Source organism: Salmo trutta, chromosome 28, assembly GCF_901001165.1.
Source record: "Salmo trutta chromosome 28, fSalTru1.1, whole genome shotgun sequence".
Classification (NCBI taxonomy): Eukaryota; Metazoa; Chordata; class Actinopteri; order Salmoniformes; family Salmonidae; genus Salmo; species Salmo trutta.
In genome coordinates, this window is record NC_042984.1 from 3,640,432 (window position 1) to 3,712,520 (window position 72,089).

General features: G+C 42.7%; 2 protein-coding genes across 2 annotated transcripts in view; one reads left to right on the forward strand and one right to left on the reverse strand.

The window, feature by feature from the left end:
• The window catches only part of LOC115166452 (IQ motif and SEC7 domain-containing protein 2), a 201,460-nt gene extending 199,699 nt beyond the window's left edge, over positions 1 to 1,761 (forward strand). The window contains exon 17 of the mRNA XM_029720352.1: positions 1 to 1,761. This exon is cut by the window's left edge and continues 391 nt beyond it. Within this exon, the coding sequence (XP_029576212.1) occupies positions 1 to 959 (959 nt within the window). The 3' untranslated portion in view covers positions 960 to 1,761.
• A 10,145-nt stretch (positions 1,762 to 11,906) lies between these two features.
• On the reverse strand, positions 11,907 to 57,122 carry LOC115165290 (PDZ domain-containing protein 4). Its single transcript, XM_029718334.1, has 11 exons — positions 56,909 to 57,122; positions 40,065 to 40,115; positions 37,490 to 37,827; positions 36,288 to 36,378; positions 31,797 to 31,895; positions 30,363 to 30,425; positions 21,969 to 22,070; positions 19,449 to 19,594; positions 17,329 to 18,348; positions 13,531 to 14,047; positions 11,907 to 12,580 (listed from the first exon to the last, which is right to left on the reverse strand). Exons 1-11 carry the CDS (start codon positions 56,966 to 56,968, stop codon positions 12,092 to 12,094), a joined length of 2,976 nt encoding a protein of 991 aa, XP_029574194.1. The 5' UTR covers positions 56,969 to 57,122; the 3' UTR covers positions 11,907 to 12,091.
• Between the last annotated feature and the right edge of the window lie 14,967 nt (positions 57,123 to 72,089).

A 72,089-nucleotide genomic window follows, 5' to 3' on the forward strand; every position in this document is an offset into this window, starting at 1 on the left:
ACTCCCCCTCCTCCCTCACCCACTCCGACGCAGGAGGGCCCTCCAAAATCCAGGCCCTGCACGCCCAATATTGCTACAACAGTACCGCAGGGCAGCAGCCTCCTCCGCCCTACCACCACCACCACCGCTACCACGCCCAGACAGGGCCCGCTCCCAGCCAGCCCTCCTCCACCGCCCATGGGGCCCCTGGGCCTCATATCCTCCACAGGGGCCCCATGGTAGGGGTCCCCAAGAGGCCGGACCCCGGTCCCGCTCCCTCCCACCCCCAGCTCCAACAGCTGTCCCAGGTTCAGCTGGCCCAGCTGCAGCAGCATGGTGTACAGTGTGTACAGGGTCACGGAGGATGCTATACCAACATGGGGGTTTCTATGGGGGTAGGCTGCCCCACTCCGCCTCTTTCACCTCACCCCCCTCGCTCCCCGGGGCCCGCACCCCTTACCCTCTACCACACATACTCCACACACGGTCGGGGAGGAGGAGGAGGAGGCGCCAAGCTCCCTCTTACTCTCTCACACTCGCAACCCCACCCTCACGCCCACACCCACGCCCCTCATCGTACCGCTCTTACCCACAACCACAGCCCCCATCCCGGCTTGTCACTCAGCCCCCATCCCGCACAACACCCCAAGCACCAGACTCACTTCATCTTCGCTGCCCCGCCGCCCCAGACCCCCATCGCCCGGCACATCCCCCAGTCTGCCGCTCACGGTCAATACCACCCTCAATACCCCCCGCTCTCCTCCATACCACCTCCCCCTTCACACTCCCCTTTACCCCCCCCTTCCTCCCCAAATACCCCACTTACCCCTATCTCCCCTTACGCCCACCCCCTCCAGCAGCAGCCCGCCCAGCACCAGGGAGGGCAGCAGGGTTCTGGCGGGGGCAGCAGCAGCACGGGGACGGGCAGCACCACCAGCTCCAAGTCCAAGCCTATCAACCGCATCAGCACGGTGGTGTGAGTGTCAGGAGACGCAACAACAAACCTCCCAGACACCAGGGGACACCGCTCGTCAAACTGAGGTCGACAGACCAGAACAACTACAGGTTTAAGAGTGGCCATGCCCAGATCATCCAATATGGCCGCCGGCGCTCTGGGAGAGGCAGGAGGCGATACTTGCTCAGGCTGTGTTACTTCCATCTCCGGTTCCCTCACAAATTCACATTCAGGTAGAGAGGAAGACATGAATCGTGAGGGGAAGGATATAACCTTCTTAACTGTTAGGCCAAGAGGAAATTCCCCCTCTTTGGGCCACTGGTCACTGGCCTGAAGTCACAGGCAGGGCTACATTATCACGAGACCATGAGCCTCATGTCTTCTACACTGACACACTGAAGAGAGAGAGAGAGGATGACTAGTCAGCTGTTAGAAGAGAGAGAGGAAGACACTGACACACAGAAACTCCACAGACCGATCTGCATGAAGATATTCACATACAATACCGATGTTGATGAGGATGTGACGCTTCTGTGTCTCTGTGGGGGGGGGGGGGCATGTTCTGCATGACCTCATCAATGACCTCATGTTGCCAGAGGAGGAGAATATGATGACAAATGGTGCCAAACCTGGTGAACCAGGAAGTGGACTGGAAGTGGATTGGTGAATCAGGAAGTGACATGGCCAGTGTCTGCCTTCTAACATCTTAAATCTCCATGTTGTTGTTCTTGTTGTTGTTGTTGTTGTTGTTGTGTAATAAAACAGACATGCGTACTTTCAGTCTGGTCTCATAGACTAGACGTAATAAATTAAGCGTATATCCGGGACACTCAAGTTAGTATGATATGTTATGTTTGGTATGGTTACATAAGACAGAAGGTTACATAAGACAAAAAACGAAATGAGGGTAATTGGTCAGGTGGATCGGTGGGCGTATATATAACGCAAACGTGTAGCAACACCAAGGTTGCGTGTTCGAATCTTATCACGGACAACTTCATTATTTTAGCAAATTAGCTACTTTTCAACTACTTAGCATGTTAGCTAACCCTAACCTTAACCCTAACCCTTAAACCCTTAACCTTTATTAACCTTAACCTTAACCCTAACCCTTAAACCCTTAACCTTTATTAACCTTAACCCTAACCCTTAAACCCTTAACCTTTATTAACCTTAACCTTAACCCTAACCCTTAAACCCTTAACCTTTATTAACCTTAACCTTAACCCTAACCCTTAACCCTTAACCTTTATTAACCCTTAACCTTAACCCTTACCTTAATAAAGGGAAATGTCAAAATTGTTCAACTTCATATTCATCATCTCCAGCACCACCAACATATGACAAATTTACACATTTCTATGTTTTGTAGTAAAGAAAAAGTGTTTCCAATGGCATCATCGGTGTGCATCGTGTGATTTTAACCAATTATGAGTTGGCATTGCCTACTAATTGTCCTCTAATTGGTTGATGATGTCATTAGAAACACATTTCTTCCTCTGTCTTTTTCACTACAAAACATAGAAACGTGTCATTATTACATATGTTGATGTTGTGATGGTGCTGGAGATGTCCCTTTAACCCTAACCCTTAGCCTAGCTAACATTAGCCACCTAGCTAAAGTTAGCCACAACAAATAGGAATTCGCAACATATCATACCTTTAGCAAATTCTTTACATATTGTACATTTGCAAATTCACAACATATTGTACGTTTTTTTTGCATCTTCACAAACTATCATGGAAATTGTAATAAATACCATATGACACGTAATATATTATACTAAATGGAGTGTCTCAGATTCACGTACAGAATAATATGAAATACTCTGAGACCAGGTTGGTACTCACACTGGTTGAGATCAAGATCACAGGTTGAGTCGAATGCAGGTGTATTTTAAACAACTAATGTTTGGTTACCAATGAAACAAAGTGGCAAAATGAAGAGAAACGCAACATGTGCAGAAAGGTGTAAGAATTTAGAAAAACATTTTTGTAAAGATATTTTGAAGAAGATTTTGTAAAGAGTAAGGCTCGAGACGTGTGTGAAAAGACAACCAGTGTGTTACTTGTTGACACAAGTGTGAATATAGCCAGCAGGGTTACTAACACACACACATACATATATATATATATATATACACATAGCAGTGCATGTGAAACACTAGCATCATTCCAGTTACGTACCGATGTAAACATTTGATGGACAGATTTGTTTTTCCTTCTGTTCCCCGCTGCGTTGGTTGAACCTGCAAGGCCAGAGTGACGTCTACAGTTCCAGCATCATACTATTAAGCCGGGGTTAAATCCGATCTTGCTTTGCCGGCAATGTTCTCTCGTTCGCTAAGACTGCATTAACAGTAAACCGCATTGGTCGGCTCAATCGGAAATTACCTTTAAATGGCGTTTAGCCACCTTTTAAAGGACGCTTAGCAACCTTTAAAGGACGCTTAGCAACCTTTAAATGGTCGAAGGGATTGAATCCTGGCCTAGGTACACTGGTTAGTAGCTGGAGTGTCACGTCATAAACCTTCCCCAATAAAGTTGTACTTTATAAACACTTCTCAATTAGTGTTACTTCATAAAACCTCCCCAATCACTCGGGACATGACAAAAGGTGAAATGACCAGTAGAACTATCAAATATCTGTGAAGTATTTTCTTTGAATATTACTTTCGTACAGTGGAATAAGCCAACCATACCAGTCTACAATCTGAATTAATATACCTTGGGGCTTTTTTTCCCCACACAACAGTTTTAATAAATTGTATTGGAAGTTTGTGAATAACTACTATCCACGATCATTAGACTTTAATGTAAATGACTATATTCTTATATACATTTGATTGTACTTAAAACATGTGCAGTGCAATTTGTCCTTGGTATAAGAATATTACGTTTCCACACTGACAATTAGCAATTGACATGGAATAACACATAAGTCGCCGTTTATGTATAGACTGTAGTTTTCACAAAAAAAATGCAATTAAGTCAGAATATGTGTAAAGTATATTACTGTAAAATACTGTCAAAACAATCATTATTCATGCATTAGCTCCCTCAATACTTTCACTAATTCTATAAAAACTACTGTTAGTCAATGAAAATGTAACATTTTACACTTTATTTTATTTCATTTCCACTAACTGCTATGATTACTATATATTTTTTTACAATGCACCCAAGAAAATCTAGAAAATGTTTTCCTTCTCAATATATATTGGTATTTTAACTAACACTTTCTGTTTAATGTATAAAACTGGCTGCTTATAAATATCTATTTTTGGATGGAGAAAAACAAATATAAAAAAAACAGTATGTCCACAGGTCCTCCTCTTAGACAGAGGTCATACTTGAGAAGAACAGGTTCCTCCTCTTAGACAGAGGTCATACTTGAGAAGAACAGGTTCTCCTCTTAGACAGAGGTCATACTTGAGAAGAACAGGTCCTCCTCTTAGACAGAGATCATACTTGAGAAGAACAGGACCTGTAGAACTCTTAGACAGAGGTCATACTTGAGAAGAACAGGTCCTCCTCTTAGACAGAGGTCATACTTGAGAAGAACAGGTCCTCCTCTTAGACAGAGATCATACTTGAGAAGAACAGGTTCCTCCTCTTAGACAGATATCATACTTGAGAAGAACAGGCCCTCCTCTTAGACAGATTTCATACTTGAGAAGAACAGGTCCGCCTCTTAGACAGCGATCATACATGAGAAGAACAGGTTCTCCTCTTAGACAGATATCATACTTGAGAAGAACAGGTCCCCCTCTTAGACAGAGGTCATACTTGAGAAGAACAGGTTCCTCCTCTTAGACAGATATCATACTTGAGAAGGTTTTCGTGGTTGAATTGTTAGGATTATCTACGACGACGATGAAGATTCCTACTGATGCTACTATTGCTATTGTTGGTACCGTTAACTATTGTTTAGTGCTAGTGTGTTTTTGATTTTTTATATATATATATATATATATATATATATATTGTGTTTTAAGATGCGATTGTTTATTTGGTTGGTCAGGTAACCAATGGAACTTCTGGGCCATGTTCAGTTGCCAAAACGTTATTGAATGTCGCAGATAGAAATGCCATTCATAGAGCCGCCATGATGCCTTATTCCACACACACTATCAGAGAGGCATGTCTGTTCTACATGGCGTAATTTATATCTGAACGTTCCAAAACGTTGCATACTGTTGAACGCGCCCCTTATTTGATGTTGGTGTACAGTTACTCACTAGCCAGAGGCGCTAATACCCGCTTGCTAAGTAACCTACAGTAGGTGTTCATATTAATAAATAACTGGACTAACACACACACACACACACACACACACACACACACACACACACACACACACACACACACACACACACACACACACACACACACACACACACACACACACACACACAGGATCTCCTTAGTGTGGAGGTGTTGCTTTGTCATACAGTATTGTAGTTTTGCACACAGGCCATCCGTTAGTGCCTCTCGTCCAATCCCACTGCAGTCCCGCCCACTTCCTGTATCCCTGCTACCCATTGGTTCCACTCTGCACCCCACTGGTCTCACTCTCGCACCCCCACCTTGGACCCTCGCCCTTCCCCTCCCCAGACCGTCTCCCGCACCACTACTACCCTCTCCCGCTTTCTGATTGGCTGGCCCAGGGCTGACTGAGAGAGACTGTGTTCTATATCACAGCCTTTCATCTAAGATTCTGCTCTGATCGCCTCCCCCCCCCCCCCCCGCCCCCTGCACTTCAATACATCCTGGCATTACACACTCTGTACACCAGAAGCTGTCATGCTCTGTGGGGAGGCTTATGTAAGATATAGGAAGGAGAGAGGGATGGAGGGATGGAGACTAGAGATGAAATGACCACGGATCTAGGGGGTTTAAGTGGTCATTGTATTGACGTTTCTCTCTCACTCTCTCTGAACAGAAATTAAACGTCTTTTCGATATGATATTGTGATTCCTGCATGTTTCACTGAATGGAGCTGTTTTACAAACATAATATCTATTAATAATACTGATACATGTACTCCGAAATGGACTGTATTTTCCACGTGTCTGTAACTACACAGGAAATGGACTGTAATTACTTTCGTGTCTGTAACTACACAGGAAATGGACTGTAATTACTACGTGTCTGTAACTACACAGGAAATGGACTGTAATAACTACGTGTCTGTAACTACACAGGAAATGGACTGTAATTACTACGTGTCTGTAACTACACAGGAAATGGACTGTAATAACTATGTGTCTGTAACTACACAGGAAATGGACTGTAATTACTTCCGTGTCTGTAACTACACAGGAAATGGACTGTAATTACTTTCGTGTCTGTAACTACACAGGAAATGGACTGTAATTACTTTCGTGTCTGTAACTACACAGGAAATGGACTGTAATTACTTCCGTGTCTGTAACTACACAGGAAATGGACTGTAATTACTTTCGTGTCTGTAACTACACAGGAAATGGACTGTAATTACTACGTGTCTGTAACTACACAGGAAATGGAGAAATAGACATGTTGTGTATATCTCGAGGGAGGAGAGGAGAGGGGAGGAGGATTGTTAAATTGAATCAGTATGGTGTGTCATATGGAGAAGGCATTCTTTTAAAGATAGACCATATCTATGTATTTTTTGCTGTATATACATACTGTATGAATTTTGGTTTCAAATGAAAATGCAGATATATATATATATATATATATATTAAAAAAAAGTTAATATTTATTGCTCTTATAATATAAAACCTGTTCTTGCTGTTGGAAAATATGTTTGTGTTTTCATTTGTAACATCTGTAAAGGAACCATGGTACGAATATCATACGTGTGGAACAGACAACCCAATGGGCACCACTTTTCATATGGTCCTTCAACATGGATTTGGTTTTCGATTTACCAGCTCAATTGGATATAAACAGACCAAGTAATGGGGGTTATGCATCTGTGACTGATATAATAACAGACCAAGCGATGGGGGTTATGTATCTGTGACTGATATAATAACAGACCAAGCGATGGGGGTTATGTATCTGTGACTGATATAATAACAGACCAAGCGATGGGGGTTATGCATCTGTGACTGATATAATAACAGACCAAGCGATGGGGGTTATGTATCTGTGACTGATATAATAACAGACCAAGCGATGGGGGTTATGTATCTGTGACTGATATATTAACAGACCAAGCGATGGGGGTTATGTGTCTGTGACTGATATAATAACAGACCAAGCGATGGGGGTTATGTATCTGTGACTGATATAATAACAGACCAAGCGATGGGAGTTATGTATCTGTGACTGATATAATAACAGACCAAGCGATGGGGGTTATGTATCTGTGACTGATATATTAACAGACCAAGCGATGGGGGTTATGTATCTGTGACTGATATAATAACAGACCAAGCGATGGGAGTTATGTATCTGTGACTGATATAATAACAGACCAAGCGATGGGAGTTATGTATCTGTGACTGATATAATAACAGACCAAGCGATGGGGGTTATGTATCTGTGACTGATATAATAACAGACCAAGCGATGGGGGTTATGTATCTGTGACTGATATAATAACAGACCAAGCGATGGGGGTTATGTATCTGTGACTGATATATTAACAGACCAAGCGATGGGAGTTATGTATCTGTGACTGATATAATAACAGACCAAGCGATGGGGGTTATGTATCTGTGACTGATATATTAACAGATCAAGCGATGGGGGTTATGTATCTGTGACTGATATAATAACAGACCAAGCGATGGGAGTTATGTATCTGTGACTGATATAATAACAGACCAAGCGATGGGAGTTATGTATCTGTGACTGATATAATAACAGACCAAGCGATGGGGGTTATGTATCTGTGACTGATATAATAACAGACCAAGCGATGGGGGTTATGTATCTGTGACTGATATAATAACAGACCAAGCGATGGGGGTTATGTATCTGTGACTGATATATTAACAGACCAAGCGATGGGGGTTATGTATCTGTGACTGATATAATAACAGACCAAGCGATGGGGGTTATGTATCTGTGACTGATATAATAACAGACCAAGCGATGGGGGTTATGTATCTGTGACTGATATATTAACAGACCAAGCGATGGGGGTTATGTATCTGTGACTGATATAATAACACACCAAGCGATGGGGGTTATGTATCTGTGACTGATATATTAACAGACCAAGCGATGGGGGTTATGTATCTGTGACTGATATAATAACACACCAAGCGATGGGGGTTATGTATCTGTGACCTTTCTCGTGAGGCGATTCTAAAATGCATTTTTATAATCTTCGGTGACTTTACGTGGACTTGTAGAACGATATAATGTATTAAATCCTTACTGGTTCCTTTTCCAAGCTGTCTACCAAATCAGGTGTCAGCCTCTCCATTATGACATTGGGATTGACATTAAAGTCTCAAAACATGTTTAACAACTACTGTATAACGTTGATATAATGGATGGTCAGTCCTTACGTCCGTTGCTCTGTCTATGAATTTGAGAGTGGTTATATTTCTCTAGGCCCATCACACATCGTTTTACCCCCAAAAAAAGAGACGGGGTCACCACTTTGTTATTGTTTTAATGAAGGATTCTATCTTAAAATACACATTAAACCCCCCCCCCCACCAACAAAAAAACAAGCATATCTTCAGAACAACACAGCTGAGTATGTCGTACTGCACATCACATACTGTAAAACTATTCGTATTCGACAAACGTTGTTACGGACATGGAGATTTTTGATCAAAAACCGAACAGCATGTATGTACTTATTACTGTAAAAGAAAAGCTCTGGTTACACTGAGCAACACTGATGTGGACAGAAATGTCCACAGGAAACACTGAGGGGCAAGGATTCGATCTGATCTGCTTTGTCAATAATAAGGCGATCGGATTGAATCCTGCCCTGACGGATTATTAATTGATTGAATTTATTTGACAATTTGTTAAACACGTGTATAAGGGCGCTTCAGCCTGTGACGCCTCCACAGACAATTTCAGAAAATCATCGAAGATAACACAATAAAGCCTAGTAGGAGTATTTCCATTGGAGTCTTTGTGGTCCTAACGAATTACTAATTAAAGGTTTTTCAGTTTTTCTCTCCTTCTTTCTCTCTCTCTCTCTCTCTCTTGCTCGCTCGCTCACACACACACAAACACACACAAACACAAACACACACACAAAATAAATACAGAAAAAGATTCTGGTAAATATTGAGAATACAGTCTTACGTCTTACGTAAGATCTCATTTTTCAAAACGATGGAGGTACTTTGTTACATCAAACAACCCTTCTCCTGTTAGCTGTTTGAGAACAGTCAACTGGGATAGATCATCCACCAGGCACTGCAGTCAGTGTCCCAAATGGCACCATATTCCCTTTGTAGTGCACTACTTTTGACCAGGCCCCAGAGGAAATAGGGTGTAACTGTAGAAGGGCACAGACTTCAATTCAACGTCTATTCCACGTTGGTTCAACAAAATGTCATTGAAATGACGTGGAAACAATGTTGATTCAACTAGCGTGTGCTTTCTCTGTGCCATTATTTCAGTCAGGTTGTGCTTTTCTTTTGTCTCTCTCTTTTCTCTTTTCTCTCACTCTTTCTCTCTCTCACTCTTTCTCTCTCTTTCTCTTGCTCTCTCTCTCACTCTTTCTCTCACTCTCTCCCTCTCTCGCTCTCTCTCTCACTTTCGCTTTCTCGCTCTCCATCTCTCTCCTGCCTCTCTATTGAGCTTATCTCTTTCTCTCTCCATCCCTCTTTAGCTTTCTCTCTCTTTCTCTGTGTCTCACTGACCCTTAATACAGAATACTCATTCTTCTGTGTGTGTCAGGGCTACCTCCCCTCTGCTTTTAAGCTTGTGCTACAATGGAGAAAATATTGTTTCTCTTTCTCTGTGTCTTGCTGTCTGTGCTTTAAACCTCCTCTCTTTCTTTCGCTCTTACACCCAATCCCCAAAGTCCCAAAGCTTGTAACTCACTCCACTGTAGAGTTCTCATCTCCTCCTCATCTCCTCATCTCCTCTCACTCATCTCACTCGTCTCCTCATCTCCTCCTCTCCTCATCTCCTCCTCTCCTCTCGCTCGTCTCCTCATCTCCTCCTCTCCTCATCTCCTCATCTCCTCCTCATCTCCTCCTCATCTCCTCCTCCTCTCCTCCTCTCGCTCGTCTCCTCATCTCCTCATCTCCTCCTCCTCTCCTCCTCATCTCCTCCTCATCTCCTCCTCCTCTCCTCCCTTCTCGCTCATCTCCTCCTCTCCTCATCTCCTCCTCTCCTCATCTCCTCCTCTCCTCCTCTCCTCATCTCCTCCTCTCCTCATCTCCTCCTTTCCTCCTCTCCTCGTCTCCTCCTCTCCTCCTCTCCTCATCTCCTCATCTCCTCCTCTCCTCGTCTCCTCATCGCCTCCTCTCCTCTCCTCATCTCCTCTCCTCATCTCCTCCTCTCCTCATCTCCTCCTCTCCTCTTTTCCTCCTCTCCTCATCTCCTCCTTTCCTCGTCTCCTCCTCTCGCTCATCTCCTCGTCTCCTCGTCTCCTCATCTCCTCCTCTCGCTCATCTCCTCGTCTCCTCGTCTCCTCATCTCCTCCTCTCGCTCATCTCCTCATCTCCTCATCTCCTCATCTCCTCGTCTCCTCCTCTCGCTCATCTCCTCATCTCCTCATCTCCTCATCTCCTCATCTCCTCCTCTCCTCCTCTCCTCATCTCCTCATCTCCTCCTCTCCTCATCTCCTCATCTCCTCATCTCCTCCTCTCCTCATCTCCTCATCTCCTCATCTCCTCATCTCCTCATCTCCTCCTCTCCTCATCTCCTCATCTCCTCCTCTCCTCATCTCCTCATCTCCTCATCTCCTCCTCTCCTCATCTCCTCCTCTCCTCTCGCTCGTCTCCTCATCTCCTCCTCTCCTCATCTCCTCCTATCTGCTCTCTCGCTTCCAAATCTCTAGTCATTTACTCAGAGATGAGGTTTGGTCATGTGTGCCGTTCTAACCACTAATGAATTACAGTCTTCCTGGCATGGTATGATGTGGTTATATCTCGCTTGGTTTTCCTCTCCTAATGAGACTATATAATTTCACACCGTTTTCTCTTTATATACATCAGTAAAATGGGTTTCTGGGATTCATAAAAAAAAAAAAACGTATTAAATAAATACTTAATTAAAACAGAAAGCAGCTAAAATATGAAGCTCTGCACTGTACACATTCTATAAGCTGAAAAAACAGTGTTTGTTCCATACTATCGCCAGGACGACTAAAAGTCTCCTATAAAAAGCATGATAGTCATCTTTATATCCCTCCATCTCTAGGAATTAATTCACTTCCTGTGGATGAATCACATGTTGACCTACAGTATGTTTACAATGCGTACATGATTTACAGTGTAAATCTCTCTCTCTTCCCGCTCGGTCTTCTTTAGTCCTCTTTAAAGAATGTTATTTCTCATTCAATTCTACCATTTAGCTGCCAATGCTGTTCTTCTCTCTGTCCATATTATGTAAACTCTTTCGGTTTGTTGTCCTGCATCTCCTCTTGGGTTTATTTTACATCCTTCTCCCTCTCCTCATCACACCGTAGTAACAGAGCTGGGGGTTGTAGATCCTCTCCTCTCCTCTCCTCTCCTCTCCTCTCCTCTCCTCTCCTCTCCTCTCCTCTCTCCTCCTCTCCTCTCCTCTCATCCTCCCATCCCTCCATCACACCGTAGTAACAGAGCTGGGGGTTGTAGATCCTCTCCTCTCCTCTCCTCTCCTCTCCTCTCCTCTCCTCTCCTCTCCTCTCCTCTCCTCTCCTCTCCTCTCCTCTCTCCTCCTCTCCTCTCCTCTCATCCTCCCATCCCTCCATCACACCGTAGTAACAGAGCTGGGGGTTGTAGATCCTCTCCTCTCCTCTCCTCTCATCCTCCCATCCCTCCATCACACCGTAGTAACAGAGCTGGGGGTTGTAGACCCTCTCCTCTCCTCTCCTCTCCTCTCATCCTCCCATCCCTCCATCACACCGTAGTAACAGAGCTGGGGGTTGTAGATCCTCTCCTCTCCTCTCCTCTCCTCTCCTCTCCTCTCCTCTCCTCTCCTCTCCTCTCCTCTCCTCTCCTCTCCTCTCATCCTCCCATCCCTCCATCACACCGTAGTAACAGAGAGAAGAGAATTATACACCTTCTTTCCATCCGGTGACCTGGATCCATGAGCGAGTAGTTCCTGGATGGTGATCCAGTTATCCAGGATCCTCTTGTTCCTCTTCTTCATGAACTTCTTCTGGCTGAGGGCCAGGATACTGGGACTACCACCCGTCTCTCCCTGCAGGCCTGGAGGTCCTCCTTCAGCCTTCCCGTCCATAGTTCCCCCGTGTGGCTCTCTGTCTCCCTTCAGGTATTCCAGCCGGCTCTGCATCATGAACTCACGGCGCTGCCGGTGCTCCCTGGCCCTCAGCAGCTGTTGTTTACGCTCCTCCTTCGACCAATAACGTCCCTGCTTCACCTCGCTGACCGAGTCGTCGTCTGTCGTCATGCCGCTGCGCTCTTCTCGGATCTTATTGGCCCGGGCTTTAAGGAGGCGGTCCCTCACTGGTCGCTTGGCAACGTAGCGTGTCCCGTCGCTTCGGATCTTCACCTTACGGATAAGATAAGATAATAGGGTTAGCACAAACGAGGTTATAGGTGCATCAAGGCTATGGCAAAAGCAGGGTATATGCTTACAATTTCCAAAGATACAATTTAATTGCACCATGTAAGTCATATAGAATCAAAAACTATCAATAAATAATGAACGGTAACACTTTACTTGACACCCAGCGGTGTCAGCTGACATAACCATGTCATAACCATGTCATAATAGCTGACATAACTTGTCATAACCATGTCATAATAGCAGACATAACTTGTCATAACCACGTCATAATAGCAGACATAACTTGTCATAACCACGTCATAATAGCAGACATAACTGGTCATAACCACGTAATAATAGCTGACATAACTTGTCATAACCATTTCATAATATGATCATAACACTGTCATGACCCATATATTTACACCTGTTGTGACATATTGTGTTATTTTATGGCTGGTTATGACACCTACATAAGAGTGTCAAAACCCCCAAAATCCTACCACACAAGGCAAAACATTCCAGTTCACCATAGCCTACTTGTCAACAGTATATTTATGTTATACGCAGTACATTTTATTTTTATTGACCATATTAAATTATCATTGTAATATAGCAAACATTTCAGGAGTAGGACAAGACACCCTCTTGTTGACTGATGACTGTTATAAGGGCATGTACTAGAGAGGACTATCTGGCTTATATGGTTATGATGGTCATAATTCTTCATGACGGTATCTTAACCAGCCATAGAATAGCGCAATATATGTCACAACAGGTGTAAATATATGGGTCATGATGGTCTTATGACCATATTATAACAGGTTATGACAAGTTATGACAGCTGTTATAACACTGGGTGTCAAGTAAAGTGTTACCAATAATAAAATATCAAATATCAACATTTTATGAAGGCCTTTCCTGCTGAAAGGTAAATATATAACCTGCAGTACCTTCCACTCCATGCGAGGTGAAGCCGGCCCCAGCTGCAGAGGGAGGTGTAGGGGGAGGCCTGCGTGGCTGTCCTGGGCCTCGGTGTTGTCTGCTGGGGCACCACTTACACTCCTGGGACTGGCCTGACCACTGCTGCCCGCTGCAGCCCCTCTCTCGCCTAGACCCATCCCCAGGACCATGGCTCGGTCTACATAGTCCAGGGATTCGATCCGGACCTCCGGGTCGCTCGACGGCAGCTGCACGCAGCTCTGGTAGCGTTCCGGTGCCGGAGACTTGTTGCCTTGGCGACGCCGTGTGAAGTATGGGCTGGACTCTGCGGTTCGACCCCCTGACCTGTCGTGGTGTGTGGGGTTAGCTCTGGGGGACTTCCGTCGGGGTGTTGTGGTTGTTCCGCCGTCAGCTATCCCCCTCTGTGATGACGACCCCACCCCGACAACGTCATTCCCCCGGGTCAGAGACCAGAATTTAGGATGGACGGGACTTGTGCTGGCGTTGGTCATTTGGATCTGGTACTTCCTGCATGAAAGAAAGAAAGAAAGAAAGCGAGAATAGTCTCTCATAGGGAGATTTTCTTTGCAAAAATAGAGGTACTCCTGTGTTAAGAAAACAATCATGTTTTAACCAGCCTACTGATTTACAGGATATTATATAGCACAAGACAGACAACACTTCTACAGCGTAAACAGAATCAATAGATGATCTATACAGTATCTATACAGAATCAATAGATGATCTATACAGTATCTATACAGTATCTATACAGTATCTATACAGTGTCTATACAGTATCTATACAGTATCTATACATAATCAATAGATGATCTATACAGTATCTATACAGTATCTATACAGAATCAATAGATGATCTATACACTATCTATACAGAATCAATAGATGATCTATACACTATCTATACAGAATCAATAGATGATCTATACAGTATCTATACAGAATAAATAGATGATCTATACAGTATCTATACAGTATCTATACAGTATCTATACAGAATAAATAGATGATCTATACAGTATCTATACAGTATCTATACAGAATCAATAGATGATCTATACAGTTCTATACAAATCAATAGATGATCTATACAGTATCTATACAGTATCTATACAGAATAAATAGATGATCTATACAGTATCTATACAGTATCTATACAGAATCAATAGATGATCTATACAGTATCTATACAGAATCAATAGATGATCTATACAGTTCTATACAGAATCAATAGATGATCTATACAGTATCTATACAGAATAAATAGATGATCTATACAGTATCTATACAGTATCTATACAGTATCTATACAGAATAAATAGATGATCTATACAGTATCTATACAGTATCTATACAGAATCAATAGATGATCTATACAGTTCTATACAGAATCAATAGATGATCTATACAGTATCTATACAGTATCTATACAGAATAAATAGATGATCTATACAGTATCTATACAGAATCAATAGATTATCTATACAGTATCTATACAGAATCAATAGATGATCTATACAGTATATATACAGAATCAATAGATGATCTATACAGTATCTATACAGTATCTATGGATTGTCTACACAGTATATATACAGCATCTATGGAGTACCTTTACAGTATCTATAGATTATATACACAGCATATATACATTATCTATACAGTATCTATAGATTATCTACACAGTATATATACAGCATCTATAGAGTATCTCTACAGTATCTATATATTATCTACACGGTGTATATACAGCATCTATAGAGTATCTCTACAGTATCTATAGATTATATACACAGCATATATACAGTATCTATACAGTATCTGTAGAGTAAGTACACAGTATATATACAGTATCTATAGATTATCTACACAGTATATATGCAGTATCTATAGAGTATATATTCAGTATCTGTACAGTATCTACACAGTATATAGAGATTATCTACACCGTACATATATAGTATATATATCTACACAGTATCAATACTGTATCTATACAGTATCTATAGATTAACTACACAATATCTATACAGTATCTATAGAGTAAATATACAGTATCTATAGAGTATCTACTCAGTATCTACACAGTATCTACACAGTATCTATACAGTACCTATACAGTATATATAGAGTATCTACACAATACATATACAGTATCTATACAGTACCTATACAGTATATATAGAGTATCTACACAATACATATACAGTATCTATACAGTATCTATAGAGTATCTACACACTATCTATACAGAAAACATACAGTATCTATAGTATCTCCACAGTATCTATAGATTATCTACACAATATCTATACAGTATCTACAGAGTATCTACACACTATCTATACAGAAAACATACAGTATCTCTACAGTATCTACACAGTAGCTATACAGTATTAGATTATCTACACAATATCTATACAGCATCTATACAGTATATATACATTATCTCTACAGTATCTCTACAGTATCTCTACAGTATCTACACAGCATCTACAGTATCTATAGAGTATCTACACAGTATCTATACAGTATCTATACAGTATCTCTACAGTATATATAGAGTATCTACACAGTATCTATAGAGTATCTACACAGTATCTCTACAGTATCTACACAGCATCTACAGTATCTATAGAGTATCTACACAGTATCTATACAGTATCTACACAGTATCTATACAGTATCTATTGATTATCTACACAATATATATACATCATCTATTCAGTATGTATACATTATCTATACTGTATCTATACAGTATCCACAGTATCACTACATTATCTACAGAGTATCTACACAGTATCTACACAGTATCTATACAGTATCTATAGATTATCTACACAATATATATACATCATCTATTCAGTATGTATACATTATCTATACTGTATCTATACAGTATCTACACAGTATCTATACAGTATCTATACATTATCTATACAGTATCTATACAGTATATACACAGTATCTAGACAGTATCTACACAGTATCTATACAGTATCTATACAGTATCTACACAGTATCTACACAGTATCTATACAGTATCTACACAGTATCTATACAGTATATACACAGTATCTAGACAGTATCTACACAGTATCTATACAGTATCTATACAGTATCTACACAGTATCTACACAGTATCTATACAGTATCTACACAGTATCTATACAGTATATACACAGTATCTATACAGTATCTACACAGTATCTATACAGTATCTATACAGTATCTACACAGTATCTACACACTATCTACACAGTATCTATACAGTATATACACAGTATCTATACAGTATCTACACAGTATCTATACAGTATCTATACAGTATCTATACAGTATCTATACAGTATATACACAGTATCTATACAGTATCTATACAGTATATACACAGTATCTATACAGTATATACACAGTATCTATACAGTATCTATACAGTATCTACACAGTATCTATACAGTATCTACACAGTATCTATACAGTATCTATACAGTATATACACAGTATCTATACAGTATCTATACAGTATCTATACAGTATCTACACAGTATCTACACAGTATCTATACAGTATCTACACAGTATCTATACATTATCTATACTGTATCTATACAGTATCTACACAGTATCTATACAGTATCTATACAGTATCTATACAGTATATGCACAGTATATGCACAGTATCTATACAGTATCTACACAGTATATGCACAGTATCTATACAGTATCTATACAGTATCTATACAGTATCTATACAGTAGCCATATAGTATCTCACAAGACATTACCTGTAGCTGTTGGGAGAGAAGGAACCATTCTGACTACCATGTCCTCCTCTCTCCCATCCCCGCCTAGACCCGACCTTGTCAGCCCGGTCTCGGCTGTGTCTGTTGGGGGTGTCCCCTCCTCTACCCTCTTCCTGGATGGACAAAGACAGAGGGAGTAACTCGGTGCTAACCAGAGGGGTGCTCCTGCAACTCTCTCCCCCTGTGTTGTAGGCGCTGGTGCTGTCTTTGTCCTGGTCTGGGTCTGGGTCGGATCTCTCCCGCTCAGGGAGCTCATTGATGTCCGATAGCTCGCGGTGGAGCTCGTTGGCGGTCTCTGGGTCTGCGTCGTGGTCGGGGGCAGATTCAGGACCAGTGGGTAGGGCTCCACGACCAACGACGTCCTCCTCCAGAAGCCACGCCTTCATGCATCGTTCTCTCAGCTGTTGCATCTTTTGCACCCTCAGGATGTTACGACACTTAAACTCGAGATGACGTAGTTCTTCCTCTAACAACGCCATCTCGTGTTGCGTCATGCTCTCGTTGCAGTTTACATCGACTTTTGGGTCACTCCCCCCTTCATCATCACATATCTCACACTTCTCCTCATCCTCCTCAGTCCCCGATCTTCCTCCCTGGCTTCTCTCAGCAAGCTTCCTGTTTCTTTCAAACTGACACCTGATCTCCAATAGCTCCCTGTACCTCTCGCACTCTTCCTCAGTCAGACCCGGCATCATCATCGTAATCAGTGGGTCGGGTACGTACCCCCCCAACCCCAACCCCGTCCCCAGTCCCTTTCCTCCATACAGCCCCACCCTGGGCTGGGAGTCATTAGTGAGGTGGATCTCTTGGAGGTGGGGCAATGGGGACGAGGGTGTATTCCCAGGCCTGAACTTCCTCATGCTGCCTGGGGTGTTGGTTGTGTTGGTGTTTGGGGCGCTGGTCTGGTCCTGGTCCTCTCCCAGCAGGTCATGTTCAGAGGACTCAGCGTTGTGGGTGCTTTCGTCTGTACGGCCCACGCCACTGTCCAGCTCCTGACTGTTACTGAGGAGATGACCAGTATCAAATACAGTATCTACAGAATCTATACAGTATCTATACAATATCTATACAGTATATTTACAGCATATACAGTATCTACACCATTTTCTATACAGTATCTACAGAATGTATACAGTATATATACAGTATCTACAGCATCTACACCGTATTTCTACAGTATCTACAAGCTGTTATTGGGGAGAAGAGAAGAAGCAGTAAACAAATAGCCTGGAGAGGCAGCTTGATGTACACTCCCTGGACAGGACGCTAGTCTGACACAGGGCTATAGCAGCTAAGCTTGTCACTGATGGGCCCCTGAGGTCCCGCCAGTAGTTGCCAGCAGCGGGCCGCGAACTTTGCCGGCGGCAGGCTGCTAGTGGGTCATTAGATGCTCGCTAGCTGGGTTATGGTCAGGGTCTAGTGGGCTTTCCCCGTGGCTCAGTTGGTAGAGCATGGTGTTTGCAACGCCAGCATGGTGTGTGCAACGCCAGGGTTGTGGGTTCGATTCCCACGGGGGGCCAGTACAACAACAAAAAAATTTATGGAATGTATGCATTCACTACTGTAACTCGCTCTGGATAAGAGTGTCTGCTAAATGACTAAAATGTTAAGGTTAGGGTCTAGTGGGCTACTACATGTGTTGTAGTCTGTTCTCTGCCAAGGTTGGCTAGAATGAGTACACTATACAGAGTGGAGTTCAAAAGGTACTCGCACTTAAAACCATGTACAAAAAAAATACATATATATATATACAATATTTTTCCATATTTAATTGCACTGTACTTGACTAGTGAACACAGAACATCACAGGTGCAAAAAAACATTTTCAAACAGAGAGTTAAGGTTTTGTCTGTATTCCATCACCACTGACATACAGGGGCTGTATAGAAAGTTCAGCCAAATTTTAGAATTTCAAATATTGTTTTCTAATTCAAGACAATCGGTTACATAGCATGATTTAAATATCCCCCCCCCCCATGTAATGTTAATTGGGATCTAAACATGGCCGCCGTAGAATGTTGTAGTGTCATGTAAATGCATCATAATGCAGAAACGTCAATGTCCCGACTCTGTAAATATACGGGCTCTGATGCTGTACCAACCTGAGAGTAGTCAGACTAAGGATGTGAGTTGGGGTGTGTGGCCCCTCTCGGTAGAGGCTGGGCAGGTGGCAGGTGTGGAGAGCCTCAACATTCATGCCGAGAGGTATCTCCATATCCACCTCCTCTGGGTCCCCCTGGTGATCATTCTGGGTGAAGGAATGGTTGGTTGAGGGTTTTTCCCAAGGACACGAAAGGGTGTTTTCCAGCGTTGTGGTTGAAGTGCATTTGTTTCAAAGATGGCAAATGGCCAAAGTTGATTAATGTCATTGATTGTTGAAGGAGAGAGACGAAAGAACATAGAAAGAAGAAGGTGATATTACAACAAACATAAGATGTCTACGTTATTTTTAGTTCCACATAAAAAAATATTAATAACACTAGATGGCGACATAAACATTTAACACCAATTTGTTATATTTTCTGAAGTTAGATTACGTTATTTGAAATGTAAAATAAATATGGATCTTGATATTGAGCAATTAAACGACAATGTTGTAGCTTTCTGTATTTGGGTCATTGACATCTGAAAGATAATTTTATGTAATTTAATTGAAATGTCACAAAGAGAAGAGCATAGATTTTTGTCTCATTTTCATGTTCCTCAGAATCAGAATTGGTATCAGAATACAGAGTACCAGTATATTTAGACTAGAATCAGTATACAGTATATTTACACTAGTACCAGTAACCAGTATATTTACACTAGTACCAGAATACAGTATATTTAGACTAGTATCAGAATACAGTATATTTACACTAGTACCAGAATACAGTATATTTACACTAGTACCAGTATACAGTATATTTAGAATTTTACCAGTATACAGTATATTTAGACTAGTATCAGAATAAAATATATTTAGACTAGTTCCACTATACAGTATATTTACACTAGTATCAGAATACAGTATATTTACACTAGTACCAGTAACCAGTATATTTAGACTAGTACCAGTATACAGTATATTTACACTAGTATCAGTATACAGTATATTTACACTAGTACCAGTAACCAATATATTTACACTAGTATCAGTATACAGTATATTTACACTAGTACCAGAATACAGTATATTTAGACTAGTATCAGTATACAGTATATTTAGACTAGTATCAGAATAAAGTAATACTGGACTAGTTCCACTATACAGTATGTTTAGAATAGTATCAGTATTCATTGTATTCAGACTAGTGTATTATAACTCCCCCTCCCATCCTCCACCCCCAAAATCCTAATTGAATCACTATTAGCGAGACTACATAGTGAGATATCATATGGTAAGATTGTGCTATTGATGTGGTGTGTGTGTGTGTGCACGTGTGTGTGTGTGTGCGTGTGTCTGTGCCTACTGGGTGATTGTGTGTGTGTGTGTCTGTGCATGCTGTGTGTCTGTGTGAATATATAGCTGTGACCTTGAAGCAACAAAATGGGACATTGAAGATAAACCTGTCTCCTCCTCCTACATGTCCTCTCTATCTCACCCCTCCACACTTCCCTCTCCCTCTCTCTATCACCCATTCACCTGTCTCTTCAATATTTCCTCCCTCCGTCCCATATCCCCTACCCTTCTTTATTCAATGCTAAAATAGAATTTCTGGATGATTTAGTTTGGTGTGTTATCTATTTGTTGTGGAGATCTAATAGTAGAAATGCCACTGTTTTCTAAATTTTGCCATGGCGAAAGATTTATCGTGGCCTACCAGGTGTATGTACTGTATACCTTAAAGACTGTGTGTGTGGCTGTAAACTAGAGAGAGTGAGTGTCTGTTTGTGTATTTGTGTGTTTGTGTATTTGTGTATTTGTTTATTTGTGTATTTGTGTATTTGCGTGTGTTTTTACAGATGTAAGATCTTAATTTGAGAAAATAATCCTGCAGCTACATAAAATGTGAATTATAATATGGATTATATATATATATATATATATATTTAAATCAAATTGGAAATTACTTTAAGCGTTTTTAAAATTCAAACTCACTACATTTGTACAATAGAATGTATTATTAATGAGTAAACCAAGCTTTAGAAACATCTTAATATTGACTTGCATGTCATTTATGTGCAAAGTTGGATGGATGTCCTCTGGGTGGTGGACCATTCTTGATACACACGGGAAACTGTTGAACGCGACAAACTCATCTACACTGAATGAAGTGGATTTAACAAGTGACATCAATAAGGAATCATAGCTTTCACCTGGATTCACCTGGTCAGTCTATGTCATGGAAACAGCAGGTGTTCTTAATGTATTTCAGCACCTAACAACATTGAAAAAAAAATCCACACAATCCCTCTCCCAAACAACCTCTTATGTGCTTCTTCCAGCCGGATATGAGCTAGTGATTTAAGGATTTGTGTGGCAGTAAAATGTGTATGTGTGTGTGTGTGTGTGTGTGTGTGTGTGTATGTGTGTGTGTGTGTGTGTGTGTGTGTGTGTGTGTGTGTGTGTGTGTGTGTGTGTGTGTGTGTGTGTGTGTGTGTGTGTGTGTGTGTGTGTGTGTGTGTGTGTGTGTGTGTACCTCTATGTCAGGTCTGGCCAGCAGCAGTGAGAAGTTGATGCTGTCCTCTCTGGTCAGAATGGCCACCGCCTCTTCTCTGTTTTGGATATCAATACCATTTATCTAGTGGGAAACAGGACGACTTTATGAACTGTTTTGGATATCAATACCATTTTTCTAGTGGGAAACAGGAAGACTTTATGGACTTTGGGATGTTCATACATAGTGGTTAAAACATTATGCAATCAATATGATTAATATCCAGGGTTGGGGTCAATTATAGTGAATAAGAAGGAAAATTGGAGTTGAATTGTATTGATGTACTGATTCATGAATTGACAATATCATCACCACTTTACATCAATGTAAAAAAAGAAGCTCATGATTCTACTGAGCAGTTTCACACATGCTTTTATATCCATTTTGTCTTAGTCCACAAACTCAAATTAAATCAGATCGCAAGTCAAATGCTTTGTAAACAACAGGTTTAGACTAACAGCGAAATTCTTACTTACGGGACCTTCTCAACAATGCAGAGAGACATACATAATAATGACAATAATAATAATAACATGAGGAATAAATACTCAATGAGTAACGATAACTTAGCTATATACCTGGGGTACCAGTACTGAGTCAATGTGCAGGGGTACGAGGTAATAACATGGCTATATACCCGGGGTACCAGTACTGAGTCAATGTGCAGGGGTACGAGGTAATAACATGGCTATATACCCGGGGTACCAGTACTGAGTCAATGTGCAGGGGTACGAGGTAATAACATGGCTATATACCCGGGGTACCAGTACTGAGTCAATGTGCAGGGGTACGAGGTAATAACATGGCTATATACCCGGGGTACCAGTACTGAGTCAATGTGCAGGGGTACGAGGTAATAACATGGCTATATACCTGGGGTACCAGTACTGAGTCAATGTGCAGGGGTACGAGGTAATAACATGGCTATATACCCGGGGTACCAGTACTGAGTCAATGTGCAGGGGTACAAGGTAATAACATGGCTATATACCCGGGGTACCCACCTGTTGCTGACATGTGTATAAAATCTAGCACACAGATATGTTATCTTCGTAGACAAACATTGGCAGTAGAATGGCCTTCCTGAAGAGCTCAGTGACTTTCAACGTGGCACCGTCACAGGATGCCACCTTTCCAACAAGTAAGTTTGTCAAATTTCTGCTCTGATAGAGCTGCTCCCGGTCAACTGTAAGTGCTGTTATTGTGAAGTGGAAACATCTAGGAACAACAATGGCTCAGCCACAAGGTGATAGGCACACAAGCTCACAGAACGGGACTACCAAGTGCTGAAGCGCGTAGCGTGTAAAAATCATCTGTCCTCGGTTGCAACCCTCACTACCGAGTTCCAAACTGCCTCTGGAAGCAACGACAGCACAATAACTGTTCATCGGGAGCTTCATGAAATGGGTTTCCATGGCCGAGCAGCCGCACACAAGCTTAAGATCACCATGCAATGCCAAGCATCGGCTGGAGGGGTGTAAATCTTGCCACCACTGGACTCTGGAACAGTAGAAACATGTTCTCTGGAATGATGAATCACACTTTGGTTTGGCGGATGCGGAGAATGACTATGATCGATAATGTCAAAAGCAGCACTGAAGTCTAACAAAACAGCTTCCACAATCTTTTCATCATGAGTTCCTCTCAGTCAATCATCAGTCATTTTTGTAAGTGCCTTGCTTGTTGAATGTCCTTCCCTGTAAGCGTGCTGAAAGTCTGTTGTCAATTTCTTTACAGTAAAATAGCAATGAAGCTGGTCAAACACAATTTTTCCAAAAGTTTACTGAGGTTTAAACCAGTAATTTGGGGCTTTACTATTCTTGGATAGCAAAATTACTTTTGCTTCCCTCCACGCTTGAGGGCACACACTTTTTAGTAGGCTTGGATTGAAGATATGTCAAAAAGGAGTGGCAATATCGTCCGTTTTTATCCTCAGTAATTTTCCATCCAAGTTGTCAGATCCCGGTGGTTTGTCATTGTTGATAGACAACAATATTCTTTCACCTCTTCCACACTCACTTTACGGAATTCAAAATTGCACTTCTTGTCTTTCATAATTTGGTCAGATATACTTGGATGTGTAGTGTCAGCGTTTGTTGCTGGCATGTCATGCTTAACTTTGCTAATCCTACCAATGAAAAAATAATTGAAGTAATTGGCAATATCAGTGGGTTTTGTGATGAATAAGAAGCCATCTAATTCAAAAAAATTATGGAGCCGAGTTTGCCTTATTGACCCAAATTTAACTCAAGGTACTGCAAATATTTTTACTATCATTCTTTGTATCATTTATTTTTTGTTTCATAGTATAGTTTCTTCTTTTTATTCAGTTTAGTCAAATGATTTCTCAATTTGCAGTACGTTTGCCAATCGGTTGTGCAGCCAGATGTCTCGTCTAATCCGACGTTTGACGTCACCGGTTTATTAACCACCTAGCATCAATCATTACTCGCACCTTCTCCTCGTGATGAGGCACACCTGGATTCCATTTCCTCTCTCATTACCTCCCCTATTTCTAGCACCCACTTATTGATGTTGTTTCATGTCCGTATGCTACTCGTGTTTCGTTCCGTGTTTCGTTTATTATTAAACTCACCCCCTGCACTTGCTTCCCGACTCCCAGCGTCTACGTTACACCAGACTTATTTGTAATTTATTTTTGCCTCATCCCTCTCAACAGTACAATTTCACAATTCTTCATCAATCCACAGGGATTAAACCGTTTTTAAAGTCATTTTCTTAACCTCTTAAGGATTAGCCCCTTTTTTCAATTTTCTCCTAAAATGACATAAAAAAATCAAATCTAACTGCCTGTAGCTCAGGCCCTGAAGCAAGGATATATCATGACACAAGGCGAGACCCAGATGCAGACACAGCAGGCCTGGGTCTGAATACTTTCCAAATGCACATGTACACGAAGTAAACATTAATAAAGAGACCAGTGTTCAATGACTATGTACACAGGGCAGCAGTCTCTAAGGTCAAATCAAATTTTATTGGTCACATACACATGGGTAGCAGATGTTAATGCGAGTGTAGTGAAATGCTTGTGCTCCTAGTTGTGACCGTGCAGTAATATCTATCAAGTAATCTAACAATTTCACAACAACTACATTATACACACAAGTGTAAAGGAATGAATATGTACATATAAATATATGGATGAGCGATGGCTGAACAGCATAGGCAAGAAACAGTAGATGGTATAGAGTACAGTATATACATATGAGATGAGTAATGTTAGAATGGCCAAAGGGGGCGGTGTTCCAATCTACTGCAGAGATAGCCTGCAGAGTTCTGTCCTACTCTCCAGGTCTGTACCCAAACAATTTGAACTTCTACTTTTAAAAATCCATCTCTCTAAAAACAAGTCTCTCACCGTTGCCGCCTGCTATAGACCACCCTCGGCCCCCAGCTGTGCTCTGGACACCATATGTGAACTGATTGCCCCCCATCTATCTTCAGAGCTCGTGCTGCTAGGTGACCTAAACTAGGACATGCTTAACACCCCAGCCATCCTACAATCCAAGCTTGATGCCCTCAATCTCACACAAATTATTAATGAACCCACCAGGTACCACCCCAAAGCCGTAAACACGGGCACCCTCATAGATATCATCCTAACCAACTCGCCCTCTAAATACACCTCTGCTGTTTTTAACCAAGATCTCAGCGATCACTGCCTCATTGCCTGCATCCGTAATGGGTCAGCCGTCAAACAACCTCCACTCATCACTGTCAAACGCTCCCTGAAACATTTCAGCGAGCAGGCCTATCTAATCGACCTGGCCCTGGTATCCTGGAAGGATATTGACCTCATCCCATCAGTAGAGGATGCCTGGTTATTTTTTTAAATGCCTTCCTCTCCATCTTAAATAAACATGCCCCTTTCAAGAAATTTAGAACCAGGAACAGATATAGCCCTTGGTTCTCCCCACACCTGACTGCCCTTAACCAACACAAAAACAGCCTGTGGCGTTCTGCATTAGCATCAAACAGCCCCCGTGATATGCAACTTTACAGGGAAGTTAGAAACCAATATACACAGGCAGTTAGAAAAGCCAAGGCTAGCTTTTTCAAGCAGAAATTTGCTTCCTGCAACACAAACTCAAAAAAGTTCTGGGACACTGTAAAGTCCTTGGAGAATAAGAACACCTCCTCCCAGCTGCCCACTGCACTGAGGATAGGAAACTCTATCACCACCGATAAACCCACTATAATTGAGAATTTCAATAAGCATTTTTCTACGGCTGGCCATGCTTTCCACCTGGCTACCTCTACCGCAGTCAACAGCACTGCATCCCCCACAGCTACTCGCCCAAGCCTTCCCCATTTCTCCTTCTCCCAAATCCATTCAGCTGATGTTCTGAAAGAGCTGCAAAATCTGGACCCCTACAAATCAGCCGGGCTAGGCAATCTAGACACTTTCTTTCTAAAACTATCTGCCGAAATTGTTGCAACCCCTATTACTAGCCTGTTCAACCTCTCTTTCGTGTCGTCTGAGATTCCCAAAGATTGGAAAGCAGCTGCTGTCATTCCCCTCTTCAAAGGAGGGGACACTCTTGACCCAAAGAGCTACAGACCTATATCTATCTTACCCTGCCTTGTCACGTCCTGACCAGTAAAAGAGGTTGTTTGTTATTGTAGTTTGGTCAGGGCGTGGCAGGGGGTGTTTGTTTAGAGTGTTTCGGAGTTTGTTGGGTTATGTTCTTTGTGAGTCTATTTCTATGTTAGTTCTAGGATGTCTATTTCTATGTGATGTTTATTGGGTGGACCTTCAATTGGAAGCAGCTGCTCCTCGTTGCTTCTAATTGAAGGTCCTATTTAAGAGGGGTGTTTTTCTATGGGATTTGTGGGTAGTTGTTTCGTGTTTAGCTGTATGCCTTACAGGACTCTTTCTCGTCCTTGTTTTTGTATACTTTTGTTTTGGTTTTCCTTCTTTCTGCCAAATAAAAAAAAGATGAGTATACACATTACCGCTGCATTTTGGTCTAATCAATACGACGCCCGTGACATGCCTTTCTAAGGTCTTCGAAAGCCAAGTCAACAAACAGATTACCGACCATTTCGAATCCCACCGCACCTTCTCCGCTATGCAATCTGGTTTCAGAGCTGGTCATGGGTGCACCTCAGCCACGCTCAAGGTCCTAAACGATATCGTAACCGCCATTGATAAGAAACAATACTGTGCTGCTGTATTCATTGACCTGGCCAAAGCTTTCGACTCTGTCAATCACCACATCCTCATCGGCAGACTCAATAGCCTTGGTTTCTCAAATGATTGCCTCGCCTGGTTCACCAACTACTTCTCTGATAGAGTTCAGTGTGTCAAATCGGAGGGCCTGTTGTCAGGGCCTCTGGCAGTCTCTATGGGGGTGCCACAGGGTTCAATTCTTGGGCCAACTCTTTTCTCTGTATACATCAATGATGTCGCTCTTGCTGCTGGTGAATCTCTGATCCACCTCTACGCAGACGACGCCACTCTGTATACTTCTGGCCCTTCTTTGGACACTGTGTTAACTACCCTCCAGACGAGCTTCAATGCCATACAACTCTCTTTCCGTGGCCTCCAACTGCTCTTAAATAAAGGTAAAACTAAATGCATGCTTTTCTACCGATCGCTGCCTGCACCTGCCCGCCTGTCCAGCATCACTACTCTAGACGGCTCTGACTTAGAATATGTGGACAACTACAAATACCTAGGTGTCTGGTTAGACTGTAAACTCTCCTTCCAGACTCATTTCATACTCGTCGCCAAACCCACTGGCTCCAGGTCATCTACAAGCCCCTGCTAGGTAAAGTCCCCCCTTATCTCCGCTCACTGGTCACCATAGCAGCACCCACCTGTAGCACGCGCTTTAGCAGGTATATCTCTCTGGTCACCCCCAAAGCCAATTCCTCCTTTGACCGTCTCTCCTTCCAGTTCTCTGCTGCCAATGACTGGAATGAACTATAAAAATCTCTGAAACTGGAAACACTTATCTCCCTCACTAGCTTTAAGCACCAGCTGTCAGAGCAGCTCACAGATCACTGCACCTGTACATTGCCCATCTATAATTTAGCCCAAACAACTACCTCTTCCCCTACTGTATTTATTTATTTATTTATTTTGCTCCTTTGCAGCCCATTATTTCTACTTTGCACTTCCTTCCACTACAAATCTATCATTCCAGTGTTTTACTTGCTATATTGTATGTACTTCGCCACCATGGTCTTTTTTGCCTTTACCTCCCTTATCTCACCTCATTTGCTCACTTTGTATATAGACTTATTTTTCTACTGTATTATTGACTGTATGTTTGTTTTACTCCATGTGTAACTCTGTGTTGTTGTATGTTGTCGAACTGCTTTGCTTTATCTTGGCCAGGTCGCAATTGTAAATGAGAACTTGTTCTCAACTTGCCTACCTGGTTAAATAAAGGTGAAATAAATAAAATAAATAAAATGTAGTGTATGTAAACATTATATAAAGTGACATTGTTTAAAGTGACTAGTGATATATTTACCACATCCAATGTTTAATTATTAAAGTGGCTAGAGATTTGAGCCAGTATGTTGGCAGCAGCCTCTCTGTGTTAGTGATGGCTGTTTAACAGTCTGATGGCCTTGAGATAGAAGCTGTTTTTCTGTTTCTCGGTCCCAGCTTTGATGAACCTGTACTGACCTCGCTTTCTGGATGATAGCGGGATGAACAGGCAGTGGCTCGGGTGGTTGTTGTCCTTGATGATCTTTTTGGGTGGTGTAAGTGTCCTGGAGGGCAGGTAGTTTGCCCCCGGTGATGCGTTGTGCAGACCTCACTACCCTCTGGAGAGCCTTACGGTTGTGGGCGGAGCAGTTGCCGTACCAGGCGGTGATACAGCCCGACAGGATGCTCTCGATTGTGCATCTGTAAAAGTTTGTGAGTGTTTTCGGTGACAATACACATTTCTTCAGCCTCCTGAGGTCTGTAAAAGTTTGTGAGGGTTTTCGGTGACAAGACACATTTCTTCAGCCTCCTGAGGCCGGCAGCCTTGCGAGGGTCAACACGTTTAAATGTTTTACTCACGTTGGCTGCGGGGAAGGAGATCCCGCAGGTTTTGGTAGCAGGCCGTGTCAGTGGCACTGTATTGTCTTCAAAGAGAGCAAAGAAGTTGTTTAGTTTGTCTGGGAGCAAGACATCGGGGTCCGCGAAGGGGTTGGTTTTCTTTTTGCAATCCGTGATTGACTGTAAACCCTGCCACATACATCTCATGTCTGAGCCGTTGAATTGCGACTCTACTTTGTCTCTATACTGATGCTTAACTTGTTTGATTGCCTTGCAGAGGGAATAGCTACACTGTTTGTATTTGGTCATGTTTCCGGTCACCTTGCCATGATTAAAAGCAGTGTTTTGCGCGAATGTTGCCATCAGTCAACGGTTTCTGGTTGGGGAAGGTTTTAATAGTCACCGTGGGTACAACATCACCGATGCACTTGCTAATATACTCGCTCAACGAATCAGCATATAAATCAATGTTGTTGTCTGAGGCTATCCAGAACATATCCCAGTCCACGTGATTGAGGCAATCTTGAAGCGTGGAATCAGATTGGTCAGACCAGCGTTGAACAGACCTGAGCATGGGCGTTTCCTGTTTTAGTTTCTGTCTATAGGCTGGGAGCAACTGGAGTCATGGTCAGATTTGCCGAAAGGAGGGTGAGAGAGGGCTTTGTATGCGTCGCGGAAGTTAGCAAAGATCCAGAATGCTGCCAGCCCGGGTCGCGCATTCGATATGCTTATAAAATTTAGGGTGCCTTGTTTTCAGATTAGCCTTGTTAAAATCCCCAGCTACAATAAATGCAGCCTCAGGATATGTGGTTTCCAGTTTACATAGAGTCCAATGAAGTTCTTTCAGAGCCGTCGAGGTGTCTGCTTGGGGGGGGGGGGGATATACACAGCTGTGATTATAATCGAAGAGAATTCTCTTGGTAGATAATGTGGTCGGCATTTGATTGTAAGGGAATTCTAGGTCAGGTGAACAAAATGACAAAAGTTCCTGTATGTTGTTATAATCGCACCACAACTCATTAATCATAAGGCATACACAGGGTAGAGTACCGGGTGGTTCGGAACAAGAAATCAACATCGGTAACCATGGTGATATGGAGCAGTGATGGGCCATTATTTCCAACTCCCTGACAGGCAGCTCACAGAGACTTTTATCGTGTTGAGTAAAAGTTGCGTCATCCTTCGTTCCTTCTCCTCTATTTTTAGGCAGAGCTGTCAGCCTGTCACTGGGGCACTCTCTCACCACCCAGTAACAGTACAGAAAGTGGCTAAAGCTCTGCTAGAGATTGGAAGTGAAGTGAATTGGCCTACTTTGTCGAGTGGTTGAGGGGTGTGTGTGTGTGTTGGCCTACCTGCAGAATTCTGTCTCCTTCACGGATACGCCCGTTCTTTGCTGCTATACTGTTGGGATTGACCTGAAGAGAAGAGATGCGTTATGGGCCAATGTAGTACACTAGTGGCAAGGATTAGTACCAGATCTTTGTTTTTCTATATTTTAATTGGTCTTGGTCTCATAAATGTTGTGATCTCAACATGGTCTTGGTCTCAACATGGTCTTGGTCTCAACATGGTCTTGGTCCCAACATGGTCTTGGTCTCAACATGGTCTTGGTCTCAACATGGTCTTGGTCTCAACATGGTCTCATCATGGTCTTGGTCTCAACATGGTCTTGGTCTCAACATGGTCTTGGTCTCAACATGGTCTCAACATGGTCTTGGTCTCAACATGGTCTTGGTCTCAACATGGTCTCAACATGGTCTTGGTCTCAACATGGTCTTGGTCTCATCATGGTCTTGGTCTCAACAAGGTCTCAACATGGTCTTGGTCTCAACATGGTCTCATCATGGTCTTGGTCTCAACATGATCTTGGTCTCAACATGGTCTTGGTCTCAACATGGTCTCAACATGGTCTTGGTCTCATCAATGTCGTGGACTCATCAATGTCATGGACTCAACATGGTCTTGGTCTCAACATGGTCTTGGTCTCATCATGGTCTCGGTCTCATCATGGTCTCAACATGGTCTCATCATGGTCTCGGTCTCATCATGGTCTCAACATGGTCTTGGTCTCAACATGGTCTCAACATGGTCTTGGTCTCAACATGGTCTCATCACGGTCTTGGTCTCATCATGGTCTCAACATGGTCTTGGTCTCATCATGGTCTTGGTCTCATCATGGTCTCAACATGGTCTTGGTCTCAACATGGTCTTGGTCTCATCATGGTCTTGGTCTCATCATGGTCTTGGTCTCATCATGGTCTCAACATGGTCTTGGTCTCAACATGGTCTTTGTCTCAACATGGTCTCATCATGGTCTTGGTCTCAACATGGTCTTGGTCTCAACATGGTCTTGGTCTCAACATGGTCTCATCATGGTCTTGGTCTCAACATGGTCTTGGTCTCATCATGGTCTTGGTCTCATCATGGTCTTGGTCTCAACATGGTCTCAACATGGTCTTGGTCTCATCATGGTCTTGTTCTCAACATGGTCTTGGTCTCAACATGGTCTTGGTCTCATCATGGTCTTGGTCTCAACATGGTCATGGTCTCATCATGGTCTTGGTCTCATCATGGTCTTGGTCTCAACATGGTCTTGGTCTCATCATGGTCTCATCATGGTATTTGTCTCATCATGGTCTTGGTCTCATCATGGTCTTGGTCTCAACATGATCTTAACATGGTATTGGTCTCAACATAGTTTTGGTCTCAACATGGTCTTCATACACTGGGTCTCTAAAGGTTTCTAATCTCTGGTTAATACATATGCTGCTGGCCTTATTTCTCACCTCTCCTACATATATTCCCAGGTCCTCCTCATCATCTGTACAGTAACACACTGTCAACCCCAGCTTGTCCTGTTGACTGGACTTATACAGCTCCACCTCCTATAGAGAAGGGGAGAGAGAGAGACAGGAAGAGAGAGGAAGAGGAGAGAAAAAGAGATAGAGAGAAGATTAGAGAGAGACGAAGGAAAAGACGGAAAAGGAGAGGGGGGACAAAACAGGAGAGAGAGGGAGAGAGCGAGAGAAAGAAGGAGGGAGAGAGAGTAAGAGAGGCGGGAGAGAGAGTAAGAGAGAGATGGAGGGGGACAGAGAGTATGAGAGAGAAGGAGGGAGGGAGAGAGAGTGAGAGAGGAGGGAAAGAGAGTAAGAGAGAGAGAGAGTAACAGAGAGAAGGAGGGTGAGAGCGAGAGAGAGGGAGAGAGAGAGGGAGAGAGAGAGAGGGAGCGAGAGAGAGGGAGAGAGAGAGAGAGAGAAGATTAGAGAGAGACAAAGGAAAAGACGGAAAAGGAGAGGGGGGACAAAACAGGAGAGTGAGGGAGAGAGCGAGAGAAAGAAGGAGGGAGAGAGAGTAAGAGAGGCGGGAGAGAGAGAGAGAGAGAGAGAGAGAGAGAGGGGGAGAGAGAGAGAGAGTAATAGAGAGAAGGAGGCAGTTAGAGAGTAAGAGAGAGGAGGGAGAGAGAGAGAGGGAGAGAGAGGGGGAGAGAGAGAGAAGGAGAGAAAGAGAGGGAGAGAGAGAGAGAGAGAGTAATAGAGAGAAGGAGGCAGTTAGAGAGTAAGAGAGAGAAGGAGGGAGAGGGAGAGCCAAAAAATATTTGTTTGCTATTTTCACAAATGACTGCAAGTGTCATACTGTACTGTATACACCCTAGAGTACAAAGACCAATGTTGCTGAAATACAGAAATTCAGCCAACATTCATCTTAATTTAATAAGCATCCTTCACAAACTGCCGTAGTATTCGAGCTCTGGATGCAACTAGCCTACTGAGTCTAAAATATCAGAGTCATTTCCAATTCATTGGATTACAGCCCATTTGGGTCAATTCCATTTCGTTTGCATTCATGCCCTAAAAATCTTAGAAACTGTATCTGCTGCGCCATTACAAATTCTATTGCATTTCTCTTGGTGTTTCCAGCTAATTTGAAAGTGAGAGACAGATAGAGAGGCAGCCAGCTAGCCTCTTGACACATCCCACTGCACCTATTCAGTGTAAAAATCTTTGTATTTTATTTTTTGTTGTTGACTAAATCAAGTGGCAGAGCAGAGATTTAATCAATGAAGGCTGTGAGTTCACACAGTCTTATTGGAAGGAGTAGGACCTCGTATTATAATACGTCGCCCTATGGCTTTATCACATCCAGCCTTGGATTGGGAGTCCCATAGGGCGGCGCACAATTGGCCCAGCGTAGAGCATGGTGTGTGCAACGCCAGGGTTGTGGGTTCGATTCCCACAGGGGGCCAGTAAAAAAAAAAAAAAAAAAAAAAAACATGAAATGAAATGTATGAATATGTATGCATTCACTACTGTAAGTTGCTCTGGATAAGAGCGTCTGCTAAATGACTAAAATTTAAATGTTATCCGGGTTAGGGTTTGGCCGGGGGTAGGCCGTCATTGTAAATAAGAATTTGTTCTTAACTGACTTGCCTAGTAAAATAAAGATTGAGTAATAAACTAAATTAAAATAGTACTTTACTATGCGGTACATATTAAAGGGATACTTCAAGATTTCGGCAATGAAGTCCTTTATCTACTTCCTTAAAAGAGTCAGATGAACTTGTGGACACCATTTTTATGTCTCTGCATGCAGTTTGAAGGAAGTTGCTAAGTAGTGTTAGCGCAATTGATTATTAGCGTTAACGCAATGACTTGAAGTCTACTGGGAACAGCTAGCATGCTAGTTGTTCCTGTAGACTTCCAGTCATTGCGCTAACACCAATTAGCAGGAACTACCACTAACTTCCGTCATAGAGACGTAAAAATGGTTATCCACGAATTAATCTGACACTGGAGAAGTCCCTTTAAAATGGAGGTCTACACCTCCAGGTCTGGAGAGCTACAGTACTGGGTGTGCAGGCTTTCATTCCAGCCCTGCAGTAACGCACTTGATTCAGCTAATTATGGTCCAGAATGGTCCTAATCGTGATCGTTGATTATATGGATCAGGTGTGTTAGTGATAGGCAGGGATAGAAATTAAGCTGTTTCGTTACAATGGCTTCTCCATCTGTTAGTCCTTGTAGTCTTCTTTTTGAACAGCAGAAATAACTGCTTCTGTTACATCTAGAGCATGATCGTGAGAAGCTAGAGCATGATCGTGAGAAGCTAGAGCATGATCGTGAGAAGCTAGAAGATGATCGTGAGAAGCTAGAGTATGATCGTGAGAAGCTAGAGCATGATTGTGAGAAGCTAGAGTATGATCGTGTAAAGTATGAAAAAGAATTGGCATTTAAACAGGATTTGGAGCGTGCAAAAAATCAAGTTGCAACAAGAGCGGCTAGAGTTTAGTTAGGGAAGGAAAGTTCTCAGGGGAGAGTTTGTTTAGGGAAGGAAAGTTCTCAGGGGAGAGTTTGTTTAGGGAAGGAAAGTTCTCAGGGGAGAGTTTGGTTAGGGAAGGAAAGTTCTCAGGGGAGAGTTTGGTTAGGGAAGGAAAGTTCTCAGGGGAGAGTTTGGTCTGGGAAGGAAAGTTCTCAGGGGAGAGTTTGGTTAGGGAAGGAAAGTTCTCAGGGGAGAGTTTGGTTAGGGAAGGAAAGTTCTCAGGGGAGAGTTTGCTCTGGGAAGGAAAGTTCTCAGGGGAGAGTTTGGTTAGGGAAGGAAAGTTCTCAGGGGAGAGTTTGGTCTGGGAAGGAAAGTTCTCAGGGGAGAGTTTGGTTAGGGAAGGAAAGTTCTCAGGGGAGAGTTTGCTCTGGGAAGGAAAGTTCTCAGGGGAGAGTTTGCTCTGGGAAGGTGACCCAGATCTACCTAGGGGTCGCTCCTCTTTCGGTCGTTCCCCAGGACACATTTGATATTTTTGGAAACGTACGGTTGTTGCCAAACTTTTATGAGAAGGACCCAGAGACGTTTTTTTTCATTGGAGCTTGATGCTGACGCGCTCTCTCGTGTGCCCTGTTCCTGAATGTCTACATGACTGACCACCGTTTATTTTGTGTGGTATTGTCCTGTTATATTGCTCCTGTCTGTTCCCTTCTGGTCTCGTTTTCTTCTTTCCTCTTAAATGTTACTTCCTGTGCGCAAAGGATGCTGAGGTCTGGGGAGGACGAGTTTGGCTGGGGCAAGTGGAAGTGTGATCACGTACCCCCCTCATGAATTTGGGACGCAGGCTGGGTCAATTTGTTTGTGTGATTGGTATGGTATTCCGGGGGGGGGGGGGGGGGGGGGGGGTGACGACCCTCCCACTCTGTCTGCCGAATTCTTTCTTTCTCTTTGCTCTTGTTTTTTCCTTATTAGGATGTCGGTGGGCGGAGCCGGGAGGGTCGTCAGCGACATGGGACACACCTGGGCCCAGGTGGGTCCCGGGATAAATACACCTCGTCCCCATTCATTGAGGAGACTCTCTCCATGCAGACACACTGCTAGATTTTGATTGTGGCATTTTTGTGGCCGTTTTGTTTGTTTGCTTTGGCACCTTTCAACACCCCTCATTATACACGCAACCACTCACTTACACTACTGATTACTGACTACACGCGCCATTGTTAATTGTATTTAGTTTACTTCAGTTAATACATATATTTTCTAATTCCTTGTCTCCACGTTGTCTCCCTTTTCGTTACGAACTTCGAGCCGGTACGTGACAAGTCTTGAAGAATGGGCAAAAATCCCAGTGGCTAGATGTGCCAAGCTTATAGAGACATACCACAAGAGACCTGCAGCTGTATTTGCTGCAAAAGGTGGCTCTACAAAGTATTGACTTTGGAGGGGTTTGTTTCACAATAAAACACATTTTGCAACTTCAAAGTTGTAGGCATGTGTAAATCAAATGAAACAACCCCCCCCCCCCCCAAAAAAAATCAATTTTAATTCCAGGTTGTAAGGCAACAAAATAGGAAAAATGCCAATGGGGGTGAACACTTTCGCAAACCACTGTAGATTTTGGACCTAAAAATGTCTGTCTTCCTGTCTTCATCCTTGACTGGAATAAAAGCATACAGACTCAGTAACTCTCCAGGAGTTTGAGACACGCCTCAATATATAATATTTAGAGGATGTCAGACCCATCGATACAGTCAGAGTATAGTTTTACATACTGTAGGTTTATCTAAACGGTATTTTATATATGTTTATCTAAACAGTAGAGTTTTATATAGTTATATGAACGGTAGAGTTGTATATAGGTTTATCTAAACAGTAGAGTTGTATATAGTTATATGAACGGTAGAGTTGTGTATATAGGTTAAATCTAAACGGTAGAGTTGTATATAGGTTTATCTAAACAGTAGAGTTTTATATAGGTTAAATCTAAACGGTAGAGTTGTATATAGCTACAGTATATCTCAGACCTCGTACTCCAGTTCCTCCTGCCGGTCCACTTCGTGATGTGCTATGTCAAAGTAGTCATTGGGATCGTTGTACTCCTGATCGTAGGTACAGCTGTAGAGAGACAGAGAGAAGGAATGGTGTTATTAACGGGCTCCGAATACCACAAGGACGATTATACTCAGTTCACTACTACTGTAGGCTATACTCTATTCAATGCACTGTATTCTCAGAAAATATGCTGTAAGTCAAGGTTTGTTGTTTAACTGTCAGCCTGCGGCGCTCCTTTTTTTTTGTGGGGGGGAAGTCGGTTGGGGTCTCAACTTGTTGAGGGTAAGAATAGTAAAATAAACAAAGATGTAAAAAAAATGTTTTATTTGGTTGTGCATTAGCAGTTTTCTCTTTTGATGTCAGTCACTGAAAGTCACTCCAATTACGTCAGCTAACAATTTATAGATTGGTTTAGTTGGTTTAGCCAGCTATCTAATCATGGTCATAATTACTGATTGGCGAAATACCGGATGTGGGGTACGCAGACCTGCGAGCCCATAGCGGCCCCTCGTGATGAGTTCAGATTTGTTTTGTGACACCCATCCCCATCAATGTTGCCCATCCCTGTTCGAAGTGGACAGGCTGGAGAAACAGGAATAATGGTGTTACCGTGCTCTAAATGCTACCAAGGCATATGTTCAGATAACAGGATGTAGGTTTGATGTTCAAAAAACGTATTAGATGGGATCGAACCGAGCAACATCTGGATCGCATCATGAGTAATCGTTTTTTTTTTGATTCAATATGATTGGTTAATGATACGTGATTTTGCTGAGAGCCTTGCTAGTGCCGATCCCCTTGAATGACAGACAGACAGACAGACAGACAGACAGACAGACAGACAGACAGACAGACAGACAGACAGACAGACAGACAGACAGACAGACAGACAGACAGACAGACAGACAGACAGACAGACAGACAGACAGACAGTATTTCAGAGGTCCTATGGTTGTACGGACATATTCTCAGACAAGACGATAAGGTAGCAGGCATGTACTTCATTCAGTAGATAAAGCTGAGGTACTACACATGTACTTACATCTCATTCAGTACATAAAACTGAGGTACTACCGCTGTACTTACAACTCATTCAGTACATAAAGCTGAGATACTACACATATACTTACATCTCATTCAGTACATAAAACTGAGGTACTACACATGTACTTACAACTCATTCAGTAGATAAGGGTCCATGAGGTGAGGCAGTGGTGGAGAGGGTGGTGGTTGCGTGGGTGAGCAGCCGCCGTGGGGGTGGTAGTGGGTTGACCTCCCCACGGTCAGAATATTCTGGAAGCTAATGTCAGTCTGAGTGCAGTTATCCACACAGTCTGGGATGGACACCAGCCCCATGGTGCCTACGTTACCCAGGGTACCCCCTGGCCCCAAGGCGCCACCATTCCTCCGGTAGCCTCTACAGCCCACTACCTGCAGCAGCAAAGGATCCTGGGAGTTGGAGTTTGGAGTATTTCTCTCCTGGGGCTGTTGAGATGGTCTCCTTCCTTTGACCTGGAGAGACAAAAGGGGGAAGGAGGGAAGACAAAGTATTAAAACATGCCCGTCTGAGCATAAGGAACTTAATCGCTCCCAGTAAAAAAAAAATATTCACCAATGAATTGAAACCATGCACAGACACACCCCATTATTGGCTAGAACCAATGGATTCCCTGCAGCTCACATGTTATTTTGCCATAAGCAGTGTCTATGGTCCCTAAGCCATGAGCAGTGTCTATGGTCCCTAAGCCATGAGCAGTGTCTACGGTCCCTAAGCCATGGGCAGTGTCTACGGTCCCTAAGCCATGAGCAGTGTCTACGGTCCCTAAGCCATGAGCAGGGTCTATGGTCCCTAAGCCATGAGGAGTGCCTATGGTCCCTAAGCCATGTGGAGGGTCTACGGTCCCTAAGCCATGAGCAGTGTCTATGGTCCCTAAGCCATGAGCAGTGTCTATGGTCCCTAAGCCATGAGGAGTGTCTACGGTCCCTAAGCCATGAGCAGTGTCTATGGTCCCTAAGTCATGAGCAGTGTCTATGGTCCCTAAGCCATGAGCAGTGTCTATGGTCCCTAAGCCATGAGCAGTGTCTACGGTCCCTAAGCCATGAGCAGGGTCTACGGTCCCTAAGCCATGAGCAGTGTCTATGGTCCCTAAGCCATGTGGAGGGTCTACGGTCCCTAAGCCATGAGCAGAGTCTATGGTCCCTAAGCCATGAGCAGTGTCTATGGTCCCTAAGCCATGAGCAGTGTCTATGGTCCCTAAGCCATGAGCATTGTCTATGGTCCCTAAGCCAAGAGCAGTGTCTATGGTCCCTAAGCCATGTGGAGGGTCTACGGTCCCTAAGCCATGTGGAGTGTCTATGGTCCCTAAGCCATGAGCAGTGTCTACGGTCCCTAAGCCATGAGCAGTGTCTACGGTCCCTAAGCCATGAGCAGTGTCTATGGTCCCTAAAGTTACAGTTAACTAGTGGTTAGAGCGTTGGGCCAGTAACCGAAAGGATGCTGGATCAAATCACTGAGCTGACAAGGAAAATATCTGTTGTTCTGCCCCTGAACAAGGCAGTTAAGCCACTGTTCCCCGGTAGGTCGTCGTTGTAAATAAGAATTTGATCTTAACTGACTTGCCAAATTAAATAAATGTTAAGTAAAGTCATGAGCAGAGTCTATGATCCCTAAGCCATGAGCAGTGTCTATGGTCCCTAAGCCATGAGCAGAGTCTACGCCATGAGCAGAGTCTACGGTCCCCAAGCCATGAGCAGAGTCTATGGTCCCTAAGCCATGAGCAGAGTCTACGCCATGAGCAGAGTCTACGGCCCCTAAGCCATGAGCAGTGTCTACGGTCCCTAAGCCATGAGCATTGTCTATGGTCCCTAAGCCAAGAGCAGAGTCTACGGTCCCTAAGCCATGAGCAGTGTCTACGGATCCTAAGCCATGAGCAGTGTCTACGGACCCTAAGTCATGAGGAGTGTCTACAGTCCCTAAGCCATGAGCAGGGTCTACGGTCCCTAAGCCATGAGCAGAGTCTATGGTCCCTAAGCCATGAGCAGTGTCTATGGTCCCTAAGCCATGAGCACTGTCTACGGTCCCTAAGCCATGAGCAGTGTCTACGGTCCCTAAGCCATGAGCAGTGTCTATGGTCCCTAAGCCATGAGCAGAGTCTATGGTCCCTAAGCCATGAGCAGAGTCTATGGTCCCTAAGCCATGAGCAGTGTCTATGGTCCCTAAGCCATGAGCACTGTCTACGGTCCCTAAGCCATGAGCAGTGTCTCTGGTCCCTAAGCCATGAGCAGTCTGTATGGTCCCTAATCCATGAGCAGTGTCTACGGTCCCTAAGCCATAAACAGTGTCTACGGTCTCTAAGCCATGAGCAGTGTCTACGGTCCCTAAGTCATGAGCAGTGTCTATGGTCCCTAAAGCCATGAGCAGAGTCTACGGTCCCTAAAGCATGTCTGCATATAAAAAGGAGAGAAGATTCCAGGAACTTTATGTGGGACTAATTCAGAGTGTTAAACAGCACTGCAGCAGAAAGATCAGGCCTATGTGACCCAGTTCATCCATAAGATTGAGTTAACCCTTTAAGCTTTAGCCTAGGCATAAACTCTGGAAGCTAACTCAAGTCTTGATAGAAGCATAGTTGTACAATGAAACATGATGAATTTATATCATAAAAACCACCACAAATTCTGCTTTTAGAATAGATAAAAAACTGAAGGGATTTTTCGAGATGATTAGTAAGAATTGTTTGTACTCCCACCTTGTTGCAATTTCCATCAATAGGTCTCAGTGTCCCGTTTATGTAGCCCTTCTGTAGGTAGAGAGAGAGAAGACGTCATTAAGGGTTAGGGACAGGGTTATGTTTAAGGGTTGGTATGTTTGAAGTACCTAGAGAGTAGGAAAGAAGGGGAAGTTGTTGGGGGACACAATGGCTCAAACAATACGAATCATATATATTTAAACGATGGGCAGGCACTGTTGGTTTGTTATTTCCTCTGAGGAAACCTGATGACAACACCTGGAATCTAATGAATCAATGATTTATTTAGTGTGTAGTATACACTCTGTAGGCCCTGAGGTGTGCTCACCACGCCCCATAGATAACCAGCTCACATCTCATACACATGGAGAACCTTGCAGGAACGGTATGATTCATTCGGTTAATTATATTGTGTGTGTGTGTGTGTGTGTGTGTGTGTGTGCCTGCCCATATCTCTCTCTCTCTCTCTCCCCCTCCCCTGTCTCTATCCCTAACCCTCTCTCTCATCTCCCCCTCTCTCAATCCCTGGATTGACCCCTCACCCCCATCATTCCTCCGCTCCCCAATCCATTCAGGCCCATAATGGGTGTCAAACGAGGCTAATGTTACTCTCTGATGGATTTGATACAAGGCTAGCTTCTTTGTGATCTGCAGTGTTTGACCCTTACAGCATAGCTAGGTGAGTCTATAGGGACACCAGAGACTGGATCCAGTGATTGGTCCTCACAGCATAGCTAGGTGAGTCTATAGGAACACCAGAGACTGGATCCAGTGATTGGTCCTCACAGCATAGCTAGGTGAGTCTATAGGGACACCAGAGACTGGATCCAGTGATTGGTCCTCACAGCATAGCTAGGTGAGTCTATAGGAACACCAGAGACTGGATCCAGTGATTGGTCCTCACAGCATAGCTAGGTGAGTCTATAGGGACACCAGAGACTGGATCCAGTGATTGGTCCTCACAGCATAGCTAGGTGAGTCTATAGGAACACCAGAGACTGGATCCAGTGATTGGTCTTCACAGCATAGCTAGGTGAGTCTATAGGGACACCATGTACATGTTGGTGAGGTTACAAGGGTTGGCGTCTTGTTAGTCTCACGGTCTTCAGACCAGAGTCTTCAGGGACCACCCACAGATGTAATGACAGTCGACAGGAAATGCAAACTTGTACTGTATTCTAGGTTTTTAAAAGGCTTCTAAAGTTGTGATTTACACTTTTCAGACATGATTTGCCCTAACGAAAAATGTATTAACCCCTACAAACATGTCAATTCATTATAATCGATGCGATATTTAACATTTCCTGTTGCTGCAGAATAATTTTCCTGCCATGAGAAACTGCTCAAATTAAGATCCTACATCTGTATAAACGTTTGATCAAGTGTTTGGCTCTCACAGCATAGGTCTTAGCCTTCAGGGACACTTTATGGTCTTCAGACCAGAGCCTTGAGGGACACCTTACTGTCTTCAGACCAGAGCCTTGAGGGACACCTTACTGTCTTCAGTCCAGAGCCTTGAGGGACACCTTACTGTCTACAGACCAGAGCCTTGAGGGACACCTTACTGTCTTCAGACCAGAGCCTTGAGGGACACCTTACTGTCTTCAGACCAGAGCCTTGAGGGACACCTTACTGTCTTCAGACCAGAGCCTTGAGGGACACCTTACTGTCTTCAGTCGAGAGCCTTGAGGGACACCTTACTGTCTTCAGACCAGAGCCTTGAGGGACACCTTACTGTCTTCAGACCAGAGCCTTGAGGGACACCTTACTGTCTTCAGACCAGAGCCTTGAGGGACACCTTACTGTCTTCAGACCAGAGCCTTGAGGGACACCTTACTGTCTTCAGTCCAGAGCCTTGAGGGACACCTTATCGATGTTGGTAATGTATGCTAGTGGGGTTGAACAGATCAAGTGCTTAGCCCTCCCTTGCAACACAGCTGAGTAAGTATTTTAATTTATATAAAAATACATGGAACTCTATTCCCCATCAAGTAACTAATGCAAGCAGTGAAATTATTATTATTTTTTAAACATACAAGAAACACCTTATGGAACAGCGGGGACTATGAAGTAACACAAACACAAGGACAGATACATGCATACACACACACACACACACACACACACACACACACACACACACACACACACACACACACACACACACACACACACACACACACACACACACACGCACACACACACACAGTGTGTTGTGAAATCTGTGAATTATATTGTAATGTTTTTTAAATTGTATAAACTGTCTTAATGTTGCTGAAGCCCAGGAAGAGTAGCAGCAACTAATGGGGATCCATATTAAAAAACAAATATCAGGAGATCATCTGCAACTAAGTTTAGTTTATATTCACGTTTACAAATACTGATCGCGGTTACATGTTGACTGTATGTTTGTTTTACTCCATGTGTAACTCTGTGTTGTTGTATGTGTCGAACTGCTTTGCTTTATCTTAGCCAGGTCGCAGTTGTAAATGAGAACTTGTTCTCAACTTGCCTACCTGGTTAAATAAAGGTGAAATAAATAAAATAAATAAATAAACATGTGAGTCTTGTCTAATTCTTTCTGCAAGTGGGTCTATTGCCAGTGCAAACAGGTGTGTCTTCCCTGTGGCTCAGTTGGTAGAGCATGGTGTTTGCAATGCCAGGGTTGTGGGTTTGATTCCCATGGGGGGCCAGTACAAACAACAACAACAACAGAAAATGCATGAAATGAAATGTATACATTCACTGCTGTAAGTTGCTCTGGATAAGAGTGTCTGCTAAATGATGTAAATGTAAAAAAATGAGTGTTGAGGGACATCACATAGACGTTGTTAGGCTGCTGGGGGTTGAAAGGTTTCTCTGCAAGATGTTGCTTCTCACTGCTGAGACGAGAGGCTCGCTAGAGATTCCAGACCGTACTTTAGCTTCGTGGCTTTTTAGCAGAAACAAGTAGCCGACTGTTGCAATTTGCTTACACTACTGTAATATCTTAATAGTATATAGATTGTACGTAGAAGGCATTTTTATCCAAAGTGACAACAGTCCACACATTTTTTTTTTGGTGTAAGACCTCAGCGGGAATCGAACCCAGAACTCTGGTGTTGCCAGTGCCTTTCTCTTATGAACTGAGCCAGGTACAGGACCACCACGATTACAATACTGTAAAATACAAAACAATACATGTTGTAGACGTATGATCGTCATTCCCATGAGCGTACCACCCTACTATACAAGCCAGGGATGAGGCGTAAAATGATTTCAGTCTAGACCTACGGTATGTCAGGATTGGATTCGCCGTGCCTAAAAAGTTTTTTTCCGATGACAACCTATGGCTACGTGATCAAGATAGGGGTTTTAATTCAAACTAGTGCCCTGCTAAACGTGATGTTGCTTTCATTTCTGTCATTTTGATTGTTTTAGGTTGTTTTAGGCCGGGTTTTCCTGTACAGCACTTTGAGATATCAGCTGATGTAAGAAGGGCTTTATAAATACATTTGATTTGATTTTGAAAGATGTCTTCAATGAGCACGCACACGTGGGACAGAAATTATGGGAAAGGTGTTGTTCAATCAATTTTAATGACTAGTGCACGTATATTGCTTCATGTGAAAACAGTGTAATATACTGTAATTTACTGTACTTTAGCTTACTACATTCAACCTGTTTTACATGTGTTGCTATTTGGATTAAATGGTGGTTAAAAGGACTACATTGATAAGCTACGATGATTAGGTTTTGTTTTGGTGGTGATTAAATGAATGCGGCTAATTGTATTTCACTAATATTTTGGTTCAGCGGATGTGTGGTGAGAGATTTCTACAAACAAAATGAACGCACAATGAAAGGTTTTGATTATCAGACTGTATTATCAGTTTTTGGTATTTTTGTATGACGTGTTCTGAAAATCCCCCCCCACACATTCATGTGAAAATAGTACCAAAGGGATTAGAAATGTGTCATTGTATAAGACTTAATGGCTTGGGTTGGTTGGTGTTTCCTTCTGTGTATTTGAGTGTGTGAGTAGCGAGTGTTTGTGTATGTGTGTGTGTGTGTGTGTGTGTGTGCGTGTGTGTGTGTGTGTTTGTGTGTGTGTGTGTTAGTGTGTGTGTGCCTATGTGTGTGTGTGTTTTCATTACTGTGTCTCTCTGTGCGTCAGTGTGAGGAAGCATAGCCTTGCCTAATGACCCCAGTTGCCTTGGCAACGGCATCCCATTGAGACAAATCTGACAGATACAGAGGGAGAGAGGGAAAGAGCGAGAGGGAGTCAATGATAGAGGGAGACATGGAGACAGGGAGAAACGGAGAGAAGGAGACAGGGAGACAGGGAGAAAGGGAGAGAAGGAGACAGGGAGACAGGGAGAGAAGGATACAGGGAGACAGGGAGAGAAGGAGACAGGGAGACAGGGAGAGAAGGAGACAGGGAGACAGGGAGAGAAGGAGACGGAGAAAGAGAGAGAGAGGGAGAGTAGGAGACGGGGAGAGAAGGAGACAGAGAAAGAGAGAGAGAGGAAGAGTAGGAGACGGGGAGAGAAGGAGACGGAGAAAGAGAGAGAGAGGAATAGAGCGAAAAAGAAGAGAAGAGAGCCTGACAGCCAGCCAGACACACAGAGTGGGTGTAGTGTGAAGGATTAATAATGATGGAATGGTCCAGTCTGGTTTAATTGTTCATTCAAATGGCTCCAGTCTAGTTTAATGGTTTTTTATTTATTTAACTAGGCAAGTCAGCTAAGAACAAATTCTTATTTACAATGATGGCCTAGGAACAGTGGGTTAACTGCCTTGTTCAGGGGCAGAATGACAGATGTGTACCTTGTCAGCACAGGGATTTAATCTAGCAACCTTACGGTTACTGGCCCAACACTCTAACCACTAGGCTACCCTGCCGGTTCATTCAAACGGCTCCAGTCTGGTTAAATGGTTCATTCAAATGGCTCCAGTCTGGTTAAATGATTCATTCAAACGGCTCCAGTCTGGTTAAATGATTCATTCAAACGGCTCCAGTCTGGTTAAATGGTTCATTCAAATGGCTCCATTCTGGTTTAATGATTCATTCAAACGGCTCCAGTCTAGTTTAATGATTCATTCAAATGGCTCCAGTCTGGTTTAATGATTCATTCAAATGGCTCCAGTCTGGTTAAATGATTCATTGAAATGGCTCAATTCTGGTTTAATGATTCATTCAAACGGCTCCAGTCTGGTTTAATGATTCATTCAAATGGTTCCAGTCTGGTTAAATGATTCATTCAAATGGCTCCAGTCTGGTTAAATGATTCATTCAAATGGCTCCAGTCTGGTTTAATGATTCATTCAAATGTCTCCATTCTGGTTTAATGATTCATTCAAATGTCTCCAGTCTGGTTTAATGATTCATTCAAATGGCTCCATTCTGGTTTAATGATTCATTCAAATGTCTCCAGTCTGGTTTAATGATTAATTCAAACGGCTCCAGTCTGGTTTAATGATTCATTCAAATGGCTCCAGTCTGGTTGAATGATTCATTCAAACGGCTCCAGTCTGGTTTAATGATTCATTCAAATGGCTCCAGTCTGGTTAATTGATTCATTCAAATGGCTCCATTCTGGTTAAATGATTCATTCAAATGGCTCCAGTCTGGTTAAATGATTCATTCAAATGGCTCCATTCTGGTTTAATGATTCATTCAAATGGCTCCAGTCTGGTTAAATGATTCATTCAAATGGCTCCATTCTGGTTTAATGATTCATTCAAATGGCTCCAGTCTGGTTAAATGATTCATTGAAATGGCTCCATTCTGGTTTAATGATTCATTCAAATGGCTCCAGTCTGGTTAAATGATTCATTCAAATGGCTCCATTCTGGTTTAATGGTTTGTTCAAATGGCTCCATTCTGGTTTAATGGTTCGTTCAAACGGCTCCAGTCTGGTTTAATCACTCCCCTACTGGACACAGTGTTCAAATTAATGTTGTTTCCACGTCATTTCAATGAAATGACATTGAACCAATATGGAATGAACATTGAAGTGACGTCTTTGCCCAGTCATCCAACTACCTCGTCCCCATACTGTATTTATTTATTTATCTTGCTCCTTTGCACCCCAGTATCTCTACTTGCACATTCATCTTCTGCACATCTATCATTCCAGTGTTTAATTGCTATATTGTAAATTACTTTGCCATCATGGCCTATTTATTGCCTTACCTCCCTTATCCTACCTCATTTGCACTCAGTGCATATAGACTTTTTCTACTGTATTATTGACTGTATGTTTTGTTTATTCCATGTGTAACTCTGTGTGTTGTTTGTGTCAAACTGCTTTGCTTTGTCTTGGCCAGGTCGCAGTTGTAAATGAGAACTTGTTTTCAACTAGCCTACCTGGTTAAATAACGGTGAAATAAAATAAATAAAATAAATATATAAATAAATAAAATAAAATAAATAAATAAATAAAATAAATAAAGTGGGTCAGAACTGTAATATTTCCGGAGATTCACTGGAATCACTATCAAACATGCTTCTATGAAGACAAAACACTGGACTCTGCTCTTCAATGACAGAGCAGATATTTATGTATGAAGCTAACTCTACTGTGGAAAACACGATGTCTTGATTCATCTACTGTGGAACATACAGTGTTTTTATACTTCTACTGTGGAACATACAGTGTTTTGATTCGTCTACTGTGGAACATACAGTGTTTTGACTAATCTACTGTGGAACATACTGTGTTTTGATACGTCTACTGTGGAACATACAGTGTTTTGAGATGTCTACTGTGGAACATACAGTGTTTTGATACAGCAACTGAAATAACTCAACACTATACATGTCCGCTACCACAGCGACTGAAATGACTCAACACTTAACAAAGAGCTGCAGTTAGTTTCAGAGTGGGTGGCAAGGAATAAGTTAGTCCTAAATATTTCTAAAACTAAAAGCATTGTATATCTTTTTTTAATTTTACCTTTATTTAACTAGGCAAGTCAGTTAAGAACAAATTCTTATTTACAATAACGGCCTACCAAAAGGCCTCCTACGGGGACGGGGGCTGGGATTAAAAATAAGAAAATAAAAAATAAATACAGGACAAAACACACGTCACAACAAGAGAGACAACACAACACTACATAAAGAGAGACCTAAGACAACAACATAGCAAGGCAGCAACACGTGACAACAACATGGTAGAAACACAACATGGTAGCAACACAACATGGTAGAAACACAACATGGTAGCAACACAACATGATAGAAACACAACATGGTAGCAACACAACATGGTAGCAACACAACATGGTAGCAACACAACATGGTAGAAACACAACATGGTAGCAACACAACATGGTAGCAACACAACATGGTAGAAACACAACATGGTAGCAACACAACATGGTATCAACACAACATGGTATCAACACATCATGGTAGCAACACAACATGGTAGCAACACAACATGGTAGCAACACAACATGGTAGCAACACAACATGACAACAACATCGTAGAAACACAACATGGCAGCACAACGTGCTGGCAGCATAAAACATGGTACAAACATTATTGGTCACAGACAACAGCACAAAGGGCAAGAAGGTAGAGACAACAATACATCACGCAAAGCAGCCACAACTGTCAGTAAGAGTGTCCATGATTGAGTCTTTGAATGAAGAGACTGAGATAAAACTGTTCAGTTTGAGTGTTTGTTGCAGCTCGTTCCAGTCGCTAGCTGCAGCGAACTGAAAAGACGAGCGACCCAGGGATGTGTGTGCTTTGGGGACCTTTAACAGAATGTGACTGGCAGAACGGGTGTTGTATGTGGAAGATGATGGCTGCAGTAGATATCTCAGATAGGCGAGAGTGAGGCATAAGAGTGTTTTATAAATAAACATCAACCAGTGGGTCTTGCGACGGGTATACAGAGATGACCAGTTTACAGAGGAGTATAGAGTACAGTGATGTGTCTTATAAGGAGCATTGGGGGCAAATCTGATGGCCGAATGGTAAAGAACATCTAGCCGCTCGAGAGCACCCTTACCTGCCGATCTATAAATTACGTCTCTGTAATCTAGCATGGGTAGGATGGTCATCTGAATCAGGGTTAGTTTGGCAGCTGGGGTGAAAGAGGAGTGATTACGATAGAGGAAACCAAGTCTAGATTTAACTTTAGCCTGCAGCTTTGATATGTTCTGAGAGAAGGACAGTGTACCATCTAGCCATACTCCCAAGTACTTGTATGAGGTGACTACCTCAAGCTCTAAACCCTCAGAGGTAGTAATCACACCTGTGGGGAGAGGGGCATTCTTCTTACCAAACCACATTACCTTTGTTTTGGAGGTGTTCAGAACAAGGTTAAGGGTAGAGAAAGCTTGTTGGACACTAAGAAAGCTTTGTTGTAGGGCATTTAACAAAAAAAACGGAGAGGGGCCAGCTGAGTATAAGACTGTGTCATCTGTACATAAATGGATGAGAGAGCTTCCTACTGCCTGAGCTATGTTGTTGATGTAAATTGAGAAGAGCGTGGGGTCTAGGATTGAGCCTTGGGGTACTCCCTTGGTGACAGGCAGTGGACGAGACAACAGATTTTCTGACTTTATACACTGCACTCCTTGAGAGAAGTAGTTAGCAAATCAGGCCAAAGACCCCTCAGTGATACCAATACTCCTTAGCCAGCCCACAAGAATGGAATGGTCTACCGTATCAAAAGCTTTGGCTAAGTCAATAAAAATAGCAGCACAACATTGCTTAGAATCAAGGGCAATGGTGACATCATTGAGGACCTTTAAGGTATCAGTGACACATCCATAACCTGAGCGGAAACCAGATTGCATATCCGAGAGAGTACTATAGACATCAAGATAGCCAGTCAGTTGATTATTGACAAGTTTTTCCAACACTTTTGATAAACAGGGCAAAATAGAAATAGGCCTATAACAGTTATGATCAGCTTGATCTCCCCCTTTAAATAAAGGACGAACCGTGGCTGCCTTCCAAGCAATGGGAACCTCCCCAGAAAGGAGAGAGAGGTTAAAAAGGTTGGAGATAGGCTTGGCGATAATATGGGCAGCAACCTTAAAGAAGAAAGGGTCTAAACCATGTGACCCAGATGTTTTTTTGAGGTCAAGTTTCAGGAGTTCCTTTAACACCTCAGACTCAGTGACTGCCTGCAAGGAGAAACTGTGTAGCGGGTCAGGGGAAAAAGAGGGAGGAGCATCGGGGGGGGGGGGGGGGGGGGGGGATAGTCACATTAGAAGAGGTGGGAGATGAGGAAATGTTGGACGGGCAAGGAGGCATGGCTGAGTCAAATAGGAATCCTGACTTAATGAAGTGGTGATTAAAGAGCTCAGCCATGTGCTTCTTGTCAGTAATTACCACATCATCAACTTTAAGGGACATAGGCAGCTGTGAGGAGGAGGGTTTATTCTCCAGGTCTTTAACCGTTTTCCAGATCTTCTTGGGGTTAGACCCACAGAGAGAGAACTGCTCCTTAAAGTAACTAACTTTGGCCTTCCGGATAGCCTGAGTGTACTTATTTCTCATTTGCCTCAACAAGAGCCAGTCAGCCTGAGTATGCGTGTGCCGAGCCTTTCGCCAAATGCAATTCTTGAGGTGGAGTAACTCTGCAAGATCACGGTCGAACCAGGGGCTGAACCCGTTTTTAATTCTCATTTTCTTTTTGGGGCGTGTTTGTTAACAATGCCACTGAAAATATCAAAATAGAAGGTCAAGTCATTCACTAAACCCTAAACCTCAACTAAGTCTTGTAATGAATAATGTGATAATTGAGCAAGTTGAGGTTACTAAATTGCTTGGAGTAACCCTGGATTATAAACTTTCATGGTCAAAACATATTGACAGCTAAAATGGAGAGAAGTCTGTCCATAATAAAGTGCTGCTTTGCCTTCTTAACAACACTATCAACAAGGCAGGCCCGAAAATTGCAATTGGCTGGCCCTTGGATGTACACACAGAGCTAATATTAAATATGCATGTCAATCTCTCCTGGCTCAAAGTGAGAGGTATTGACATGTTGAAATGCATCAATCTGTCTGTTTCAACTTCTGGCACACAGCTCAGACACCCTTTGCCTTGATGACAGCTTTGCACACTCTTGGCATTCTCTCTACCAGTTTCATGAGGTAGTCACTTGGAATGCATTTCATTTAAAAGGTGTGCCTTCTTAAAAGTTCATATGTGGAATTTCTTTCCTTTTTAATGCATTTGAGCCAATCAGTTGTGTTGTGACAGGGGCAGCAGGTAGCCTAGTGGTTAGAGCATTGGGCCAGTAACTGAAAGGTTGGTGGCTTGAATCCCTGAGCTTACAAGGTAAAAATCTGTCATTCTGCCCCTGAACAAGGCAGTTAACCCACTGTTTGGTAAAAGACCAAGTCCATATTATGGCAAGAATAGCTCAAATAAGCAAAGAGAAACAACAGTCCATCATTACTTTAAGACAGGGGTGGGCAACTCCAGTCCTCAAGGGCCTGATTGGTGTCACACCTTTCTCCATCCCTAGTAAACACAGCTGATTAAAACCTCTTAAGGATCTGCCCCTTTTTTTCAATTTTCATCTGAAATGACATACCCAAATTGAACTGCCTGTAGCTCAGTCCCTGAAGCAAGGATATGCATATCATTGGTACCATTTGAAAAGAAACACTTTGAAGTTTGTGGAAATGTGAGAGCAATGTAGGAGAATATAACACAATAGATCTGGTAAAAGATAATACAAGGAAAAAAAACAACCGTTCTTTTGTAATTTTTTTAACCATCATCTTTGAAATGCAAGAGAAAGGCAATAGTGTATTATCCCAGCCCAGGTACAATATACATTTTGGCCACTAGATGGCAGTAGTGTATGTGCAAAGTGTTAGACTGATCCAATGGACCATTGCATTTCTGTTCAAAATGTTGTATAAAGACTGCCCAAATATATTGTTTATTAATAACTTTTTATGTTCAAAATTGTGCACTCTCCTCAAACAATAGCATGGTATTCTTTCACTGTAATAGCTACTGTAAATTGGACAGTGCAGTTAGATTAACAAGAATTTAAGCTTTCTGCCAACATCAGATATATCTATGTCCTGGGAAATGTTCTTGTTAATTACAACCTCATGCTAATCGCATTAGCCTACGTTAGCTCAACCGCCCCGTGGAAGGGACACCGATCCCGAAGAAGTTGCATTCTAAACTGAAGATCAGGATTAGGGGATTATTGCAGTCCGGTGTGTTAGCTGGGTGCTGGGGCAAAAACTGTAACCACAAACAGGCCCTCGAGGACTGGAATTGCCCACCCCTGCTTTAAGACATGAAGGTCAGTCAATATGGAAAATGTCAAGAACTTTGAAAGTTTCTTCAAGTGCAGTTGCAAAAACCATCAAGCTCTATGATGAAACTGGCTCTCATGAGGACCGCCACAGGAATGGAAGACCCAGAGTTACCTCTGATGCAGAGGATAAGTTCATTAGAGTTACCAGCCCCAGAAATTGCAGCCCAAGTAAATGCTTCACAGAGTTCAAATAACATACACATCTCAATATAAAATGTTCAGAGGAGACTGTGTGAATCAGGCCTTCATGGTCAAATTTCTGCAAAGAAACTACTAAAGGACACCAATAATAAGAAGAGACTTGCTTGGGCTAAGAAACACAAGCAATGGACATTAGACTGGTGGAAATGTGTCCTTTGGTCTGGATTCCAAATTTGAGGTTTTGGTTCCAACTGCTGTGTCTTTGTGAGACGTATGACCTCCGCATGTGTATTTTCCACCGTGAAGCATGGAGGAGGAGGTGTTGTGGTGCTTTGCTGGTGACACTGTCTGTGATTTATTTAGAATTTAAGGTACACATAACCAGCATGGCTACCACAGCATTCTGTAGTGATACAGGACAATGACCCAACACACCTCCAGGCTGTGTAAGGGCTATTTTACCAAGAAGGAGAGTGATGGAGTACTGCATCAAATGACCTGGCCTCCACAAGCACCCGACATCAACAAAACTGATGGTTTGGGATGATTCGGACCGCAGAGTGAAAGAAAGGCAGCCAACAAGTGCTCAGCATATGTGGGAACTCCTTCAAGACTGTTGGAAAAGCATTCCAGGTGAAGCTGGTTGAGAGAATGCCAAGAGTGTGCAAAGCTGTCATCAAGACAAAGGGGGGCTATTTGAAGAAACTCAAATATAAAATATATTTTGATTTGTTACTACATGATTCCGTATGTGTTTTTTCATAGTTTTGATGTCTTCACTATTATTCTACAAAGTACAAAATAGTAAAAATAAAGAAAAACCCTTGAATGAGTAGGTGTGTCCAAACTTTCGCCCGGTACTGTACATATCTACCTAAAATACTTTGTACTTCTGGACATTGATCTTGTACTGGTACTCCCTGTAAAGTCTCCGCCTGTTGTACTCGGTTGCATGTGTGAAATAAAATGTGATTTGAATTGTGTCAGGAGGGCAGTGTTGCTGTGGGAGTTACAGAAGCAGCCATCTGTGAGGAGTAGCCCCAGGCTGCAAGGTGAAATAATACACAGACACACACACAGACACACAAACACACAAGAAAACCTCATACAGTGGGATCTGGAGTGTTATGATCCTAGCCCAGATCAATCACCACACACATTTCTATAATGAATGAGGCTGTAAGGGGTCTGAAGGAGGGAGAGGAGGGGAAGGACAAGGGGGAGACGGGGAAGATGGAGAGAGGGGGAGGACAGGGGGAGAAGGAGAGAGGGGACGAGCACAGGGGGAGAAGGAGAGAGGGGGGAGGACAGGGGAGAGGGAGAGAGGGGGAGAGGGAGAGAGGGGGAGCACAGGGGGAGAAGGAGAGAGGGGGGAGGACAGGGGAGAGGGAGAGAGGGGGAGGACAGGGGGAGAAGGAGAGAAGGGGGAGGACAGGGAAGATGGAGAGAGGGGGAAGGACAAGGGGGAGAGGGAGAGAGGGGACGAGGACAGGGGAGAGGGAGAGGGGGGAGAGGGAGAGAGCTGCAGTAATGGAAACCCCTTCAGATGATCAGGTGAATGAAATGAAATCAGGAGTCAAAGCCCTCTGGCTACAGTATGACAATGAAAAACAGGAACAGCTTTTGATCAACACAATAGACTACTGCAATGAAAGTGATGAACACAATAGATTACTGCATTGAAAGTGATCAACACAATAGACTACTGCATTGAACCCTTAAGGTCAATGTCCACGCCCCTGCAGCAATATTATTAGCGTAATAAAAAAAAAATCCCTATATAAAAATATGTCAGTTTATCTGGAGATATCAGGTTTTACATTAGATGCATATCAATCCACCACATCTGTCTATGTAACACTTCCGCATCTGTCTATGTAACACTTCCGCATCTGTCAACGTTACACTTCCGCATCTGCGGTGAAAGGTGACAGAGCTAGAGTGTGTCAGACCATGAGGCATCCGGAAAACGATCTTCGCAACAAAAATCGCCCGGTAGAGTCCGAACGGTTTGGTCTACAAAACTATTTTGAACCCTTCTATGGAAAGATGAGACTCTCACGAACACAATGGTATTCTCCGTTTTGCTTTATGTCTGTGACTCGTCTGAAGTCGGTACAGCCGATCTGACAATTTTTGTCTGTAGCTTGAGAACAGTTTGGGCTACACACTGTGTAAAGCAAACACGTACTTGTCAGTTGTTTTGCTGTAGGTGTCACGGTTGTCGAAAGGAGAAGAGGACCAAAGTGCAGCGTGTGTGTCGTTCCACATTTTATTTATACTGTGAAACTATGCAATACATAAATACACTGAATGAAAACAAAAAAATATAAAAAATGTGACGCAGAGATGAACACATACACAACTCAAAATGAATCACCCACAAAACCCAGGTGGAAAAACCCCTACTTAAGTATGATCTACAATTAGAGACAATGAGGACCAGCTGCCTCTAATTGGAGATCATCCCAAACAAAACCCCAACATAGAAATACAAAACTAGAACCTAAACATAGAAATAGAAAACATAGAGGAGAAAAAAAAACTGTCACGCCCTGACCTATTCTACCATAGAAAATAACATCTTTCTGAAGGTCATCCAGTATCAGTTGAAAAAATGTAAGTATGTTATGGATACTTTTTATTGCCAAAATTAAGAGGTTAAATACATTCTCACCTACCCCCCCCAGCCCACTGTATATACAGTATATTTCTTTTACCCATCTACCAATAAGTGCCCTTCTTTGCGAGGCATTGGAAAATCTCCCTGGTCTTTGTGGTTGAATCTGTGTTTGAAATTCACTGTTCGACTGATTGTATGTGTGGGGTACAGAGATGAGGTAAGAATTAAAAAATCCAATCAAATGAAATTGTATTAGTCACATGCGTCGAATACAACGCAATTATTTACTAAATAAACTAAAGTAAAAAAAAATATATCAAAAATTAAGACAAGAAAATTACATAACAATAACAAGGCTATATACAGGGGGCACCGGTACCAAGTCAATGTGGTAATTTCTACCTTGACTAACCTGTACCCCTGCACGTGCCATGAAATGCTTTGAAAGGCTGGTCATGGCTCACATCAACACCATTATCCCAGAAACCCTAGACCCACTCCAATTTGCATATCACCTCAACAGATCCACAGATGATGCAATCTCTATTGCACTCCACACTGCCCTTTCCCACCTGGACAAAATGAACACCTATGTGAGAATGCTATTCATTGACTACAGCTCAGCGTTCAACACCATAGTGCCCTCCAAGCTCATCACTAAGCTAAGGATCCTGGGACTAAACACCTCCCTCTGCAACTGGATCCTAGACTTCCTGACGGGCCGCCCCCAGGTGATCCCCAACACGGGGGCCCCTCAGGGGTGCATGCTCAGTCCCCTCCTGTACTCCCTGTTCACTCATGACTGCACGGCCAGGCATGACTCCAACACCATCATTTAGTTTGCTGATGACACAACAGTGGCAGGCCTGATCACCGACAACGATGAGACCTGACCGTGTGGTGCCAGGACAACAACCTCTCTCTCATCGTGATCAAGACAAAGGAGATGATTGTGGACTACAGGAAAAGGAGGACCGAGCAGGCCCCCATTCTCATCAACGGGTCTGTAGTGGAGCAGGTTGAGAGCTTCAAGTTCCTTGGTGTCCACATCACCAACAAATGAACATGGTCCAAGCACACCAAGACAGTCAGGAAGCAGGCACGACAAAACCTATTCTCCCTCAGGAGGCTGAAAAGATTTAGCATGGGTCCTCAGATCCTCGAAAGGTTTTACTGCTGCACCACCGAGAGCATGCTGATGGGTTGCATCACTGCCTGGTATGGCACCTGCTCGGCCTCCGGCTGCAAGGCACTACAGAGGGTAGTGCGTACGGCCCAATACATCACCAGGGCCATGCTTCCTGTCATCCAGGACCTCTACACCAGGCGGTGTCAGAGGAAGTCCCTAAAAATGGTGAATGACTCCAGCCTGTCCTCTCTGCTACCGCGCTGCAAGCGGTACCCGAGAGCCAAGTCTAGGTCCCAAGAGGCTTCTAAACAGCTTCTAAACCCAAGCCACAAGACTCCTGAACAGCTAATCAAACGGCTACCCTGACTATTTGCACCCCCAACCACACACTGCTGCTACTATAATCTATGCATAGCCACTTTACCTACATGTACATAATTACCTCGACACCGGTGCCCCCCGCACATTGACACTTTGACTCTGTACCGGTACCCGCTGTATGTAGCCCCACTATTGTTATTTACTGCTGTTATTCAATTATTTGTATTTCTTACCTCTTACGTTTCGTTAAACTGCAATGCTGGTTAAGGGCTCGTAAGTAAGCATTTCACTGTAAGGTCTACACCTGTTGTATTCGGAGCATGTGACAAATACAACTTGATTTGATTTCATGTATGTAGGGGAAAAGCGACTATGCGTAGATAATAATAATAATAATAATAATAATAATAATAATAGCAGTGTATCATGTTATTACACACTATTATTATATGTTATTACATGTTATTACATGTTATTACACACTATTATTACACATAGAATAGGTCCATGCAACTTATTATGTGACTTGTTAATTAGTCAAATGTTTACTCCTGAACTTGATTGGGCTTGCCATGACAAAGGGGTTGAATACTTATTGATTCGAGACATTTCAGCTTTTCATTTTCAATTAATTTGAAAAAAAACAACAACAAAAAAACAGTTCAAAAACATAATTCCACTTTGGCATTATGAGGTGACACAAAATCCCAATTCATTCCATTTTAAATTCAGGCTGTAACACAACAAAATGGGAAAAAGTCAAAGAGTGAAAATACTTTCTGAAGGCACTGTATGTCATTGAAATTAAAAAGTAATTGACTTTATGATAATAACCTTAACCAGAGGAGAGCAATAGTTTGAGCTCTGTGATCTAGCGACCCTAATCAATATTCTCATTAACTGTTCTACATTATGGATGAGCAGGGCCTACTGTGATACTCGACATGGTGTATGGTGGTGCTATTCATAAATATTGATAGTTAACATGTCTCTGAAATGGTTCTTGACACCTTTGTAAAAATCATATCCCATTAAAATGGACTATGATCGGGAAAATCATCAATCAAATGCCACTCCCTGGAAACATTGATTTGAGTTGCCCCAAAGTTGCTGTGTAGAAGATGAATTAAAGCCCGAAATAATAAATGGCTGAAGCAGGCAGACATACAGTACATCACATGCTTGTAGAGAAAGAGATAGATATGAAGGGGTCATGAACCTTTGGAGAGCAAGGTTGGGGTCAGAACCAGTTAACTGAATTGACCCCAACCCTGGTGGAGTGAGGTCAGGTGAGCAGAAGGGAAGGAGGCCAATAGAGGCTCTCACCTGGAACATGACCTTGTACTGTTGCTCCGGCCGGTTCACCACACACATGTTACACCCCATCCTGACACTGGTCCTGGATCTGGTCCTGGATCTGGTTCTAACTCTGGTCCTGGATCTGGTCCTGGATCTGGTCCTGACTCTAGTCCTGGATCTGGTCCTGGATCTGGTCTTGGATCTGGTCCTGACTCTAGTCCTGGATCTGGTCCTGGATCTGGTCCTGGATCTGGTTCTGGATCTGGTCCTGGATCTGGTCCTGGATCTGGTTCTGACTCTGGTCCTGGATCTGGTTCTGACTCTGGTCCTGGATCTGGTCCTGGATCTGGTCCTGACTCTGGTCCTGGATCTGGTTCTGACTCTGGTCCTGGATCTGGTCCTGGATCTGGTCCTGGATCTTGTCCTGACTCTAGTCCTGCTAGCTTTGATGTCTTCGGGTCTCAATCACCGTGTTGTGTGACCTCTGCACAGACTCCGAAAGGTTAGTTTGTTAGGTGCCAATGATGAGGATATCTTAGATCCACTGTGGTAGAGTCGTGTGGCCAGCACAGAGCTGACTCAACTGTCCTCAGGCCTCAGACGCTGTGTTCTCTTTAGTTCAGTGACGTTTCAGTGATGAGGATCTCTCTCTCAGAGATGAAAAATGGTGAGACAATCCATGTCTATCACCCATCCATTAGTGGATATTTCAAAATAATCCCTCCTCAAAGAAAGACATGTTTAGCAAAGTATCAATAAAGCCAATTTATGTTGATTTTTTCTCTGAGATTTTCATTCAGCTTCTGAGCTTTTCATTCAGCCTCTGAGCTTTTCATTCAGCCTCTGTGATTTTCAAGGCAAAAACAAGAACTTGCCAACTTCCACACATGTTCATGTGTATTTGAGTTAATGCAGGAGAACATATTTTTTTGTGTGTAAAATATTGTTAAATAAAATGTACGGATTGAGATGGGAGAAAAGAGGAATGGAATGTTTGTATTTTATTTGATAAAATATTCTACTGTAACAGATCACAAGCAAAATACTTTAATCTCACTTTTCTCCTCAGGGAATATTTTTCAATTTAGAACAACAACATTTTCCATTTCTTATATATTTCTCTGGCTCTGGGTAGTAAAACAAAGCACAGAAGAAACTATAGTGTACCCATATGTATAGATAATTAAGTAGCGACTACTTTGCATTCACTTCCAGAGATAGCTGCTCCTCCTGGTGAATTTCCTCAACGACGAGCCTCCATCATCAAAACTGAAAGCAGAAGGCTTCTCCCCAGAGAGGGAATAGCACTCTGTGAGCACTACCCAATCCACTGTATCTCCCCTGGGGAGAGTCATTATTATCTCACTCCCCCTCACTACCACTACCCACTGTTAACGCTCTGTCTGTCTGTCTGTCTGTCTGTCTGTCTGTCTGTCTGTCTGTCTGTCTGTCTGTCTGTCTGTCTGTCTGTCTGTCTGTCTGTCTGTCTGTCTGTCTGTCTGTCTGTCTGTCTGTCTGTCTGTCTGTCTGTCTGTCTGTCTGTCTGTCTGTCTGTCTGTCTGTCTGTTGTGTGGTTAGGAGGAAGAGAACCACAGTCAGTGATCTATGATGTATTCTGTGCTTTATTAGCTTACTCTCAGATACCCACATATAGGCCTTACAACTTCTAGCTTATTCTTCTTATGGACGTTTTAATAGTGTATATGTGCTGGTCCAGTGGGGTGTAAACAATACAAATGGAGCATGTAGAACGTCACATAAATGAAATGTTGTGTTGACAGTCAGGTATCCCTGATGTGTCAGACGTCAAATGGTTGATGGTTTGTTTACCTGCTGGTGTACTCCACTGTCCCTTCGTCTCGTTTCGGTGTCTGAAAGGCTTATAGTGATCTAGTGTTTCTTCAGGAACTGTCAGAGTTTCATTGTGTTTTCTCTGTATTTTTATTTTTTATTTTTTTAGTAGTATACTACAAAAACAGTCATCGTTTGTCAAGATATTTCAGCCTTTTTCCTTTATGTATGTGCTGAATCTTCAAAATCTGACTGGTGTGAACACATCTCTTACCTAGCCTTTAATATAAGGATTCATGTCTAACTTGTACAGCCCTAGAAACGCTTACAGAATACGTTACTAAATTAAAGATGGGGAGATGAAAGAGAGGACAGGAAATAAACGCATGAGGTGTATGGTAAAAAAAAGAAAGTAAATTACCACACTGAAACCATCAGATGAATTAGCTAGATGTGTAAGAATTCATATCTTCCGTCTCTTCCTCTTCAGTCAATACGAAAGGTTGATCAAAAACTCCACCTTAGAAAAAGGGTTGTAGTCACGATGACAGAGTGAGACCGATTCCTCTTTCCTGTTTTCTCTTCTTGAAGTCTGAAAGGTTAATCCAAGGGATTTAGCAACCCTCCGACGACGTCTGACTCCGAGGATCCTACTAGACGAAACGGTAGTTCACAACCACATCCATACAGATCAGACACACACCACCGAATCACTGAATCCATCTACCAGCCAGGTCTGTGATTCACTGAGTCCTACCAGGCACAGACACTGTAGTCCAGCGTAGTCCAAAAAACAGTCAGAGTATCCTTTCCTTTCAGGTTTGTCACAGACGTGTGTCTTGGCTGTGTGCTGCTATAAACGCGCTCCCTCTCTCTGGTCCTGAATGGCTGGCTGATGCAGATGTCTCTTGGCTGTGCTGTAGCTCACTGCTCATTCTCTGGTCCTGCACCACCGAATCTCAATACAAAGGCTGTGAAGCTGGCACTGTGAAGCTGGCGCTGTGAAGCTGGTGCTATGAAGCTGGTACTATGAAGCTGGCGCTATTAAGCTGGAGATATGAAGCTGGCGCTATGAAGCTGGAGATATGAAGCTGGAGATATGAAGCTGGCGCTATGAAGCTGGTGATGTGAAGCTGGAAGTGTGAAGCTGGCGCTGTGAAGCTGGCGCTGTGGCTGCAGCTGTGGCTGGCGCTGTGAAGCTGGTGCTGTGAAGCTGAGGCTGCAGCTGTGAAGCTGGAGATGTGAAGCTGGCTCTATGAAGCTGGCGCTGTGAAGCTGGAGATGTGACTGCAGCTGTGGCTGGCACTCTGAAGCTGGCGCTGTGAAGCTGGCGCTGTGAAGCTGGCGCTGTGAAGCTGGCGCTGTGAAGCTGGAGATGTGAAGCTGGCGCTGTGAAGCTGGAGCTGTGGCTGCAGCTGTGGTTGGCGCTCTGAAGCTGGCGCTGTGAGGCTGGCGCTATGAAGCTGGCACTGTGAAGCTGGAGATGTGAAGCTGGCGCTGTGAAGCTGGAGATGTGAAGCTGGCACTATGAAGCTGGTGCTGTGAAGCTGGAGCTGTGGCTGCAGCTGGAAAGGTGTTCTCGTGTTCCTCCTCCTCTTTCCTTCAGTGTGTTAAAGCTGTAGCTCATCCTGTTCTGCTCTGCTCTGGTCTGCTCTCGTCCATTCTGTTCTGGTCTTCTCAATTCTACTCTATTCTGTTCTGTTCTTCTCTATTCTGTTCTGCTCTGCTCCACAGCTGCAGGCTGAGATACTGTAGTACGCAGGCTAAGCAGCGCAGCAGCAGCAGCCAATATCCAGCAGCCACAATACATTTTCCCCTCTGGTGGCCGACAGATTTCCTCTCTTCTCCTCCAGTCTGCTCCCTCCCTCCCTCCCTCCCACCCACCCTCCCACCCACGGTTTCTTTCACCATGTCCTCATTTGCTGCTCCGTTCTGTCTCCTCCCCTATCCTGCATACTCTCTGTATCTCTCTGTTCTGTCTCCTCCCCTATCCTGCATACTCTCTGTATCTCTCTGTTCTGTCTCCTCCCCTATCCTGCATACTCTCTGTCTCTCTCCGTTCTGTCTCCTCCCCTATCCTGCATACTCTCTGTATCTCTCTGTTCTGTCTCCTCCCCTATCCTGCATACTCTCTGTCTCTCTCCATTCTGTCTCCTCCCCTATCCTCCACACTTGTTGTCTCTCTCCATTCTGCCTCTCTCTGTATCTCTGTTGAACAACTGTTCTGCATCACATGTTTGTGTCAGACTAACACAGATTAAGTGGTTTGTTTTGGGAGGAGAGCATTAAACTGTTTGGACAGACAGAGGGAGGGAGGGAGGGAGGGAGGGAGGGAGGGAGGGAGGAAAGAAAGAAAAGCAGCAGAACGAATACCAAATCAAATCCCACTATCTGAGCCATGTAAATACAATTTAATAAACAGTTGGCTGTAAAGAAGAGCACGACAAAGCACAGCATAGCACATTCCTTTGATAATCTCATAGAAAAGCCCCCACAGAGCACAGCATAGCACATTCCTTTGATAATCTCATAGAAAAGCCCCGACAGAGCACAGCATAGCACATTCCTTTGATAATCTCATAGAAAAGCCCCCACAGAGCACAGCATAGAACATTCCTTTGATAATCTCATAGAAAACCCCCGACAGATTACAGCATAGCACATACTGTTGATAATCTCATAGAAAACTCCCGACAGATTACAGCATAGCACATACTGTTGATAATCTCATAGAAACCCCCGACAGATTACAGCATAGCACATACTGTTGATAATCTCATAGAAAACCCCCGACAGATCACAGCATAGCACATACTGTTGATAATCTCATAGAGAACCCCCGACAGATTACAGCATAGCACATACTGTTGATAATCTCATAGAAAACCCCCGACAGATCACAGCATAGCACATTCTGTTGATAATCTCATAGAAAACCCCCGACAGATTACAGCATAGCACATTCTGTTGATAATCTCATAGAAAACCGTCGACAGATTACAGCCTAGCACATACTGTTGATAATCTCATAGAAAACCCCCGACAGATTACAGCATAGCACATTCTGTTGATAATCTCATAGAAAACCCCCGACAGATCACAGCATAGCACATTCCTTTGATAATCTCAGATTACAGCATAGCACATACTGTTGATAATCTCATAGAATCCATAATTACACCTGCAGTGTTTTGCATTCATTACACTATTATTAACCCATTCCTCTGAGTAATATGAATCAGCACCCAATGTGGTGTCCATTCAAATCAAAAGCAAATCAAATGTATTTATATAGCCCTTCTTACATCAGCTGATATCTCAAAGTGCTGTACAGAAACCAAGCCTAAAACACCAAACAGTAAGCAATGCAGGTGTAGAAGCACGGTGGCTCGGAAAAACTCCCTATAAAGGCCAAAACCTAGGAAGAAACCTAGAGAGGAACCAGGCTATGAGGGGTGGCCAGTCCTCTTCTGGCTGTGCCGGGTGGAGATTATAACAGAACATGGCCAAGATGTTCAAATGTTCATAAATGACCAGCATGGTCAAATAATAATAAAATATATTTTGGTTTGTTTAACACTTTTTTGGTTACTAGATGGTTCCATGTGTGTTATTTCATAGTTTTGATGTATTCACTATTATTGAACAATGTACAAAATAGTAAAAAATTAAGAAAAATCCTTGAATGAGTAGGTGTGTCCAGATATTTGACTGGTATTGTATATCTGAGGTGATTAACACAGTAGAGATGTATACAGTGCATTTGGAAAGTTTTCAGACCCCTTGACTTTTTCCACATTTTGTCACGTTACAGTGTTATTTTAAAATGGATTAAATATGTTTTCCCTTCACCAATCTACACACAATACCTCATAATGACAAAGTAAAACAGGTTTCATTTTTGTGGACAAAAAAACATAAAAAAAACTGAAATATCACATCTATACAAGTATTCAGACCTTTTACTCAGGAATTTGTTGATGCACCTTTGTCAGCAATTACAGCCTTGAGTTTTCTTGGGTATGACACTACAAGCTTGGCACACCTGTATTTGGGGAGTTTCTCCCATTATTTTCTGCAGATCCTCTCAAGCTCTGTCAGGTTGGATGGGGAGCATCGCTGCACAGCTATTTTCAGGTCTCTCCAGAGATGTTCGATTTTGGTTCAAGTCCGGGCTCTGGCTGGGCCACTCAAGGACATTCAGAGACTTGTCCCGAAGCCACTCCTGTATCTGTACTTTACTTTACTATTTATATTTTTGACTACTTTTACTTCACTACATTCTGAAACCAAATAATGTACATTTTACTACTTACGTATTCTCTGGCAAACAAAAGTACTTGTTATGTTTTTAATGCTTATCAGGACATGAAAATGGTCCAATTCACCCTCATCATGAGAACATACCTGGTCATCCCTGCTGCCTCTTATCTGGTGGACTCACTAAACACAAAAGCTTTGTTTGTAAATGATGTCTGAGTGTTGGAGTGTGCCCCTGGCTATCCGTATATGAAAACAACAAGAAAATCGTGCCGTCTGGTTTGCTTCATATAAGGAATGTGAAATTATTTTTACTTTCACATTTACATTTGATACTTAAGCATATTTAAAACCAAATACTTTTAGACTTTTACTCAAGTAGTATTTTACTGGGTGACTTTCACTTTTGCTTAATTTTCTATTAAGGTATCTCTACTTTTACTCAAGTATGACAATTGGTTACTTTTCCACCACTGCTCCTGTGCTTAGGGTCGTGGTCCTGTTCGAAGGGGAACCTTTGCCCCAGTCTGAGGTCCTGAGCACTCTGGAGCAGGTTTTCATCAAGGATCTCTCTATACTTTGCTCGGTTCATCTTTCCCTCGATCCTGACTAGTCTCCCAGTCCCTGCAGATGAAAAACATCCCCACAGCATGATGCTGCCACCAACATGCTTCATCGTAGGGATGGTGCCAAGTTTACCCCAGACGTGACGCTTGGCATTCAGGCCAAAGAGTTACATCTTGGTTTCATCAGACCAGAGAATCTTAGGTGTCAACTCCAAGCTGGCTGTCGTGTGCCTTTTACTGAGGAGTGGCTTCTGTCTGGCCACTCCACCATAAAGGCCTGATTGGTGGAATGGTGTAGAGATGGTTGTATTTACCAGTGGTTTATTTACAGCGGTTTATTTACAGTGGTTTATTACAGTGGTTTATTACCAGGGGTTTATTACCAGGGGTTTATTACCAGTGGTTTATTACAGTGGTTTATTTACAGTGGTTTATTACCAGTGGTTTATTTACAGTGGTTTATTACCAGTGGTTTATTACAGTGGTTTATTACCAGTGGTTTATTACAGTGGTGTATTACCAGTGGTTTATTACAGTGGTTTATTACAGTGGTTTATTTACAGTGGTTTATTACCAGTGGTTTATTACAGTGGTTTATTACCAGTGGTTTATTACCAGTGGTTTATTATCAGTGGTTTATTACCAGTGGTTTATTACCAGTGGTTTATTACAGTGGTTTATTACAGCGGTTTATTACAGTGGTTTATTACCAGTGGTTTATTACCAGTGGTTTATTACCAGTGGTTTATTACAGTGGTTTATTACCAGTGGTTTATTACAGCGGTTTATTACCAGTGGTTTATTACAGCGGTTTATTACAGTGGTTTATTACAGTGGTTTATTTACAGTGGTTTATTACAGTGGTTTATTACCAGTGGTTTATTACAGTGGTTTATTTACAGTGGTTTATTTACAAGGGTTTATTACAGTGGTTTATTACAGTGGTTTATTTACAGTGGTTTATTTACAGTGGTTTATTTACAGTGGTTTATTTACAGTGGTTTATTTACAGTGGTTTATCAACATACCATGTTTATTTTCAGTGATTCATCAACACTTGAAAGCTGGCTACAGCTGGCTATAGGGTTGCAAGATTCCGGAAACTTTCCTTAAATTCCCAGGTTTTCCTGGTTGGAAGATTAGAGTTTTCCTGCGTATATCCTCAATTCTAGAAATCCTTCAACCAAGACTTCAAGGAAAACTGGGGAATATTGCGAAAGTTACTGAAATTGTGCAACCCTAATCAAATTATAGTGCTCAGTGTACATAAAAGCATGTTATTATAGGCATTTTGGTTCCCGCATTCACAGAGGTATCATTTACAGTTAAAACTGCATATGTTGGCTTAATCTGAATTTATCTTCAACAAAAACTGCAATGCCTATAACCAGTGATCGGATTTAATCCCAGCCTACAACCTAGACACAATGGAGATATATTTCATTTAGCAGAGTATATCTAACAGGTCATCACCACAGAATCAATAGATCACGTTGGACATTATGTCTCTTCTCCTCTCCTCCCTTTCCTCCCCTTCCGCTCCTCTCCTCAATTTCCCCTCTCTCGTCTTCTCTCCTCTGCTCCTCTCCTAAATTCCCCCTCTCTCCTCTTCCCTTTGCCCTCTCTCGTCTCCTCTCCTCCCTTCCCCCTCTCTCATCTCCTCTCCTCCCTTCCCCCTCTCTCCTCTCCTTGCTCTATCTCATCTTTTCTCATCTCCTCCTCCCTTCACCCTATCTAGTCTCCTCTTTCGTCCTCCCTTCCCCCTCTCTCCTCTCCTTTCCTCTCCTCTCCTTTCCTCTACTCCCATCCCCCTCTCCTCCGTTTGCCCTCTCTTGTCTCCTCTCCTCCCTTCCCTTCCCTCTCTCTCCTCCCCCCTTAACCCTCTCTTTTCTCCTGCAGGTCTCCTGTATGTTATATCTCCTCTCTCCCCGTCAGAGTCTAGAGAAGGGCAGTGAATCAAAGAAAGGATTAGTGACTGGGAGCCAAGAGAAATGGCTCTGCACGGTCTCTCTCTCTCTCTCACACACACACACACACACACACACAAACACACAAATGCGAGCATTCACATGGACACACACATACACACACATACACACACATGCGCACACACACACACAGACATACACACACATACACACACATGCGCACACACACACACGCGCTCACACACACACACACACACGCGCACACACACACAAATGCGAGCATTCACATGGACACACACACATACACACAGACATACGCACACACGCGCACACACACACACACACACACACACACACACACACACACACACACACACACACACACACACACATACACACACACACACACACACACACACATTATAGATGTAACTGTAGAATTGGAGCCTGCAACTGCATGTAAAAGTGAGTTTTTTTCTCCCTCGTTATTTCTCTGTCAATACTGCCTATTACGGAACAACATTTGGCTCACCATTTTCTTGCTGGAAGGATGGAGAGAAATGTTGCATTCTCCCGTAGGGATTCTCTAAGAAATACATATAAGATATTCCACCAAGTTGTTAACAGTGTCAATCTAATGACAGAGAAAGATTACATATCAGAAGTCCCTTCCTTTTGAATATTTGGAAAAGTATAATTTAAAAAAAATACTTTCTCTGCTATATTTTACACCAAATCATGAAGGAAAGCTAACTAATTACAGGTTAATATTCCCTTTTTGTTTAAAGGAAAAACAGAAAAATATGAATTAGAATTAGGATTACTGCCACGTTCTGACCAGTAACTATTTGTTATTGTAGTTTGGTCAGGACGTGGCAGAGGGTATTTGTTTTCATGGTTTTGTGTATGTGTTTAGATAGAGGGATATTTTGTGTAGGTTTTTTTGGGGGTTTATTGGTGTAAGTGTCGATGTAGAGGGGGTAGTTGATTTAGGTGGTTCGGATTGTGTGTGTATTGTAGAGGGGTATTTGATTTATGTGTTCCGGGGTGTTGGGTATGTTCTTGTGTTTGTATTTCTAAGGGGCTGTTCTAGTTTTGTATTTCTGTGTTGGCCCTGTATGACTCTCAATCAGGAACAGCTGTACATCGTTGTTGCTGATTGAGAGTCATACTTAGGGAGCCTGTTTTCACCTGTCACTTTGTGGGAGGTTATTTCCGTGTTTAGCGTTATGCCTTACATGTCTATCGTTGTTGTGTTTTGTATACGTATTTGTTTTGGTTTCCCTTCTTTGTCCTAATAAAAGAAGATGAGTGTACATATACCCGCTGCGTTTTGGTCTCAACCCTGCAACTACCTTGACAATTACAGATCATACAGTCTCATTCAAAGTGAGAAATGCAGCATGTCCTCATTTGTAGATCTATCTGTTCTAGGTACCCGAGCTGTGACGCAAAACTGAAACCAGGCCACTCTCTCATCTCTTAGCTACAGTAGCCAGCTTGCTACATACGTTTTTAGCTAGCTAGCTAACGTCATATCCCAACAACATTGACAGTTAATATATATTGGTTCTCAGCCAAATCTAAGCCATATTCAAAAAACTGAATTCAAGCCAGATAGTATACATTATTGAAATTGTAATAGTTTCATTAGTTGACTTTGCAACGTTATTTGCTAGCCTTGCTCTTGGGCTCACCTCTCGTAAGAACAGCCCAGCTATGGCACAAATTGGCTAGTTGGCTAACTCTTTGTGACAACATTGACACTCAACATACTTATTTCGATGAATTATCTCAGCCATATTCAAAACGTGATTCAAGGCAGATGAACTATCTAACAGGCATACGCTCAGATCAGCTACAAATGTTAATTTTGTTGCCAACAATTACGATCTCTCCACCGTAGCTAGTTAGCTACATTGGCTATTCAAACCAGTGCTCTAAAATGACATACAATAGCATAATACCGTGACAGTTTCATCAAACAGAAGTAGAATATTATCTTGTTATGGATAGGGGGCAGTATTTTCCGTCCGGATAAAAAACGTACCCGATTTAATCTGATTATTACTCCTGCCCAGAAACTAGAATATGCATATAGCTTTGGATAGAAAACACTTCAAAGTTTCTAAAACTGTTTGAATGGTGTCTGTGAGTATAACAGAACTCATTTGGCAGGCCAAAACCTGAGAAGATTCCAAACAGGAAGCGCCCTCTCTGACCATTTCTTGGCCTTCTTGATCATCTCTATCCAAAACAGGGGATCTCTGCTGTAACGTGACATTTTCTAACGCTCCCATAGGCTCTCAGAAGGCGCCAGAACGTTGAATGATGACTTTTCAGGCCATGGCTGAAAAACAGTAGCGCATTTGGTAAGTGGTCGATCTGAGAACAATGAGACTGGCGCACGTGTGCACGAGACGACTCCATGTTTTTATTTTCAGTCTTTGAACGAAAACAATGACTCCCGGTCGGAATATTATCGCTTTTTTACGAGAAAAATCGCATAAAAATTGATTTCAAACAGCTTTTGACATGATTCGAAGTACGGTAATGGAATATTTTGAAATTTTTTGTCACGAAACACGCCGGGCGCGTCACCCTTCTTTACCTTTCGGATAGTGTCTTGAACGCACAACAAAACGCCGCTATTTGGATATAACTATGTATTATTTAGAACCAAACCAACATTTGTGTCACGTCCTGGCCAGTATATAAGGTTAATTGTTTTGTAGTTTGGTCAGGGCGTGACAGAGGTTATTCGTTTTATGTGGTTCGGGGTGGTGTGTTTTGGTGAAGGGTCATTTGGTTGAAGTATTCCGGGGTTTTTGGGCACTGTTTGGTTTTCAGTTATTCTATGTCTGGTCTAGTATGTCTGTTTCTATGTCTGGTTAATTGGGGTTGGGACTCTCAGTTGAAGGCAGGTGTTGTCTATGTGCCTTTGATTGAGAGTCCCATATAGGAGGGTGTGTTTGTGATTTGTGGGTGATTGTTCTGTGTTCAGCCCTAGGCTTTGCCAGACTGTTTGTTGTTCGTTCGTTTGTTAGTTCTCGTGGTTTTGTTATTTTTGTATTCAGTTGTTTTTTTGAAAATAAATAATCATTCAAGATGAGCATATACGTACCTGCTGCATTTTGGTCCTCATTCACCGACGACAACCGTGACAATTTGTTATTGAAGTAGAAGTCCTGGGAGTGCATTCTGACGAAGAACAGCAAAGGTAATCCAATTTTTCTTATAGTAAATCTGAGTTTTGTGAGTACCAAACTTGGTGGGTGTCAAAATAGCCAGCCATGATGGCCGGGCTATCTACTCAGAATATTGCAAAATGTGCTTTCACCGAAAAGCTATTTTAAAATCGGACACCGCGATTGCATAAAGGAGTTCTGTATCTATAATTCTTAAAATAATTGTTATGTTTTTTGTGAACGTTTATCGTGAGTAATTTAGTAAATTCACCGGAAGTGTTCGGTGGGAATGCTAGTCACATGCTAGTCACATGCTAATGTAAAAAGCTGGTTTTTGATATAAATATGAACTTGATTGAACAAAACATGCATGTATTGTATAACATAATGTCCTAGGTGTGTCATCTGATGAAGATCATCAGGGTACTCTGCTGACATAATCTAATGTTTTGCTTCGCTGTAAAGCCTTTTTGAAATCGGACAGTGTGGTTAGATAAAGGAGAGTCTTGTCTTTAAAATGGTGTAAAATAGTCATATGTTTGAAAAATGGAAGTTTTCGGATTTTCGAGGAGTTTGTATTTCGCGCCACGCCTATCATTGGATATTGGAGCAGGTGTTCCGCTAGCGGAACATCTAGATGTAAGAGGCTAAACCTATGTCTATTATTACCTTGATCATCGGTATTAGCTACTCTTTGGCCATATTTAAAATGTTGTTATTATTAGTCTCATCACAAAATCATATATATATATATATATATATATATATAAGTGTCCAGGCAATGTTGTTCTGCACTAAGCTGGCTGTTGACTGATGTTGCAGCATCTTAGCCAGATTTTTCCTCACTTTCTGGCAAGTTTTTTAATTAATCTACAACTTAGCTATTGAAATGCAAGCAGCAGAAGATGATGTTACCAGTTACAGAAAGTATTACATTACCAAAACATAAAAATCCTTTATTTTTTCACTCAAGTAACCTTACCAACAGGATTGTAATACAATCATCAGCACTATTCATATGAACCTACTGGAGCTCCTTAGCACAAACAAACAAGAATATGAAAACAAGATGCTTCACTTCCTTTTAAATGGTAATGGTGAATCACACGTTGTTAAATGGTGGTAGTAACAAGCTGTCTGTATTTACATCCATCTCAGTTCAATCAACATAGACCGCTTAAAGTAGAGGGAGAGAGGTTACCAGAGAAAAGAGTTGGTGGGATCTGTAGCTTATCAACTACAGCTAGTTATTAGAATCAGGTGGACTAGATTAGGGTTGGAGGTAAAATCTAGAAGACTGTTACTCTCCAGGAGAGACCTGTATCAGATTACGTTGGATCTTGTGTCGAGTCTGTTGATTCCATCTCCATCTGGTCATCCTCATCGTGGTAGGGTAAGACAGTTATGATAGGGTAAGACAGTTATGATAGGGTAAGACAGTTATGATAGGGTAAGATGGATATGATAGGGTAAGACAGTCATGATAGGGTAAGATAGATATGATAGGGTAAGACAGTTATCATTTTACATTTTAGTCATTTAGCAGATGCTCTTATCCAGAGCGACTTACAGTAGTGAATGCATACATTTCATTTCATGCATTTTTTTAATTATTTTTTTTAAAAGTACTGGCCCCCCGTGGGAATTGAATTGAACCCACAGCCCTGGCGTTGCACACACCATGCTGGCATTGCAAACACCATGCTCTACCAACTGAGCCACAGGGTAAGATAGACAGTCATGATAGGGTAAGATAGATAGGATCAGGTAAGATAGATATGATAGGGTAAGACAGTAATGATAGGGCAAGACAGTTATGGTCGGGTAAGATAGATATGATAGGGTAAGACAGTAATGATAGGGCAAGACAGTTATGGTTGGGTAAGATATATATGATAGGGTAAGATAGATATGATAGGGTAAGACAGTTATGACGTGGCCCTTTCTGGGTGTATATCGTGGCTTCCCCCTCTCTCACTCTCTCCTAAACCCAGGTTCTGTTATCTCAGGTCGTAAATTCCTGGCGGAGACTCACTTCCCCTTGTCATGCAGAGCGAGAGAGACCACAGAGTGAACAAAGGATTTCACTTGGCCGAACTCCTAAATCCCCAAAATGGGAAAATGAAACTATATGTCCACTTGTGAGAATGTGGGAAGGGTCCGTGGACACTTAAGGGGACGGGTATGACGAGTGTGTTTCATTTGGTGACCTCACAAAGGACAGGAAACACACACAACTATATCTCTGAATGTATACATTTCTCAATTATGGTGTTCGCATCTAATTATTGTATAAAATGAATGAGTAAAGATGAAACCATTTGTGAAATTATGTAATGTGATGTTAACCTTTAATTATGAGAGAATTGTATTCTCTGTAAAGTTGAACTAGTCAGCGGCCACGCCCCCGTGAGACTTAACTAGTCAGTGGCCACGCCCCCGTGATATTTAACTAGTCAGCGGCCACGCCCCCGTGATATTTAACTAGTCAGCGGCCACGCTCCCGTGAGATTTAACTAGTCAGCGGCCACGCCCCCGTGAGATTTAACTAGTCATTGGCCACGCCTCCGTGAGATTTAACTAGTCAGCGGCCACGCCCCCATGAGATTTAACTAGTCATTGGCCACGCCCCGTGAGATTTAACTAGTCAGCGGCCACGCCCCCGTGAGCACAGATATGATCTGGCGTCATGGAACCGACCTTTTCTACTACTACGAATAAAACCCCCTCCTGAGAAAATCCTCTTCAGACTAAGCAAACCGACAGCGTGAGCTGTGATTGCAAATAGTTAAGACCAACGCATACTTCGGTGTAAGCTGAGCTGGCACAGGTTTGAGTACCAAGACTAGAAAACTATACCACTTGAAAAAACCTCCGTATAAGCTAAGGTTGTAATGGTTGTTGAATTCCTAACCAAACCACGTGGAGCATTGGCTACACGGCTGGAAATGGTTAAACTCTGAGACTATCGATCCCGACAGAATAAGAGCAAATCTTAGAAGTATAATTACTAGTCTGCAGCTAGAAATTATGTAAACCTGTGATGAGAAAACCGACAACCGCCGAAACATCTATTCTATGAGAACATTTCTGAATGGTAATCTGAAGTATCCATCCTAACCAGGAAATACTCTGATCTTCAGGGAAACAGAAAGAGAGAGAGGAACTCGGATGAACTCTCCAGCAGACGGACCGGATTCCAACAGAGAAGACAACAATGACATACACCGTAAATATGTACATGCAATTATTCTCAAATGAGTGGCCATTCAGGTGCGAAGGATTAGCATTTCAAAGTATATAATTAAAGACTGTGTAATGAATCCATTTTGTCTTTCCCGCTCTTTCTCAGTCCCCACCCCCTTCCCTTTGTCCACCAAGCCGTCATATCGGTTTAGCTTACTAGGGAATCTTCCCTGTCATTGTTAGTAACCAATATCTACTGTTTGTTTGTTTATGCATTTCTGTGATTATT

Excerpts from the sequence above, each read along its gene's own strand:
- LOC115165290 (XM_029718334.1), bottom strand. The coding sequence starts at position 56,968 with ATGGGGTGTAACATGTGTGTGGTGAACCGGCCGGAGCAACAGTACAAG. Across the intron at positions 19,595-21,968 it reads TGGCCAGACCTGACATAGAG|AATGATCACCAGGGGGACCC; the intron begins GTACACACACAC and ends TCCTTCACCCAG. Across the intron at positions 12,581-13,530 it reads CACCTCGCATGGAGTGGAAG|GTGAAGATCCGAAGCGACGG; the intron begins GTACTGCAGGTT and ends CTTATCCGTAAG.